Source organism: Eleutherodactylus coqui, chromosome 3 (genome assembly GCF_035609145.1).
Source record: "Eleutherodactylus coqui strain aEleCoq1 chromosome 3, aEleCoq1.hap1, whole genome shotgun sequence".
NCBI lineage: Eukaryota > Metazoa > Chordata > Amphibia > Anura > Eleutherodactylidae > Eleutherodactylus > Eleutherodactylus coqui.
In genome coordinates, this window is record NC_089839.1 from 17849500 (window position 1) to 17914155 (window position 64656).

At 52.3% G+C, this 64656-nt stretch overlaps 5 protein-coding genes across 5 annotated transcripts; 2 read left to right on the forward strand and 3 right to left on the reverse strand.

Annotated features, from left to right (window-relative positions):
• Positions 1–593: 593 nt before the first annotated feature.
• YIPF3 (Yip1 domain family member 3) lies at positions 594–7237 on the reverse strand. The gene is made up of 9 exons (XM_066595203.1): positions 6801–7237; positions 6521–6730; positions 6338–6444; positions 4003–4048; positions 3820–3912; positions 2572–2703; positions 2337–2450; positions 2133–2256; positions 594–1210 (listed from the first exon to the last, which is right to left on the reverse strand). Exons 1-9 carry the CDS (start codon positions 6870–6872, stop codon positions 1083–1085), a joined length of 1026 nt encoding a protein of 341 aa, XP_066451300.1. The 5' UTR covers positions 6873–7237; the 3' UTR covers positions 594–1082.
• Positions 7238–7350: 113 nt separating this feature from the next.
• On the forward strand, positions 7351–11441 carry POLR1C (RNA polymerase I and III subunit C). Its single transcript, XM_066595204.1, has 9 exons — positions 7351–7452; positions 8444–8515; positions 8602–8709; positions 8779–8911; positions 9026–9145; positions 9217–9372; positions 10568–10717; positions 10789–10905; positions 11148–11441. The coding sequence occupies exons 1-9, from the start codon at positions 7390–7392 to the stop codon at positions 11264–11266; spliced, it is 1038 nt and encodes a 345-aa protein (XP_066451301.1). The 5' UTR covers positions 7351–7389; the 3' UTR covers positions 11267–11441.
• A 6689-nt stretch (positions 11442–18130) lies between these two features.
• On the reverse strand, positions 18131–41694 carry XPO5 (exportin 5). Its single transcript, XM_066595206.1, has 32 exons — positions 41541–41694; positions 39534–39655; positions 38619–38691; positions 37575–37712; positions 37314–37496; positions 37196–37222; positions 36860–37045; positions 35813–35889; positions 34617–34719; positions 34455–34538; positions 34255–34380; positions 34082–34172; positions 33656–33784; positions 33451–33566; positions 30068–30223; positions 29945–29980; positions 29747–29836; positions 29475–29671; positions 28913–29015; positions 28514–28695; positions 28335–28435; positions 28068–28164; positions 26961–27097; positions 26782–26879; positions 26678–26703; positions 26240–26334; positions 26033–26125; positions 25455–25537; positions 24471–24578; positions 24252–24389; positions 24010–24171; positions 18131–19944 (listed from the first exon to the last, which is right to left on the reverse strand). Exons 1-32 carry the CDS (start codon positions 41670–41672, stop codon positions 19801–19803), a joined length of 3633 nt encoding a protein of 1210 aa, XP_066451303.1. The 5' UTR covers positions 41673–41694; the 3' UTR covers positions 18131–19800.
• A 59-nt stretch (positions 41695–41753) lies between these two features.
• POLH (DNA polymerase eta) lies at positions 41754–51432 on the forward strand. Its single transcript, XM_066595207.1, has 11 exons — positions 41754–41872; positions 43966–44139; positions 45171–45305; positions 45379–45596; positions 46908–47077; positions 47242–47345; positions 48013–48132; positions 48651–48774; positions 48884–48949; positions 49036–49202; positions 49427–51432. The coding sequence occupies exons 2-11, from the start codon at positions 44003–44005 to the stop codon at positions 50070–50072; spliced, it is 1887 nt and encodes a 628-aa protein (XP_066451304.1). The 5' UTR covers positions 41754–41872; positions 43966–44002; the 3' UTR covers positions 50073–51432.
• A 1593-nt stretch (positions 51433–53025) lies between these two features.
• Positions 53026–63426, reverse strand: GTPBP2 (GTP binding protein 2). The gene is made up of 12 exons (XM_066595208.1): positions 63108–63426; positions 59858–59884; positions 59462–59646; positions 59277–59385; positions 58879–59076; positions 58232–58406; positions 57631–57850; positions 57409–57544; positions 55293–55351; positions 54185–54356; positions 53944–54108; positions 53026–53865 (listed from the first exon to the last, which is right to left on the reverse strand). Exons 1-12 carry the CDS (start codon positions 63294–63296, stop codon positions 53701–53703), a joined length of 1800 nt encoding a protein of 599 aa, XP_066451305.1. The 5' UTR covers positions 63297–63426; the 3' UTR covers positions 53026–53700.
• Between the last annotated feature and the right edge of the window lie 1230 nt (positions 63427–64656).

Here is a 64656-nt window from a genome sequence, read left to right on the forward strand (position 1 = left end):
ATAGGCGACACGTGCCACGTAGGAAACTGTTCCTGAGCCTGTCCAAATACCCCATGGCGTACATGGAAGGGGTTAAATAAAGCACTGCAGTGCAGCATTCTGACATCTACTTCCACAGTACTGCGCCTTCTGGTGTTCACAGCGTATAACAACACGTACATCCACCTGATGAGCTGAATTCTGGAGGACGCACATGCTCAGCTCGCTGCATGTTGATCCTCTGTTCACTGCAGGGCACACGACTGGAATAGCTTTATTAGTCAGGAAGGAACAGCCTCTGCCTTAATATGCTAATATGGTTGAAAGACTTCTTCACCAGGTGAGGTAAAAGGTAATAGCTTGTCAGCTGCCAGAGGGGGAAGTAGACTGATTCGGACCAGAACCCACTTCAAGCAGGACCAACGAGGGCACATGTTAAACAAAAGATGACAAGAAAGGGTATTTTCCTTTATAACAGCCTTTCAGGACTTGTGTTAGGGCTAGAATTGGCTTGGTTGACAGGGGCAGTGGATTTGTCTTCTGCCTTGTAAGTAAACAAGAGCGCCTTCCGCAACCGACATTGCACCTGCTGCCCTTTAAAAAGCATAACAAGATTCCCACGGGACTTGCATTATTTTATTTTTTCAGGACCAATGACCCAACCCACAATAGTACACCGACACGACACTACAGTCCCAATCCCGTGTAGGAGACACAACCCACACCACACCACCTCTTCTACCTTTATTCTGAAGCTTAAAAAGACGAGCAGGAGAAGGCGACATGGTGGGATGGGGCGGCAGACTGTACAGCAGTGAGGAGCGGTGCTCCAACCCCATGTGATAGGGCGCAAAAGTCTAACCCTGCTAACACCGCACTAGTAGGTAACACACATAATGGAAGAGCTGGTACGAGATGTGGAGAGAAGAATCAGGGACTGGGCAAAGTTTCCATTAACTCTTTGCAGACAAAGTCAGTAAGACTGGGTGCATACAGTTGGGGATCCCCCCGAACGAGTCGTCCATAAATCCATCATCTCCTTCAACCGCTGCAATTGCAGAGGGCGTGTGAAGAGGGTGACAACAATAGCGGCCATGTAGTGCTCAGCGGGCCTGGATGCTTAGGACATGCGCGGTGGTGTTGACAACTGTATTTGTGCCCATTGCCAAGTCACGAGCGACTCTCTGGAAAGGTGGAGCCACATTCTGCCCGTCCAACGTAACGAGGATACCTGTGCAGGAAAAAAAAAAAAAAAAGAGCCAGTGAGTGTGGACAGGGGGTCAGAATATAAATACCCCCCAGATAAAGGCTGTGCTATAGTCAGGAGGGTAAACAGCAGACCCCACCCCCGCTGAGGAATGTAGACTGAAGACTCCACCCTCGCTCACTAATACAGGCTGCAGACCCCACCCATGAGGATAGGCTGCAGACCCCCACTGAGAAATATAGACTGAAGACTCCACCCTCACTAAGTAATGTAGGCTGCAGATTCCGGTCAGGAGAGTAGGCTGCAGATCCCCACCCTGCTCACCAATGCTGGCTGCAGTCCCTGCCCATGAGGATAGGCTGCAGACCCCACCCTCGCTCAGTAATGTAGGCTACAGACCCCACCCATGAGGATAGGCTGCAGACCCCACCCCCACTGAGGAATATAGACTGAAGACTCCACCCTCGCTAAGTAATGTAGGCTGCAGATTCCGGTCAGGAGAATAGGCTGCAGATCCCCACCCTGCTCACCAATGCTGGCTGCAGTCCCTGCCCATGAGGATAGGCTGCAGACCCCACCCTCGCTCAGTAATGTAGGCTACAGACCCCACCCATGAGGATAGGCTGCAGACCCCACCCCCACTGAGGAATATAGACTGAAGACTCCACCCTCGCTAAGTAATGTAGGCTGCAGATTCCGGTCAGGAGAATAGGCTGCAGATCCCCACCCTGCTCACCAATGCTGGCTGCAGTCCCTGCCCATGAGGATAGGCTGCAGACCCCACCCTCACTCAGGAACGTTGGCTGCAGATTTCGCCCTCACTCAGTAATGTTGCCTGCAGTCCCCGCCCATGAGGGCAGGTTGCAGACCCCAACCTCACCTAGTAATATAGGCTTCAGATCCCAGCCCAGGAGGATTAGAAGTAGTTAAGCTTTAACATCTTTACCTTCTACGACCTTGTGATATGCAAAATGCAGGTAGAGCAGGAACAGCATGTGCAGAGCAGCAATGGATCCGCAGAGGATGAGTCTTTGCGTCTGGCCCACAGTGCGTGACAGCAAAACCGCCACCTACGGCACAACACACCAAGTAAGGAATGTGAGAAGTTAGGGAACTATAGGGAGGGCTGCAGATACTATTCGGGACTCACCATGCGCAGTGTGGACAGGCCCCCGATGCACAACCAGAAGACGTAGAACAGAGAGTGGAAATGGATATTATAGGTGACGAGGAGGACCATACAATGTCCGAACAGACCGTACCCCTGAAAGAGAATGACAGCCATAAGTGAGGGAAGCCCCTTCCTCTTCATATACATGTACCCAATTCTTCCTGCGTGTTACACGCAGGCATCACATACACGGAGCGGTGGGCCGGGTACTCACCAGCAGGGACAGGGTCTGCAGCATTGTGATCTGAGCGTTACACAGATAAGCAAGAAAGTAAATGAGTGATGAGATTCCCAACCAATATCCGAAGCAGGTGCCAATGGCAGTGCCCATGAGAGTGCCCTCTACCTGTGACAGAAGGAACACAACTGGTGAGTCACATGTCCATCTACTCAATGTTTGCACAAATTTTCGTTCTTGCATGCTCCTCTCCCACTTGCTGTTGAAAGACTCCTTCCGTGCTTCTTCCCACCATCATTCCTCAAACACTCCGTCCATACTTTCCCTACACCCTTACCCAAAGGCCCCTTCCCTCCTTACCCACAGGCTCCTCCCATAATCCACTTCACCAAAGTTCAACTCACCTATTCCACATAGGTTCCTTCCATGTTCCTCACATCTCTTCTCCCTGGTTGCCCTCCACCAGTAGGCTCCTCTTATGTTAGGTTCCCTCAAAGGCTTCTCCTCTTCACCCTCCTTCGCTCCACACACCCTAACCTGTTACCTGTGAGCTCTTCCGATGCGCCCCTTCCCTGTTCCCGCTGATTCCTCCTATTTTCTCCTCCACCCTCCTGTTTGCAGCAGACTTCACCCCTCCCCTGTTACTTGTAGGCTCCTCCCATGTTCTCCACCCTCCTGTTTGCTGCAGGCTCCTCCCTCCAGAGTCCCGTTCCCTGCCAGTTATTCCCATGCTGCCCTTCCCTGTCCCCCGCAGCTTTCTCCCATGCTCTCCTTCCCTGCTCCCATGCTCTCCTTCCCTGTTCCTTGCAGGCACCTCCTATGCTTCCCTTCAACCTTCCCTGCAGGCTCCTCCCATGCTTCCCCTACACCCCACCATCGATACTTGCAGGCTCCTCCCACCCTCCCATTTGCCACAGGCTCCACCCTCCTGTTCACTGCAGGCTCCTCCTATACTTCCCTTCTGTTTTCTGCCAGCCCCTCCAATGCTCCCCTCCCCAAATGCTCCAATGTTACTCTCCACAGGCTCCTCCTACACTCTCCTCCACCATCCTATTTTCCAGACTCCACCCTCCTGTTCACTGCAGGCTCCTCCCAAAGTTCCCTTCTGCTTTCTTCCAGCTCCTCTCATGCTCCCCTCCCCAAACGCTCCCATGTTGCTCCCCACAGGCTCCTCCCATGCTCCCCACCTCTCTTCTTACCCACCACCTTTTTTGCTAGGCTCCTCCCATGCTACCCTCCACCCCACAGGCTCCTCCCATATTGCCCTCCTGTACCCCCTCTTACAATAACTGTTCCCGATGACTTCATTCCGTGCAGCAGGATGGCCACCATGGTGAAGACCAGCATGAGGGGTCCGTAGAGCTCGCCAGCGATTTTCTGCAGGACGGAATGAGAGGTGATGAATCAATATGGCAGCTGCGACCCGAACACCCCGAATCTGGAGCAGCCGCCGTGTCGTCCGCTTACCTGGGGGAAGTTAATCATCCTCACCGGGATCATCGACTCCAAGAGACTGCGGGGAAGGAGCGAGACCACCGTCAGACACATGATGGCGGAGGGCGATATTAACCCTATAAAACCCCCAACATGTCTGACCACCCGCCCCGCTGCAACGACCCCCCGAGTCACTGACATAATTATGGAGCTGAGATCTCCTGACAATAGATTTGTCATCTGTGCACTAATTCCTCACCGCTTGCTGTCAGTGAATCCCATCCTAACCCAAGTATTCTGCTGTGATCAGGGGTGACGCTGGAGGCATTACTGCCCATTGTTTACCTGGGAATTGCACAACCCTCTTTGGGCATCATGTGGGGAAACTACTGCAGTGTACGGGCACAGTACTGTTTGGCACTATGAATATATAATAAGGCACTAGGTGGGCACAGTTTAGCGCCCTCTGGCTAGGATTTGGCACTAGGAGTGTATAATATGGCACTCACTGTGTGGGCAGAGTTTAGCACAAGGTGTATATAATAAGGCACTATGTACTGTTTGGCATTAGGAGAATAAAATCTGGCACTATTTGGGCACAGTGTAGCCCTCTCTGTACTGCCTGGCACTGTGCAAGCATAAAGTAGCGCTTTCAAGGCACTCTTTGGCTCTAGGAGTATGTAGTGTGGCACTATATGGGCAGTCTAGCTCTCTGTATACTGGTTGGAATTATATTATATGGCACTTAGAGGGTACGGTGGGGTGCCGTCTACAGTTTGGCAGTAGGAATATATAACATGGCATTATGTTGGCAGAGTGTAGAACTAGCTGTTAACTGTTTAGCACGGTGAGCAAAGTGTAGTGTTAGGCACTGTGTGGGCACTCTGGGGGTATACAATACCATACAATCTGGGCACAGTGCAGCACTCTCTGTACGGTTTGGCACTAGGAGTACATAATATGGCACTATGTGGGCACAGTGTAGCATTTTGTAATATGGCACTATGTGGGCACAGTGTAGCATTTTGTAATATGGCACTATGTGGGCACTATGTGGGCACAGTGTAGCATTTTGTAATATGGCACTATGTGGGCACAGTGTAGCATTTTGTAATATGTGTAATATGGCACTATGTGGGCACAGTGTAGCATTTTGTAATATGTGTAATATGGCACTATGTGGGCACAGTGTAGCATTTTGTAATATGGCACTATGTGGGCACAGTGTAGCATTTTGTAATATGGCACTATGTGGGCACAGTGTAGCATTTTGTAATATGTGTAGTATGGCACTATGTGGGCACAGTGTAGCATTTCCTGTACTCTTTGCCACTACATGATACAATGTAGCGCTCCCCGTGCACTCCTTGGCACTAGGTATACATAATATGGAACTATATGAGCACAGTGTAGCACCGTGTACTCTTTAGCACCGGGTGTATATAACGTGGCACTATGAGGGCACAGTCTATCACTCCGTTCACTCCTTGGCGCTAGGCATACATAACTTGGCACTATGTGGGCACAGTGTAGCGCTCTGTGTACAGTTTGGCACTAGCAGTATATATTATGGCACTATGTTGATGTGAACAAGAAGGCCGCCATTCACTGACAGAAAGCAGAGATCTTTGAAGACTGTGCGGAAATAAAACATAAAAAAGATTTATTGCAGCTTTTCAGCCCGTTTTACATGATTTGCGCCAGTCGCGTCACTTTCCTTCTTATCTAGACCTGTGGGCATACTGTAGGGGGCGCTGTGGCTTAGAACCGATTTTAGAGGTGCGACTTACAACAAAAAAAAAAAGGGAAAAAAAACACAACAACGGCTCCTCCAGAGTGCGGCGGGGCGTGCGGTCGGCAGAAACTTTCACACCCCGGAGAAAGAAGATATTTGTGCCTAATTTAACGCGCTGCGTGCGACTCCTTGCTAGATTTGTTGTATAAGACCGGGTTCACACGGGGCGCAAATCTCACGGAATGTCCATAGCGGGACCACACGGAAATTCTGCGACATTTCCGCAGCGGAAAGGCAGCTTCAGAGCCGGCGCGGGTTGTCCGCCTGCGGGAATCTCTCCCTATAGAGAGGAGCGGCAGCGGAAACGGCGATACAACTGACGCGGCGGATATGAATTCTGCGCGGCTTGACCGCAACGGACTGCCCGCAGTGTGTGGCCGAAATTTTTGCAAATCTCGTCCACTTCGCTGCTTAGGCTCGGGCGTAAGATTGCAGGCGAAATTTCCGTGCGCCAATTCCGCCCCGTGTGATCCCGGCCTACCAGGTCTGTATTAGAGTCGCTCGTAAACGTCTCATACGATAAATCTCTGTTATAGCGCCATGACATCCGTGGGCGCGGCCCTGCGGACTCACCGGCTGCGGACCTGCGCGGGCTCCACATCGAAGTACGGCCGCAGGATGTCTATATTGGCGTAGAGGTTGAAGGCCTTGGACGCCTGCCGCTTCCCCGCCTGCCACATCTGAGGGAGAGACGAGAAACGTGACACACAGATACAAGATGGCGGCAGACCAACGCCACCGCAACCGCCGCCTCACCTCATCCGCCACCTGCCGGCCCAGCTGACCCTTCAAGCCCTTCATGCCCAGGAAGGCGCCGTCCTCCTCACCCTCCTCCGTCACAACGTCGCCGTCTCCTTCCTCCTCGTCCTCCTTCATCCGCTGGTGGATCTCCCCCATATCCTCGAAGCTGGAGCCGGACGTGTCGTCCATATTCTCCATGTCGATCACTGCGGCTCCGCCACCGGCCTGCAAGAACAAGAGGTCAGACGCGGCGGGCGAACGACCCAGAGGTCAAAGGGCGCACGGCAGCCAATACCTGCATGTTGTCCTCAAAGCCACCCCAGTCAGCTGTAGTCAGGGTCCTGCTCCCCACACCAGAGCCCGCCATTCTGGACCCCGAAATACTGCCCCCTAGAGAGCGCTCTGCGTAATGCCTAGTCTATGTAATGCCTAGTCTATATAATGCACCATATATACTGCCCCCTAGAGAGCGCTCCGCGTAATGCCTAGTCTATATAATGCACCGTATACACTGCCCCCTAGCGAACAGTCAGTGTAAGGCCCCTTCTATATAATGCACCGTATATACTGCCCCCTAGAGAGCAGTCAGTGTAAGGCCCCCTCTATATACTGCAGCTGTTTACTCCCCTCCTCCTCTCTACTGCCCTCTATATGCCAGCTCTGCCCTCCTGTGCCGCCCCCAGTCTCCGCTCCTCTCGGTTCCTCGGAGCACCCGGAAGTAAACAAGAGCTGAGGACGTGGATGGGCGGGGGCTTATGACGTCACATAGGCCGCCATACTTTTGGTGGAAAGCGGAAGCCAATACTAAAGGCGACGGTAGCCATGACAACCATATCCGGCGCATGACTATCACTGCGCCTGCGCAGAGGCCAGACTCCTGAAACATGGCGGAGACCGTGCAGGAGATGAGGAGCCGCGTGCTGCTGCAGGAGTATGGAGTCCGGAATGTGAGAAACTCGCCGTGACCCTGGAGGGAGGGGGCTACAGACAGATACGTGGGGGCTGCTGTCCACCCCATACATGCTGAGTGCAGCGCTAGGGGGTATAGAGCAGCATCTGCATTACACTGTGGTCCCATGCTGCTGTCACCGTCACCCCCGCTATACTCCTCATCACACAGGGTCCCCACTGCGCTACAGCCACCTCCCCCCATAGACGGCGCCCCAACTGCAGTGTAGTCAGCCCCCGCTACACCAGGGTCACCTTTGGCGGTCCCCGCTGCACTAGAGTCGCACCCCCCTTCCCCAGGTCCCCGCTGCACTAGAGTCGCACCCCCCTTCCCCAGGTCCCCGCTGCACTAGAGTCGCACCCCCCTTCCCCAGGTCCCCGCTGCACTAGAGTCGCACCCCCCTTCCCCAGGTCCCCGCTGCACTAGAGTCGCACCCCCCTTCCCCAGGTCCCCGCTGCACTAGGGTCGCACCCCCCCTTCCCCAGGTCCCCGCTGCACTAGGGTCGCACCCCCCTTCCCCAGGTCCCCGCTGCACTAGGGTCGCACCCCCCTTCCCCAGGTCCCCGCTGCACTAGGGTCGCACCCCCCTTCCCCAGGTCCCCGCTGCACTAGGGTCGCACCCCCCTTCCCCAGGTCCCCGCTGCACTAGGGTCGCACCCCCCTTCCCCAGGTCCCCGCTGCACTAGGGTCGCACCCCCCTTCCCCAGGTCCCCGCTGCACTAGGGTCGCACCCCCCTTCCCCAGGTCCCCGCTGCACTAGGGTCGCACCCCCCTTCCCCAGGTCCCCGCTGCACTAGGGTCGCCCCCCCCCCCCCTTACACACACACAGGGGTCACCTCCTGCGGTCTTGCTCCCCCGCCGCACTAGGGTCGCACTCCCCCACAGTCCCTGCTGCACTAGGGTCACACATTGTGATGGTCCCTGCATTGAGTCTCCCCAGCCCATTTTGTGCTGCACCTTCAGGACTGACCGCTCTTCTCCCCCGGCAGGTCCACAGCACGGACTTCCCTGGGAATTACCCCGGCTATGATGACAGCTGGGACCTGCACAGGTTTGAGAAGGTGAGTGGCTGCCGCGCAGTCTCAGGTGGAAAGGGGGGTTCACAAACTTTTATCATTGATTGTGCTGACATCTGGCTGTTGTGCAGAACTTCCGGGTGGACGTCATCAGGATGGAGGACGACGTCCTGGAGTTCGATATGGTCGGAATTGATGCCGCTTTGGCGAACGCATTCAGACGCATCCTGCTGGCGGAGGTTTGTAGAGGCTACACGAGCAAACTGCCCGTGCTGTGGTCATGTGACTAACCGAGCCCCTCCCCTCAGGTGCCCACCATGGCGGTGGAGAAGGTCTTTGTCTACAAGAACACCTCCATCATTCAGGATGAGATCCTCGCCCACCGCCTGGGTCTCATCCCCATCCGTGCAGACCCTCGGCTCTTCGAATATCGTAATTCAGGTAATGGCCGACGCCTGTGGACTGTATATGTTATGGGGGTCCCAGGCACCGGTAGACCCCCATGTCTCTTTTGTATAGTATTGGGGGGCCCTGACTCCTCCTCTTTCCCCACAGAAGAGGCTGACGGCACGGAGATTGACACCCTGCAGTTTGAGCTGGACGTTCGCTGCTCCAGGAACCCCAAAGCGTCCAAGGACTCCTCCGACCCCAACGAGCTTTACCTCGACCACAAAGGTTTGTGCTGAGATCTGGGAGTGTCCTCCGCACGTTCGGCTCAGCTGCATCTAACACTCCTTCCCCCGCAGTGTACACCAGTCACATGAAGTGGCTGCCACAAGGCAACCAGACTGACCTGTTCCCCGACACGGACCCCCCGCGCCCCGTACAGACCGACATCCTGATCGCCCAGCTGCGCCCTGGCCAGGAGATCCATGTGGTCATGCACTGCGTCAAGGGCATTGGTGAGTACGGGGGTGTAGATGGAGGTCAGTACTTCTGTCTGCAGAGAGCTCCCCCTAGTGGTGCTTCTATACCAGGCATCTATAGTATCAGGCCGCTTTCACACGGGCGACAAAATCGCAAGATTTTCCCGCGATGCAGCAGCGCTACAAATCGCATATATGTGAAGCCCACGCTTTCCAACGGGTTCCTTCACATGAGCCATGTTTTGTAGGCTGCTACAGTGAGGGAAAATAATCGCGGCATGCTCTATAGCAGTGTTCCCCAACTCCAGTCCTCAGGGACCACCAACAGGTCATGTGTTCAGGATTTCCTCAGTGTTGCACAGGTGATGTCATTATCGTCAGTGCCTCAGACATTGCCACAGGTGTTCTTACTATAGGATATCCTGAAAACATGACCTGTTGGTGGTCCCTGAGGACTGGAGTTGGAGACCCCTGCTCTATAGAGCTGCGATTTGCGATGTTTTGCAGCCCATGTTTCCGTATGGAGCCTTTTCTTTGCATTGCATCACACAAAATCGTGGCTTTCGTGCGATGCAACTTTTACAGTAGGAAGTCCTACTGTTTGTCCCTAAAATAAGCCCTAGCTTGCTCGTAGTCTTCAGCCAGCTCTTCCTGTGCAAGAGGTAAAAAAAATCCCGCCTCCAGGAAGTGCTGGTTCTGATTGGCTGAGCCACGGTGCTCGATGTACCAGTCACAGCCATTCAACGCGATGGCTGTGATTGGTTCATCGAGCGCTGCAGTGATTGGTTCTCGAGCGTCGTGGCTCAGCCAATCCGAGCCAGCGCTTCCTGATGGTGGGATGTTTGAAACCTTCTCTTCCCCCTGACCAGGAAGTGCTGGCTGAAGACTACAAGCAAGTGCTGTGGAACTGCCGGAGGAGAAGTGAGGTGGAGTGGACAGCTCCTATGTGTTTTTTTTTTTTCTTTCTTTCTTTTTTTGCAGCTAGGGCTTATTTTCAGGGTAGGGCATATGTTTCAACCCTCCCGAAAATCCGACAAAAGAGCGCTACAAAGTCTTGTGACTTTAACTCCACAAAATCGCGATATTGCACAGAACACAGCTGCGATTTTTCTCGCTTTGATATCGCTGTCGCACGTCTGAAAGAGGCCTTAAGATATGAGACTAATCGGCACAGATTTGGGAGCCGCCATGTTTCCACTTCCTATAATGACAGGGTGCTTTGTGTCTGCAGGGAAGGATCACGCCAAGTTCTCGCCAGTCGCCACAGCAAGTTACCGCTTACTGCCGGAGATTACGCTTCTGTGTCCCATAGAGGGGGAACAAGCGGAGAGACTACAGAGATGCTTCTCGCCCGGCGTCATCGCCGTGGACAATGTGAAGGGTGAGTAGCGCCACCTACAATCATGGAAGTAGATCAGCTCCCTCCTTTCTCATTCCTCCACTCTTCACCAGATAAGAAAGTGGCGCGGGTGCAGAACGCGCGAATGGACACGTGCAGCAGAGAGATCTTCCGCCACGATGATCTGAAGAACCTGGTGAAGATGGCACGAGTGCGGGACCACTTTATATGTAGGTATTGGTGCCCGGGCCCAGGAAGCCCCCCCCCCCCCCCCCCCCCCCCCACAACATTGTCACACTGCCGTGGCTGCCCAGTCCCAGATTTATCGCCAATAGAACATCAATGGCGCCAACTTCTCCATGCTGGCCTGACTCGTTAGTCTCGCAGCACCGTTGTGATGCCGGCCTCTAGGATCTGCATGTTTGTCATCTCGCTTTAACCGGCGCCATCATGTGACATAATTGTGTTTTAGTTTCCGTAGAATCAACGGGCATCCTGCCGCCGGACACGCTGCTCAAAGAGGCCATTAAAGTGCTAATGGGAAAATGTCGCCGCTTCCTGGACGAGTTGGACACCAACAGCATGGACTAAGTCCCGGACTCCTAAAGAGACAAGGCATAGGGAGGGGCTGCTGCGCCCGGACCGCAGGGGGACATGGCGAACGTTTCATCAGATCTGTATCAGAGGTTTATTTCTCCAAACACGTGAAAGACTAAATAAAGGCGATGCGGCTGATTTGGCCGTGTACAGAGCGAGTGGAGCGCCATTTCCGGACTCCTTGTTCCTACGTATCTAGATTCTCACTCATCCAGGGTTATGCTCCAGTCACAGCCAGAGCTGCACTCTCTACTGGTCGTTGCTTTCCCGCAATACGGGAGGTGAAAGTGTTTCGTCCAGCGGGTGACTGTATACCGCCCTCGGTCTAATGGCGATTTGTGGTAATTGGGGCTGTTAACCCTTTCATGAGAAATCCAAACCTTTTAGGATTTTTGGCTGCATGTGATTTTGTGGATTTCTTTAGTTACGTGACCGCCAATCGCATACGTCTTTTTTTGTCGCCCAAGGAGGGGTTCACACACAGCGCAAAAGCTGCGCACATTTTGCAGCATTTACAGTACAAGCCAGGGGAGCTTTTTAACGTTTTCTGCGCCTGTAATGGAGAATTTCTGCAACAAATCCAGTGTTTTTGTAAAAAAAAAAAAAAAAAAGCTGCAGATACTAAATCCGCAATTCGCCTATTTATGCTGCAGCTTTTAACCCTTGAAGTACAAACGATAAAATCCACAGCAGATTCGCAACATAAACCACCGCTAAATACGCACCATTTAGAGGTAGCTTTCGCCACTGTGCATTTTTTTGCGGGATTTCCACTAGCGATCCTACAGCACATACGTCGTGCATGAAGGGCCCCAAAGCCTAAGCTGCGTTACTCAGCTAAAAAAACATGTCATTTGTTTACGAATGTCCGTCTGGCTCCCACTTTTAGAGCTGCGCTTTTGCTGTAAAGTCTATGAAATCTCAGGTGTCACTCTAGTTGTGGTCGGTCACACGCAGTTTACATTGTTGTCTGCAGTAGAAAAGTTAGCTATGCCCCAAAATCAAGTGGGTTTGAATTTCTTGTGCCTTCATCCATGCGGCGCCGCGATCACATAGACGATAACGGCCACGTCGCAGCACCACATTGTTTTCACGCTGCTGTGTGACCGCAGGCTAACCACTCGAGTGGCATTCTCAAAGCAGATTTACTGCGGCCGCTCTGCAGTGGAAAACCTGCTGGAAATTCACACTAAGCCGTGGAAATTTGGCCTCCAGTTTTTGTAAACCTGGTGTATATTAGGGGTTGAGATCCACCATCTAAACACGGCCGTGTTCTGTAGCAGTTCACTTTCCACAGCACAATCTGCCATTAGGCCACCTTTCTATACGGGGTCTGAGCTGTGCTCTTATGTGGGGATACTCTGCTGCGGACCAACACGGTGTGTTGTTGTGACCCGGGAGGGCCGGCGCGGCGGTCACACTGGCAGATTTAACTTTTAAACATCAACAAATGCCGATTCAGAGAAACGAGAAAGCAATGCTCTGCATCGGCATGGATGAGGGAGCGACAGCCTGCAGCAACGCCGCAGACCATCGCAAGGACAACATGCCTGTGACAGGTGAGTATAGATCCCTCCCTGAGCCAAAGCTTGTGAGTTTTTTGACTTGCAGGCAGGCTCGTACCCCGAGTTTTTGCTCGTAAATCAGAGCAAAAATTCGGGAGAGGGCCTGCACGCAACTCAAAAAACTCGCAAGCTAAGGCAGCCGCATCCCGAGGTATCACTGTATAGAAAACCCTTTTCTGGTAATGCCATACTCAGGGCTTCGAGTAATCATCCGAGACACACACAGTCAATTCCATCCCAATGGGCGAGTTAACACGCAGTGGGAGGAATTGAGCTAAGCAGCAGCGCATGTGAAAAAGACCTAGGTATACTAATAGATCATAGACTGAACATGAGTTAATAATGTGATGCAGCATCCAAAAAGGCAAACACAATCCTGGGATGTATTAAGAGAAGCATAGAGTCTAGATCACGTGAGGTCATTATCCCCCTCTACTCTTCCTTAGTCAGACCTCATCTGAAATACTGTGTCCAGTTCTGGGCACCCACTTAAAAAAAAAAAAATCGACAAACTGGAGCAAGTTCAGAGAAGAGTTACCAAGATGGCGAGCGGTCTGCAAATCATGTCCTATGAGGAATGGTTAAAGGATCTGGGAGTGTTTAGCTTGCAAAAAAAAGGCTTAAAGGAAACCTAATAGCGGTCTACAAATATCTGAAGGGCTGTCACAAAGCAGAGGGATCAGCCCTATTCTCATCTGCACAAGGAAAGACTAGACGCAATGGGATGAAACTGAAAGGGAGGAGACACAGATTAGATATTAGACAGTGAGCATGATCAATGAGTGGAACAGGTTACCACAGGAGGTGGGGAGTTCTCCTTCAATGGAAGTCTTCAAACAAAGGCTGGACAGACATCTGCCTGGAATGATTTAGTGATCCTGCACTGAGCAGGGGGTTGGACGCGATGTGATAAATTAGATCTTTTGCTTAACCCCTTAGTGACCAGCCCATGGTGTTTTTACGTTCTAGCTAAGTGGGATTTAATCCCTGAGGACGTAAAAACATGCAGCCTACGGGGATTAAAACCCCGTCGGCTGTGGACATTGCAGCTCCATGCTGTCGGTGCCCGGAGGTAGCTGACAACCAGGAGCTGTCAAGGGGGGATGCGGTGGATAGCACCAATCGCATTAAAGTGCAAAAAAGTTTTTTTTTTTAAGTCAAAGAGTCAGCAGCCCTCATGGATCGGATCCATGGGGGCAACTGAGATTACTCACCCTGCACCTCTGTGCTGTCCCGCGGTGAACTGGTCCTCCACGACTTGACGCCGGCCCTCTGCGCATGCAGGCCAGGCCCCTTTACGTCAGCCGCATGTGCAGAAGTCCGGGAGCCCCGCCAAATTTGAAATCTTGCTCCCGGCTCCTGAAGGTAGCCTGGAGGCAGGAGATGTCACCGGTGACAGCGGTGAGTGGACCCCGCTCCAGTGATCGCTGCTATCCAATGGAGGTATGGCAAGGCGGAAAGTGAAGAATGCTATACACACAGACAATGATCAGACTGTATAGTGGCAAAATCTGGATGGCTGCAGGGGGCGCTTGATTATGGCTAGCAGGAACTGCAGTCGGTAGGGAAAGGAGCATGTTATCAGGTGGAGTACAGAGGGCTGTGGTTTAGGGGATATGGTATGCCTCCCTGTAGAGGTGCGTTTTTAGAGCACGCCTGAAGTTTAGTGAGTTAGTGATTTCCCGGATATTATATGAGGGGGGAGAGTCTGGTGCAGGGGAGGCCGATCAGCAACAAGTTGTAATAATTGAGGCGAGAGTGGATGAGGGCAACAGTGAGCGTTTTTAGCCAGTGACTGGATTGCAAGAAATAGGAGGGTGATCAGAGTCATACAGGGGAGCTGTCCAAAGGGCTGGATGGCTCAGAAGTTAGAACTGCTGCCTGGAGTATCGGATCTCCTGGGTTCGTGTCTCCTGCCACCAGCAATGGGTAGTGGTCGGTAGGACTGAGTAGTCTTGATAGCCTATCAGCCACTTTGATTGGTGCACCTGGAAGACAGCACACCTCTCGTGAGGTGTCAGGTCTGCAGACCGCGGCCTCTGTTCCTCTCAATAGGGAATCCCCCACAACCAGCGCTCTCTTCACAACACTTTTTTCTCCATCCAAGAGGATTCTGAGTGCTTACTATAAAGTGTTTTGGTACCTCCTCATTGTTCCCCTGCGTGAGAGCCCGATGCCGGTTCCTGAGCAGTAGGGGTGCTTCTTTGGGTCCGTTCCTCTGCTTCTGCAGGTACATCAAAAATTTATTTTCTTTTAACATTTCAAAGACTTTCTTCTGCTCTGTCAAGGAAATCCTCATCTTCCTTAATGAGTTACAATGTAGCTAGTCTCTCCTGAGACTCTGTACCTTTTCATCCAGTAGAGACACAAGCTTACATTTCTGGCCGGTGAGGTTCGGCTTTTCCTCTGGTAGGTCTGTAAACATGTAGCATACGTTGCCGCTCACCATGTGGCTCCTCTAACAATCTTAAAAGTCAAGAATTCTTGTAATGATAATTTAACCTACAAATTTTGACTTAGTCCTCCGAGCAGCTAGACCCAGCTAAACTCAGCAATCGTCCCCCTCACAGCGACTTCACTCATCAGACCCCAGAAAAGGCATTGGTTGCTATAGATGGAGTGGCCCAGAACACTAGGCTGGTCCCCTCCATAAATGTCATACATGATTGTCCTATGTAGATGCACTGTTGCCTGCATGTAGATGTATCAGTCTGTCATGTGATGTGGTACAAGTGAGGTGATAAATGTGAGCATTTGAGAGCAGGAAGGGGTCTTCCATCTTGTCTACCGAGAGAGTGCTAACACAGAGCCACATGGAAGCACCTTCAGTTTCCATGTAGGTGAAGATGGAGAAAGAGGAGCGATATCCCACAGCGTTTGAAGAGTGGACGTGAGAGGAGTGAGTCCTGTCATTAGAGAGAGCGCTCTACCAAAGTTCCAAACAGTTACCCGTTCACACTAGAGGCTTTTCCTCTGTGGCCATCCAGTTAGGATCACTGCACAGAGCTACTCTATTGTGATATCCACACGTTTGCCATGCAGGGTGTTTCTTGGCTAAGCCTTCTTAATAACTGCCTGCCAGAGAGTGTGCGGAGTGACCCCCTACCCCTCTTCCTTTTCTGGAGTGCTCCTAGTCCAGGACCGGTGACATACAGATTACGTGGACTGTAGGACCGTATCCATCCTCCCTACCTCTGTGCTCTAATCTTCTGTCCCTTACAAAGAATTGTACCTGCATTACCTGTTCTACAAGTAATTCTTCAGTAAAAGTTATACCGGGCCCTAACCGTTCCTGGGGACCAGAGGTACTATACACAAGTCTCTGTGTTTATTTCTCCACCACGTAGTATACCAGTATGTGGGAACGGTGGCGTCACGAGTGATCAGTACTACTACTCCCCCCCCATCCCGTTTATTGGCACTCTCTATCCTATGTGTATCGAAGCTGGCCTGCGATACTACACTGGCCTTGGCTACGTGTTATCCCTCCAGGACAAGAGCCTGGTAAGTGCCACCGTGACAGCACTTATCCCTCCCAGCTCCTCCCGTTAGCCAGGTGCCCAGTGTCACCCTTCTGGAGTGTTGCATAGACAGCAGGATGGTTTCCATTTATATAGTACAAACATGTTAATGGCATCTACTGTCCGGGAGATTCACTGATAGTTTGCTGGGAGTCCATGTCTCTCTCGGCTGCCACAGGAGGCGCTGGCCCATTACCGCCACCACGCAGGGTCCATGAAGGGCTGCAGGGGTCAGCATTTCTCTTCCCCACACCTGTTCATAGCCCATATATTTCAACCCTGGGAGATGCGGCCACCCGCCACACTGCCATCACTGCTTCCGACTGCCTGCACAGAGCCAAAGTGTCAGCCAGAAGTGCCAAAGCTAGACGGGAGACTATGGCGAGGCCCAAGGGACTCCCGCAAAGGAGTGTTAGGTTCGCAGGCTGAGAAGGAAGGAGAGCCGAGACCCCTGATCAAGCCCGGCCCACCACCAGAGATAACATGCTGCGACCTCAGCATCACACACAGCAGTCCTCCACGGCTGTGTCCTCTGTAGGGACCGGAAGAACAGTGGAGGGGAGCGAAAGGGACAGCCTTTAACCCGTTAGCGACCGCCATCCTTGGACATGTATGGAGGGAGATCACGCTATCTCCCCCCATACATCATGGGTGTCAGCTGTTTTTCACAGCTGCCTGGATTATAGGCAGCTGTACCCTTGAGCGCAGGCCGCCGCCACCTGCCGGGGAACCAGCCAACTCCACTCTCAAAAGTAAGGCCGCCGCCACCTGCCAGGGAACCAGCCAACTCCACTAGCGAGCGCAGGCCACCGCTACTTCCACACTCTGGGGGTGGCGGCTGGGATTCCAGCACTAGTGTCCGGCCGCCCCTACTGCCCTGCTGTTTCTTTCCGTATAAGGGCTTCTGGGCAGCGCAAACAACAAGGATGGACTCACACTAACTAGAGGCTCTTCTATGAAACAAACAAAAAAAAATATAGCGGTAGCCGGCCACTAGTGCGCCTGCACTGCTGACCCCTGTCCAGTGACGCATTGGAGTTTATTTTTCGCCTTCAGGACCATTTGTAAAGAAAGCTTTCCCCCCACCATTACTGCACCAGCCCGGGCTCATTGATTCATGCTGTTTGTGCCAAATTCTGACCTCCCATCGGCACCGGGCAACAGAAATCTGGATCCCTCTGACCAGGGGATGTTTCTCCGACGCTCAGTGATACAAGTTTTGCGCTCTTTTGCCCCCTTGAGTCTCGTCTTTCTGTTTCTCTTAGACACAATTCTAGCCCATCCGTGGTAAGGAACAGCGAGTTGTGCAGTCAGACATGTCAGTTGGAGCACCAGCGTTGTATTCAGCTGCTCAAGACTGCATGATGAAGCATTCCTGACATCCTCCTCTGACCCCTTTCAGTGACAAGTTGTTTACGTCCACAGGACCCTTTCGCTGGATTTTTTTCCTGGATCGCGCCATTCTCGGTATACTCTCCACACTGTTACATGAGAAAACCCCACACGGTCGATAGTGACATCCCCCCGGCTAGTCTAGCACCGATGATCGGACCTCGTTGGAAGTCACTCAGATCGCTGGAGTTTCCCATCTAATGTGGGTTCACACTGAAACTGATTCACGTAATTTATGCTGCACTCTGGGGTCAGGGGGAGAATTTCTATACAGACAGGCGCCGATTGTAAGAAGGCTGGGGGCTCTACTCGAGGGTCCCTATTCAGTGTATATGTTAAATATTGGGATTAAAAAGTCAAAGAAAAGATTTTTTCACATTTTTTAATACAGAAATGTAAACTGCATCAACCTAAATTCATCAAAAGGAAGTACAACAAGTGACGATCAAATAAAGTAATGATTGCTTGGAGATGCAGAACCATCACCAAGACATTCTCAGATGGATGGACACATATCAGCCCTCTAAAACTTCGTTTTCGTTCCAAAGGGGTTACGGGAGGACCAGGTTTTGAGGCTCTGAAGGTCAACAAAAATCCTTCTATTCACTGACTGCAGACAGAGATCTTGAGAAGTGCGAGTAAAACACAAGGTCTGTTCAATATTTGCACCACTCTTCAATATACAATGATGAAGCTTTATTTACAGGACACTATTGCTCCCTGTTATCAGCCATTCCAGACAAGGAAAGAGGCTGACTGTAGGATAGGTGAATGCAATCTATTGCTCACAGATATCAGCCATTTCAGGGAGAGATCAACTACAGTTGGCGTTTCAGTATAAAAAGAAGTCTCAGGGACCTTTCACACGGGACAGAATTAGTCCGCGCGGACATTTCTGCGTCTCAAGGTTATCTCTATGGGGCTTGCGTTCCACAAGTCATAATCCGCACGTCTTTCCTTCAAAAACGCAAGATTCAATTGCACGATGGAAGATCTTTCTGCTGCGGAATTACAGACAACTTGCGTAATTGTTCTTGTGGATTTCTAACATCCAGGAGATGTAATTGCGCAACGAATGTCTGCAGAAAAACGCAAGATGTCCCGCAAAACGCAACACAACAAAATACATATTGACAAAATCCGCATGTGCCGTGTCCTGCTCACAATTCTGTCCTCTGTGAAAAGGTCCCTCACACCATGAGGTTGGTATCAAACATCTACTGACGTCACGTGAAGTTGGTGTCAAACATCTACTGATGTCACGTAAAGTTGGTGTCAAACATCTACTGATGTCACGTAAAGTTGGTGTCCAACATCTACTGACGTCACGTAAAGTTGGTGTCAAACATCTACTGACGTCACGTAAAGTTGGTGTCAAACATCTACTGACGTCACGTAAAGTTGGTGTCAAACATCTACTGATGTCACGTAAAGTTGGTGTCAAACATCTACTGACGTCACGTAAAGTTGGTGTCAAACATCTACTGACGTCACGTAAAGTTGGTATCTAACATCTACTGACGTCAGGGGGCACGTTGGGGTCGTGCCTAATTATGAACAGCTAGCTTAAAGAGTAAAGACCATTGAAGAAAATAATAAATAAGGGACATTGCCCCAAAAAAGGGTTAATGTTATGGCTGTGTAAAAAAAAAAAAAAAAAAAGGAATAAATCAATTCCCTCTTGCTTCAGTGAAGCATGCTGGGACTTGTAGTAGACTGGCAGCAGCTCTGAAAACTATAAAAAGTTCATTGGGTTGACCGTTCATATCTGCACCCCTGCAGCTCTCCATCGATAACGTGACCAATATGTCGCCGTTAATCCCATCCCCTCCCAGGCCAAAGCGGATGGCATTGTTCCGATCTTCCATTCTCAAAGTGCTGCACGCAGGGAAGCGCCAGTCCAGGAATGTCTGTCTAGTGGATTGTTCGGACCCCCATAGGGAAGGATGTAACTGCAGCCGCGGGAGGGTCGCAGACCAGCAGCCTCTCTCCTCTTTACTGACTGTGAGGCACGAGGTGGCGAGAACCTCCCTGCTGCTTCAACCTCAGCTCATGGCTGGAACAATGCTGGTAAAGACTCTGCGCAGGTTCCCAGGATGGCGTCCTCGTTCATCACCGGCTTCACTTTCTTCTGGAACAGAGATGGAAGGTTCCGGATATGAACTTCTTTCCGAAACTTCTCTCCCAACGGCTTCTATAGAGACAAGCAGACGCAATTAATAGACAAGTAGACGGGAAAATCAAGGACATAAGACGCTCTCCTTTACGTGAGGTTTTTGGGCCTCATTAGTAAAACGGTTTACCATTAGACGCCCTTGTTGCCTCTAGCAACCAATCACAACACAGCTTTAATTTTACCTCAGCAGCTTGAGAAATAAACGCTACGCTGTGATTGGTGGCTATGGGTAACAGGCATCTAATGGTAGACCGTTTTCCTAAATGGACATTTTTGAATTTCTGTTTCCATTGATATTAAATTTCTGTATCTGAGTGTCATTAAATGTCAGTTATGAGCAGGTCACACCAGGAAGATCACTTGTAATACCAGTGATCACAGGACAACACGTCATCTATATCTATCTGCGAAAGGACTGACGGCCTGACTGCTAATTCTCTAACTTCCCGATGTCGTACAAACATGAAATTTGGCGTCAGCATTCTTTAAGTCGTAAACAGGCAAAGTAAGGGGTCACAACTTCAATTCTAACTGTGAAAGTAAGTGAACCCTTATTTAAATGTAACGAACACCACACATCTGAAATCGTACCAACGTGAAATTTGGAAGGACCATTCTTTAGGTCCAAAATAGGAAAAGTAGCGGAGTCACAACTTCAATATTCAATCCTAGGTGTGAAAAATGTGCGAAAATCTGAGATACATGAGAGTGCTTTTTTCAGAAACAAAGCCTAGGGAAATAAATTGTATACTGAAGAGAAGCTCCCTCGCGCCTCCGGGCGTCCATACAGAGGAGAAGCTCCCTCGCGCCTCCGGGCGTCCATACAGAGGAGAAGCTCCCTCGCGCCTCCGGGCGTCCATACAGAGGAGAAGCTCCCTCGCGCCTCCGGGCGTCCATACAGAGGAGAAGCTCCCTCGCGCCTCCGGGCGTCCATACAGAGGAGAAGCTCCCTCGCGCCTCCGGGCGTCCATACTGGGGAGAATCTACCTCAGCTCTGTGTGTATATAGTGGGGAGAATCACCCTCACCTCTGTGTGTATATATACTGGGGAGAATCTCCCTCAGCTCTGTGTGTATATATACTGGGGAGAATCTCCCTCAGCTCTGTGTGTATATAGTGGGGAGAATCTCCCTCAGCTCTGTGTGTATATAGTGGGGAGAATCTCCCTCAGCTCTGTGTGTATATAGTGGGGAGAATCTCCCTCAGCTCTGTGTGTATATAGTGGGGAGAATCTCCCTCAGCTCTGTGTGTATATAGTGGGGAGAATCTCCCTCAGCTCTGTGTGTATATAGTGGGGAGAATCTCCCTCAGCTCTGTGTGTATATAGTGGGGAGAATCTCCCTCAGCTCTGTGTGTATATAGTGGGGAGAATCTCCCTCAGCTCTGTGTGTATATAGTGGGGAGAATCTCCCTCAGCTCTGTGTGTATATAGTGGGGAGAATCTCCCTCAGCTCTGTGTGTATATAGTGGGGAGAATCTCCCTCAGCTCTGTGTGTATATAGTGGGGAGAATCTCCCTCAGCTCTGTGTGTATATAGTGGGGAGAATCTCCCTCAGCTCTGTGTGTATATAGTGGGGAGAATCTCCCTCAGCTCTGTGTGTATATAGTGGGGAGAATCTACCTCACCTCTGTGTGTATATGCTGAGGAGAATTTACCTCACCTCTGTGTGTATATGCTGAGGAGAATCTACCTCACCTCTGTGTGTATATACTGAGGAGAATCTACCTCACCTCTGTGTGTATATACTGAGGAGAATCTACCTCACCTCTGTGTGTATATGCTGAGGAGAATCTACCTCCCCTCTATGTGTATATACTGAGGAGAATCTACCTCACCTCTGTGTGTATATGCTGAGGAGAATCTACCTCACCTCTGTGTGTATATGCTGAGGAGAATCTACCTCACCTCTGTGTGTATATACTGAGGAGAATCTACCTCACCTCTATGTGTATATACTGAGGAGAATCTACCTCACCTCTATGTGTATATACTGAGGAGAATCTACCTCACCTCTGTGTGTATATACTGAGGAGAATCTCCCTCACCACTGTGTGTATATACTGAGGAGAAGCCACCTCCCCTGTGTGTGTATACTCAGGAGATTCTACCTCATCACTCTGCGTATATACTGAAAATAATCTACCTCTCCAAAAAGGCAACAACACATGGGCGTATGCGCAACTACACTCACTTCTACGGAACGTAGTTGCCCATGAACCAGGGTTTTTTGTTTTTTTTTAAGCGGACCATGCAAACTCTGCACCATAGCATGGGAGTTTGAAAAAAACAGTGAGAAGATCGGTCATGCACGGTTTTTCCCACATGTAGTTAATACTACGTGTGGGAAAGGAAGGGCAAAGTCTTATCACTTCTCGACCGTATTATTAACGGTCAACAATACCGCTAATGACAACAAAACCATTGAAATCAGTGGTTTCGTCCCCTTATGTGGCCATCGTTATCACGACCACATAAAGGGACTAAAACACACCCATATGAAGAAGCCCTTATTTGTATATGCTGAGGAGAATCCACGCCACACCTGTATATATAAAGTATATAGAAAAGCAAAAGCCCCCACTGAATGACTCATGAATAAGGTCTTTTTCCCATTAACTTGGGTGAAGCCGGTTATGTCAGCTAGTAATTGTATTATTTACAGTCACCGTGCACAGTGATCCGTCTGTACATATTATATACTGATCACAGGTCATGTTATAACTGTGTAACATACTGCAATATAGTACATGGATGTGTTTGTACTATTATACTGATCACAGGACATTTAATAACGGTTTAATATCCTGCCACACTGTACACTGCTCTGTACTATACTTTATATATACTGAGCACAGGATCGCATGTAATAACTGTATAATACACTGCTATACAGTACACATACACATGTACTGTGTGGAAATATAGAATACAGTTGTTACCTGATGCTCTGTGATTAGTATATGAATATAAAGTACTGATAAATCAGTTTGTTTACAATGCGGTGATATATTATACGGTTATTACATGCTGTCTTGTGATCAGTATATATAATATATAGTACAGATCAGCGTGTGTACAGTGTGGGGTGATACATTATACAGTTATTACATGCTGTCTTGTGATCAGTATATATAATACATAGTACAGAGCAGCGGGTGCACAGTGTGGGGTGATATATAATACAGTTATTACATGCTGTCTTGTGATTAGTATATATGATATATAGTATTGATCAGTGAGTGTACAGTGCGGTGGTATATTATACAGTTATTACATGCTGTCTTGTGATCAGTATATATAATATATAGAACAGAGCAGCGTGTGCACAGTGTGCGGCGGTATATTATACAGTTATTACATGCTGTCTTGTGATCAGTATATATAATATATAGTACAGATCAGCGTGTGTACAGTGTGGGGCGATATATTATACAGTTATAACATGCTGTGTTGTGATTAGTATATATGATATATAGTATTGATCAGTGAGTGTACAGTGCGGCGGTATATTATACAGTTATTACATGCTGTCTTGTGATCAGTATATATAATATATAGTACAGATCAGCGTGTGTACAGTATGGGGTGATATATTATACAGTTATAACATGCTGTGTTGTGATTAGTATATATGATATATAGTATTGATCAGTGAGTGTACAGTGCGGCGGTATATTATACAGTTATTACATGCTGTCTTGTGATCAGTATATATAATATATAGTACAGAGCAGCGTGTGCAGTGTGTGGGGTGATATATTATACAGTTATTACATGCTGTGTTGTGATTAGTATATATGATATATAGTATTGATCAGTGAGTGTACAGTGTGGCGGTATATTATACAGTTATTACATGCTGTCTTGTGATCAGTATATATAATATATAGTACAGATCAGCGTGTGTACAGTGTAGCTGTATATTATGATCTCGCGCATAAGGCCAGTGACATCCGGAGCCTGATCGTCTCACATAACTGGCACTGTAATATGGTGCTGTAAGCGGCTCGTGATACTCCCTGAACTGGACCACAGAGCTAACAGTCCACACACTGAAGGCTGCAGCTCCTGATTCTCCTCACCCCAATACAGCCGGAAATGAGGCGCTTGAAGTTCTCCTTCCGTCGCTTCTCTCCTTGTTTTTGTGTAGGGTACTGTAGTCGAGAGTCAAAGTGCTCCAGGGAATCGTGACTGATCTCCGGGACCTGCTCCATCACCACCCGCAGCTCGGGGACCTGAGGACGCTGGAGGAGGACACAAGTCAGCAGGGCTGCAATACAGGAGACAGTAAGCAGGCAGGGCAGCATCAGCGTGCGGCTCTTACCAGGGCGCTGTAGATCTGTAATGCCAAGGTCACCAGGGCGAAGTTACAGGTTTCATGTTGACCGTGGATCTGCAGGCCTTGCAGGGTGTTGCTGAAAAAACAGATGGCGGCTTCAGAGGGCAGAGAACTGGAGATGACCTGGGTGGGAAGAAGAGGAGGGTGAGGATGGTGAAAAGTGCGTCGTCACACATGAAGGAAAGTGGGGGTGATAGTTGGCACCTGTTTGAGGAGCGGCCAGCAGAGTTGGGAGGCAGCTCTCTGACAGGCGGGGGTGTCCACCCAGACCAGCGGACTGTAGGCGCACATCAGCAGAGCGGTCGAGACCTCCTAGAGGACGACATGACAGTTCACAGTCACCTGAAGACAAGGCATCCACCTCTCCCAAAGCACCGAGTGGCAAATCTACGTAGTCAGCGACACTTTTCACATAACTGGGCCGATATACGTCTGAGGAAAGATGGACCGCAATCCCAATGGAAACGCACTGTCGGCCATTTCGGTCGTCACTCAACTTCGAGGTGATTTCGGAGTAGCGGACAGTCAAGAGTGGTGAAGCCAACCGTCACCCAGCGTTCCTGAGGATCTTTAAGCCCTTGACGCATTTGGGTATACATGTATGCCCTCCTGCATCAGCGGGATCAAGAGCCACTGCAGCTTCATACATGGCAGATGCTGGCTGTCTGACAGCAGACACTAAGGTCCTAAGGTCCCCTGCACACGAGCGGAAATTCCGCGGCCGGATTTCCCGCGAAATTTCCGCTGCTGGAAGCCTGCATAGGATTGCGTTAACAAATGCAATCCTATGCCGACGGCCACGCGAAATATCACGGCATGCTCTATTTCTGTGCGGGGCTCGCGCTGGTCCCATGCAGGCGCTCGGGTTGGATCCCGCGGCGAGAATTCTCGCTGCCGGATCCGACCCGCCCGTCTGCAGGCGGCCTAACACAACGCTATCAACAAAAAGACAAAAAAAAGCTAGCATTTTTTCCCATTCCCCTCTACTTAGAAATGTTTTAAAGTTTTTTTTATGTTATATGGTGGATTAAATAGTACAATTGAAAATACAACTCAGCCCACAAAAAACCCCAAACAAGTCCTCAGGAAAAAGCTGCATCCTTAAGGGGTTAATCTTTTGACATTTGAAGATGGAGGTAGTGATTGAGGTTTCACCCTTACTTGTGTCACCTCTGGGGGCACACTCACCTCCTGCGACATTAGGAACTTCCCAAGTTCAGTCAGTTCAGGAGAGCCGACCGCCGCCGTGTCCACGTTCATCATTTCCTCATCTGGAGGGGGAGAGGTAGTATAGATGAGAGGCACCAGAGGACATTGAGGCGCCATAAACCAAGTGCCTCACAGCCAAATTCCACTACTATGGCCCCCCGAGAGGCACATGCCAGATTACAAGAGATTATCCGATAGTCTGGCAGCTGAGCTGCAGTGCACATGTTACTATGCTGGGAGTATCAATGATGGGACAGTACATATATACAGTGGACATAAGGCTGGAGCCGTAGACGGCAGTCATGGAGGGGGTGTTATATATTTAGTGCCCCTCCCTCAATCCAACATGGATTCCAGTTCAGCCTTCAAGTTACACCCAGCTTTCTCAGGACTCTGAATGGTAGATCTGTAGTGCATGAGTCTCAATACATAACAGGGCTGATTTACCATTCGGGGTCCCAGTAGGGCGATAACCTGAGTGTGGTCACGGCAACCAGCATTTTATTGGAGGGGAGCGCACTTTAAAAGTTTTGGCCTATTAAAATATTAATCCTTACCCTCAGCGTCCACCTGAGCCGCACCGCGCACTTCGTCCGCTGTGGCGTTACCCGACGGGGCATCTGTAACTTTCCTGGCTATACAGCCGATTGCTGTAAAGACATGAAGGGGAGGTGGTGTAAGGGGGGTGCGGTGGGGGGGGGTTTATCAGCTGCTCATGGGGTATACAGCAGGGGAAGCAGTATATAGGAGGGCAGCGCACTCACCGATCAGATCCACCATCTCCCGGGTCAACAGTCGCACCAGCTCCACTTCCATGATTTCCGTAGACTCAGTGTTCAAGTCCGAGTAATCCTCCTCACTGCGGAGAAACAAGCCAAGAGCTGACATTCATCCAGCGGCTTACCCCCAACATTCCAGCAAATAGGGGTTAACATACAGAATCTCCACTGCTGCAAGCCAATGTATACTCCAGTCACACCCAGAGCTGCAGTTACGTTTCTCCTATTAGATCATGTCTTACACTTCAGTCACATCCAGAGATGCAGAGAAAACTCTGGTAATGAGAGACAGCAGTCAGATCATACGACAACTTTATAAGCTTTACGAATGCAGCTCTGGAGGTGCCGAGTACATCATGTGGAGCTGCGCTGCCCCAGGCGTTCTGACGCATGATGTGGGCGATTGCGGAGTTCTGTACTCACCTCGTCAGCCACTTCTGCGACAGCCTCTGGAAGATAAAGAAACAGTCATCAGTGATGTCAGGAGTGCTGACGTGCTCCATGTATGTGGTGCTCTATGGGATTACCTGGTACAGGAAGGTAAAGAGGGGCCCCAGGATGGGGATCAGGAGGCTATCGTATTTTTCAGGAGGACAGGAAAGGATCATCGGCCTCACAAAGTGCCGTAATCACACGGTCAAGGAAGTAACACGGCATCCATTGTGAACCCCCACTATGACCCCACTATACCGCACAGAAAGGATATGCATCATCGCCCGCAGGCGGAAGTCAGGCATGTTATTAAGGTTGCAGAAGGCGGAGTTCACGAGACGGATCGCCAAACCCGGTAGCGAGTAATAATCCTGCTGCAACGATGAACCGAGGGCCCCCAGGATCTGCCAACTAGAGCAAGAAAAACAGGGGGAGGTAAGAGGAAAGTGAGGCACCCAAAAGAAGGAGGAGCAAAGCGAAGCGCCCAAAAGAAGGAGGAAGGAAGGAGGAGCAAAGCGAGGCGCCCAAAAGAAGAAGAAGAAGGAGGGAGAAAAGCGAGGCGCCCAAAAAAAGAAGGAGGGAGGAGGAAAGCAAGGCGCCCCAGAGAAGAAAAAGGAGGGAGGAGGAAAGCAAGGCGCCCCAGAGAAGAAAAAGGAGGGAGGAGCAAAGCGAGGGGCCCAAAAAAAGGAGGAAGGAAGGAGGAGCAAAGCGAGGCGCCCAAAAGAAGAAGGAGGAGCAAAGCGAGGCGCCCAAAAGAAGAAGGAGAGAGGAGCAAAGCGAGGCGCCCAAAAGAAGAAGGAGAGAGGAGCAAAGCGAGGCGCCCAAAAGAAGAAGGAGAGAGGAGCAAAGCGAGGCGCCCAAAAGAAGAAGGAGAGAGGAGCAAAGCGAGGCGCCCAAAAGAAGAAGGAGAGAGGAGCAAAGCGAGGCGCCCAAAAGAAGAAGGAGAGAGGAGCAAAGCGAGGCGCCCAAAAGAAGAAGGAGAGAGGAGCAAAGCGAGGCGCCCAAAAGAAGAAGGAGAGAGGAGCAAAGCGAGGCGCCCAAAAGAAGAAGGAGAGAGGAGCAAAGCGAGGCGCCCAAAAGAAGAAGGAGAGAGGAGCAAAGCGAGGCGCCCAAAAGAAGAAGGAGAGAGGAGCAAAGCGAGGCGCCCAAAAGAAGAAGGAGAGAGGAGCAAAGCGAGGCGCCCAAAAGAAGAAGGAGAGAGGAGCAAAGCGAGGCGCCCAAAAGAAGAAGGAGAGAGGAGCAAAGCGAGGCGCCCAAAAGAAGAAGGAGAGAGGAGCAAAGCGAGGCGCCCAAAAGAAGGAGGAAGGAGGGAAGGAGAAGCAAAGCGAGGCGCCCAAAAGAAGGAGGAGAGGGAAGCAGGGGAGGAGCTAGGGTGGCTCACCATGTATCATAGCAGGTGCAGAAGAAGCCCTGCATCCTCTCCTCTGTGCTCTTATACACTGGAGAATCGTAAACATCCTGCAGCGTCTGCGGCCTTCCTGTAAGAACACCGGAGAGTCAGCACAACCTGCACACATCACCATGGGGGTACAAACATAGAAGGACCAGAGGGGCAATAATGTAGAAGGTCACAGAGGCTGGAAGCAGACATCCCACCGCACGGATATGCCAACTAGATGGCCCCTTCATTACATCGCATCTGTCTTACCCAGAATGTTTTTCTTCTCCGACTCCAGCATGTCCAGGCAGCTCACATAGACGTCTCCCATCTTGTGGATGATTTCTGGAAGGTACAAACTGTTGAACGCCCTAGAGGGAGGATGAGATGAGTTAGTGCGAGGAAGAGGCGCAGCAACACGATGGAGACAGATGGTGACTAGTACTTACCTCACCAGGCTCAGCAGACTGTCCAGAAGCTTCAGCACCACCTCACTGCAGGAGTTGCGGTAAATCGGGGCTCCGGAGGAGGAGTACCCCACAACAAAGCCTCCAGCTTCAGCCTCTGCCGGGTCACTGGGCCTGCAGGTTCGCTTAAGCACCGACTCCATCGCAGACAGGCACAAGAGGAGCTGCAACCAACAAAAAGGGTCACCGCAATGGTGGCAGAGACACGGGCGGAGGTCATCTAGGTATGGGTATTATGTGGGCAGGCTGGGTGCTGTAGTACTATGTATCCGCTAGTGGGGACTGGTTCAGGTTTGAGCGACTCTGGACTTTTCAGAAGGACAATCATCTCCGCTTGTTGCAGGACGTGAGTGAAGCTCATCATCCCCTCCAGGGACTCACCTTGCTGCGGTTCTTTCTATACGGATCTTCATCCTTTTCCTTTCCACTTCTTAAGGTTTCAATTCCTAAATACGAAATTAACTCATTAGGACCGGAGATCGCCCTGGAAGAGAAGAGGCGTGAAGTTAGATGGCGACACACGATGCCTGTTGATGAATGAGCAGAAAACTTGGGGGTAAAGCTATGAGACTCCATGCTGTGTATTAAGGGCCATTTACATGGGAGGATTATTGCGCAAATTTCATTCAAACGAATGAAAATGCACGATAAACGTTATGTCTAAATGCAAAGCCGTGGTTTGCTTTTTGTTTGTCGCTCCCTTTCAACCAGCATAAAAATCATTGCTGCTTCGCTCACTTCTCGCTGCGTGTAAACGCTCCCCGCTCAGCGAGGAGTCAGCGGTGATCTGCCTGTATAAACGCTCTGCATGAGCGCTAACTAGCAGTGACGTCACTCCCGCTTGTGCAGATCGTTTAAGCTGACAGTCGTCCCGTGTAAATGAAGCCTTAGTGGCGGTGACGGATTACAAGTAAGTGCTGTCGCAGTGGGCGGGGCGTCTCACCTCTGTACCTCCTCTGACATCCAGACAGACACGGCTGGTCCTACCAACTGCACCAGGAAGCCCCGCTGTAGCTCGTAGTCCTTGAACTGGTTACTGATCAGCACCTGGGCCTCCAGTACGCCACTCTTCTCGAAATGGGAGAGCCGCTCGTTTTCCCCTACCAGCATGGCTTGCGTGCACAGGAGATCAAGGTGGGGCTGTTGGGAGGCAACGACAGTCACTACGAGACCCTCAACATCCCACCACCCCACCTCTGCGACCAGACTACTCACCACGACCAGATCCGGAGAATCCCGGCAGATCTTAATAATAGAGGAGGAGGCGTGACGGCGGACGTTCTTCAAAGAGCGACGCCAGGGCCCCTGAGAAGAGGGGGAATAAAGAGTACTTTGGAAGTGACTCATCTCCCGACAGTGACCCAAATACAACAAGTCCAGACTAACTCAACCCATCATACACGGAACTGTTACCTTATTACCAAGTTCAAAGGTCAGCGCCGAGAAGAGCTACAAGAGGAGCAGAGAAGAACGGAATCATTACACAGTTACACCAAGACAGCGGATCCCGGACCGCAGATGATCAGACCCACTAACCTTGGTGAGAACCGCCGGCATGAAGTTGTTCGTGTATCGCACGAGGGGAAGGAGCACGGAGAGGAGGCTGAGGACGCAGGACAGGATGAGGGGGTCTCTGGTCTCGTAGATCAGCACCCGCTCCAGGAGTTTAACGCCCTGAGACACTAGCTGCTCCTGTAGACGAGAGGAATACGGCGGCGTCACAAACACCGTACACAAGTGTGGATGGCACTGCAATGGCGGGCATACAGACCCTCTGGCTCCGGGTCGGTGCGATTACGGTGATACCAAATTTATATAGTTTAGTTTAATGTTTTACTACTTTTAAAAACTTAAAAAAGTGAAACAAAACCTGCTTGCTGTCACCATGCGAGTATTCCGTATAGGAGTCTTATTCTGAGACCTAGAACCTTACTTCTCCGTTCATGTAGCTGCGTGAGGGATTTTGGCTATTAGTACTATTTTGCGTACGCTCATCCTCTAGACTGCTTAAAGGGGTTGTCCCGCGGCAGCAAGTGGGTCTATACACTTCTGTATGGCCATATTAATGCACTTTGTAATGTACATCATGCATTAATTATGAGCCATACAGAAGTTATTCACTTACCTGCTCCGTTGCTGGCGTCCTCGTCTCCATGGAGCCATCTAATTTCAGCGTCTAATCTCCCGATTAGACGCGCTTGCGCAGTCCGGTCTTCTCCCTTCTGAATGGGGCCGCTCGTGCTGGAGAGCTGCTCCTCGTAGCTCCGCCCCATCACGTGTGCCGATTCCAGCCAATCAGGAGGCTGGAATCGGCAATGGAACGCACAGAGCCCACGGTGCACCATGGGAGAAGACCTGCGGTCCACCGTGGGTTAAGATCCCGGCGGCCATCTTCGCAAGGTAAGTAAGAAGTCACTGGAGCGCGGGGATTCGATTTTTTTTTTTTACCCCTGCATCGGGTTGTCTCGCGCCGAACGGGGGGGCTATTGGAAAAAAAAAAAACCCGTTTCGGCGCGGGACAACCCCTTTAATTTTTGGGGAATGACAAAAAGGAGAGGGGGGGGGGAGCAAATCTCGCATTCTGTACTTTTTAAAATTTGCCCATCAGCGTTCACTGCAGGGGATAAATAATGCAGTATTTTAAAAAGTCCGGATTTTAACAGACATGGCAAAAGGAAAAACGGGGAATTGTTTCATTCTTTAGATGATTTTTTAAATGGAAAAAAAAAAATGGGAAAAGATGGGCGTTTCTGAACTTCAATATATATTTTTTTAATTTCTTGGACATCCCCAGGCAGCACAACTCATTCCCGTTTTTGCTGCCTTCGGACTACAGAAAACGAAAAACTTTTTAAAAACGTAACTTTTTTAAAAAATACTTAAAATTAGCCATTTCTGCTTTGCAGCTAGGTGAAGACGATGCTGGGGACATTTGTATTCACCAATCAGCATGGCAATAGCAAAAGACCACAAAGCGGCTGCTCCAGCTGCCTGCACCGTCCTCTATAGTGCAGCCGCCGGCAGAGCTGTTCACATACGCCGTATCACTGTTTCAATAAATAAGAAAATCTAAAACTAATTTTTAACTTTCTGGTGTTTTCCTCTCCACCAGTCTCAGTGGCTCTGCCCTCAGCACTGTGAAGGAGAAGCTGTTCTATCCTGCAGATGGCTTCCCTCCTTCACAGTGCCCGCTTGCCGCTGGACCCGATGCACGGTCAGCGTATCGGTGCATCAGGTTTACAGTATTGCATGTCAACCACCTGATATATAGTGCATCGGGTCTGCCGGGGAGCGGTCGCTGTGAGGGGGAGAAGCACAAAATAGCTTCTTCACAGCACACCACAGAGAGGAAAAATTGCACGGTAGGGGACAGAGCAGGGGGGCACAGGAGGACACAGGGTTAAATTTATAAAAAAAAAAAAAAAACAGTGTTACTGTATATGGGAACAGATGTGCCTACAGCTGCACTATAGGAGAACATAGATTTCCATATAAATTTTATTAAATGGCAGTTACACTTCAAAGAAAACCCTTCGGTTTTGGGACATAATTCTGTCCAAGGACAAGAGGGGTGGGGGGTGTATTACCTGCCATTCCTCTCCTCTACTGCCCCTCTGAATCCGGTTTCAGCCCTCCAAGATGGCGGCAATTTTCTAACTGCCTTATGCACACTGCTCTCCGATTGGTCAGGGCTAATCATGTGAGCAGTTCTAGCCAATCAGAATCTAACGCTACCGAAGACTGCATTAGCCATTTTGGAGGGCCGACAACAGGAATAGGTGGTTATTTAAGGAATGGCAGGTAATATAATCCCCACCCCCACCAGTCCTGGGATAGAATTTTGCCCTGAAAGCAGGAGGGTCGCTTTAAATAAAGTTTTAAAGATTTTATTAAACCTTTTTCGACTTTTTTTTTTTTCATCCCCCATAGGGGACTTGAACTTGCAATCAATTGATCATTTATATTATATACTTCACTATTTCAGTATTGCACTACTTAATAGATTTTACTGTTGTCTATTAAGCCTTGACACAGGCCGGGCTTAATAGACATCCACGCATGTCAAACCTGGAAGCCTTCGCTAGGTCCTGGGCTGCCATGCTAACCCATCAGCACCCTGCAATCGAAGGGGGACTGGCTACTGGGATGGTCTCCTGCAGATGGCCATTTATATGTGTAAGCAGCTTTGAAGGCGGCATCTAGATAGCTAATGATCGTTTTTGGAGCCAACTCTAATCTGGCCATTGCTGGCATAAACAGCTGAGGGTATAGTGCGGACTCCGATCCTGGGCTTCTTCATACGCCCGTTGCGACTGCATGATGAATATTTACATTATGCAGCAGGGAAATGGTTAAAGGGGTTGTCCCGAGGCAGCAAGTGGGTCTATACACTTCTGCATGGCCATAATAATGCACTTTGTAATATACATTGTGCATTAATTATGAGCCATACAGAAGTTATAAAAAGTTTTATACTTACCTGCTCCGTTGCTAGCGTCCTCGTCTCCATGGTGCCGACTAATTTTCGCCATCCGATGGCCAAATTAGCCGCGCTTGCGCAGTCCGGGTCTTCTTCTTTTCTGAATGGGGCTCCGTGTAGCTCCGCCCCGTCACGTGCCGATTCCAGCCAATCAGGAGGCTGGAATCGGCAATGGACCGCACAGAAGCCCTGCGGTCCATGAAGACAGAGGATCCCGGCGGCCATCTTCAGCAGGTGAGTATGAAGACGCCGGACCGCCGGGATTCAGGTAAGCGCTGTGCGGGTGGTTTTTTTAACCCCTGCATCGGGGTTGTCTCGCGCCGAACGGGGGGGGGGGGGGTTTAAAAAAATAAAAAAAAAACCCGTTTCGGCGCGGGACAACCCCTTTAAATAAGTTACAGCCCACATGGCGATGCCACTTCAACAGCCATGGACTCACCTCTTTAGGCGGCGATCGGAGTACTTGGCGGAACACGCACTCGCAGAAGAAACTCATGGCTTCCCATTCCAAGAAGCTGGGAGACAGGAGGCTGCAGAGTCCATCACCCGCATTAGCTGAAACACACAAGACACAGGTGATGGATGGCGCGTCCGCTTTACGTACCGATGGGCATGAATGCAGTTCGCGGAACATCACCACGTACAACAATTCATTCCTGGATCCACTGGAGCGGACAGCTGGAACTGCAGCCATTCGTCTGCCAGATGAAAGCCTGAAAAGGGGTCCAAGCGGCAGGCGGCTCGAATCACATCACCAATAAGGGCCTTAAAACCTACAGGAAAGAACGCATGCGAAACACATGAGATGCCAAGAAACAACTCTCCTCCACAGAGGCCACCCAACCATCACCCACATGGGCGAGTCCTGGCAGTCAGGATCCGGCACTAGAGGAGCCCTCGAACGACCCAGTTGACAATATTGGGGGCTATACTGGGACCCCTGGAGCTTGGCTGGCAAGCCGTATTATATGGCATCCTCCGAGCAAGGCATTGACACATCGGGTCCTCTGGGGGGCCCCCTTATAACAGCCTATAGCCTCTAATAAAAGACGGGCCCTTACTCTACTCACAGTTGAAGCAGCTGATGAAGTCTTCGTCATCGTCATAATCAAGGCGCGAGTATTCACAACTGGGGCTGTCATTTTTGGAGGGAAAGCCATTCTAGAGGTAGAAACATGTAAAGGTTAGGAGGGGGCTGCAGGAAGAGGCACTAACCATATGACGCCCCTTCATTCCACTTCACCTTCAGCGTATTCCTCATAGATATCCTCAGGAACTCTGGGATTATCGCCTTCAGAGCCGCATCCTTGGAGAGAATGTCATGCCTGAAGAGAGACCCCCACGTGACCAGAGTGGACGACCTGAGGAACTGAGGGGTAAAAGGTATTAGAAGGGGGCTGGGGTTTTACCAAGGAAGGAACATCATCACCAGCCGTCACTCACCTGACTGGGGTGCACCGTGAACTCCCGCAATGAGCTCAAGTATTTGCCAAAAGTCACCGGGATCGTCACCTGAACATCCGGCGACTGCGGAACAAGAGAAAGGGAGAGGGTGGAAAGTGCGTAAAGTAAGGGGGTGGGGGGTGAATAAGGGGCACTCCTTACCGCAGTGAGAGTACACAACTGGCCACCCAAAGCACAAAGCACCTGACAGAGACGCTTCAGGAAGACGTAGCGCTTCTCCTGCAGACCCTCGCTGTGAGCCTTCCTGTGGGGATGGAAGACAGAAGAGCAAGATGTATTGCGGCAGAGGTGGCAGGGTGTGTAGAGAAGGGCAGGGGAGCGGCAGAGGTGGCAGGGTGTGTAGAGAAGGGGCAGAGGAGCGGGATGTGTTGCGGCAGAGATGGCAGAGAGTGTACAGAAGGGGCAGAGGAGCGGGATGTGTTGAGGCAGAGATGGCAGAGTGTGTACAGAAGGGGCAGAGGAGAGGGATGTGTTGCGGCAGAGATGGCAGAGTGTGTACAGAAGGGGCAGAGGAGCGGGATGTGTTGCGGCAGAGATGGCAGAGAGTGTACAGAAGGGGCAGAGGAGCGAGATGTGTTTCGGCAGACAGAAGAGAAGAATTTGTGGCAGCAAGCAGCGATGCAGTAAAAACTTCTTCCTTTATTACTCCATACACATACGACGTTTCGATCAACACAGTGATCTTTGTCAAGTACTTGACAAAGATCACTGTGTTGATCGAAACGTCGTATGTGTATGGAGTAATAAAGGAAGAAGTTTTTACTGCATCGCTGCTTGCTGCCACAAATTCTTCTCTTCTGTTTGCACTACTTTGGGGTCTCAGGATCCGGATCCCTTTTGTGGCGTGCACAAGGTTGGTCCCACCCTGTGGGTTGAGTGGAGTAGTGCTGCCCTGAATTGTATTATATGTGTTTCGGCAGAGATGGCAGGATCTGTACAGAAGGGGCAGGGGAGCGGTAGAGATGGCAGAGTGTGTACAGAAGGGGCAGAGGAGCGGGATGTGTTGCGGCAGAGATGGCAGGATCTGTACAGAAGGGGCAGGGGAGCGGTAGAGATGGCAGAGTATGTACAGAAGGGACAGAGGAGCGGGATGTGTTGCAGCAGAGATGGCAGAGTGTGTACAGAAGGGGCAGAGGAGAGGGATGTGTTGCGGCAGAGATGGCAGAGTGTGTACAGAAGGGGCAGAGGAGCGGAATGTGTTGCAGCAGAGATGGCAGAGTGTGTACAGAAGGGGCAGAGGAGCGGGATGTGTTGCGGCAGAGATGGCAGAGTGTGTACAGAAGGGGCAGAGGAGCGGGATGTGTTGCAGAAGTAATACTGTGCATGTTTGTACTTACTGAGCGGCTGCCATGATACACTGCATGGGATTGTCACCAAATAGAGTGAGAAGAGGAACTCTGTCCTCCAGCTTGCCCTGTGTACACAACAACCACTACCATGTTTAACCCTTACAACGAGTCATAAATGGAGATTATATATATATATATATATATATACACACACACACATACACACACGCCAAGAAAACAACTGGTGCCAGGATAAATCATCATAATATTCACCACAATGAGCTCAGCTGTATCACTGTGTACATACATTACTTATCCTGTACTGATCCTGAGTTCCATCCTGTATTATACCCCAGAGCTGCACTCACTATTCTGCTGGTGGAGTCACTGTGTATATACATTACTTATCCTGTACTGATCCTGAGTTACATCCTGTATTATACCCCAGAGCTGCACTCACTATTCTGCTGGTGGAGTCACTGTGTACATACATTACTTATCCTGTACTGATCCTGAGTTCCATCCTGTATTATACTCCAGAGCTGCACTCACTATTCTGCTGGTGGAGTCACTGTGTACATACATTACTTATTCTGTACTGATCCTGAGTTACATCCTGTATTATATTCCAGAGCTGCACTCACTAATCTGCTGCTGGAGTCGCTGTGTACATACATTACTTATCCTGTACTGATCCCGAGTTACATCCTGTATTATACTCCAGAGCTGCACTCACTATTCTGCTGGTGGAGTCACTGTGTACATACATTACTTATCCTGTACTGATCCTGTATTATACTCCAGAGCTGCACTCACTATTCTGCTGGTGGAGTCACTGTGTACATACATTACTTATCCTGTACTGATCCTGAGTTCCATCCTGTATTATACTCCAGAGCTGCACTCACTATTCTACAGCTTCAGAGCTGAAGTTGCCCGGCATTCGCTGCTAACTCCAGTGAGTTGCAATACAGAAGTGAAGCTGAGCTGCTGGAGGAGTGCGGATCCACAAGCTTACCGACAACTTCCAAAAACAAGCAGCAGACTAGTTCTTGCGTCATACCGGTCGCAGGAACGTCTCCTGCAAGCTCTTACCTTCCTGCTGACAGCGATGAGCAGACACTCCGCCGTCTCCACCTGCAGCTCCTCTTCTTCCAGCAGGAGACACAACATCTGCAGCAGCTTACAGTCATCCGCGGTGATGTGGTTGATGGACACCCAGTCTATGTATCCCGCCAGAGTGTTGAGAGCTGCCAACGCCACACGGCACAACCCCTGGCACTGGGAGGAGGAAACACTCAGCAAGTACAATATGTACATCTAGAACATCTCTGCAACTTTATTTTACTTTTCTTAGGACTTTTTAAAGTTCGCTGCTTGCTGTCAGTGAATGGAAAATGTTTATATATATCCGTCTGCGGTCAGACTCACCTTATCCTTCTGAGCCGGGTCATTCTTCTGCAAGGAAGAAAGCACAAGAGTCAGAGCCGGATGGGAAGCTACCCGCTGCCTCCTGAGCGGCACCCTCGCCCGGACAGACAGGACTCACCAGCTGCTGGTACCGATGGACGCTGTCCCCCAGAATGCCCAGCATGAAGGTGAAGAGCTTCTCCATGTTCTGGGTCATGGTGCCCTGGATGTCTCGGCGGCGCTGGGCAGGCAGAGCCTGGAAGGTGACCACGTCCTCCGCCAGCCGCAGCAGGATGAACATCACCAGCTCCGTCTGAACCTCCTGCAGAGCACACACAGAGGTCACCCCCCGCCGGCAACGAACCCCGCTCCCTCCAACCGTCTGTGAGGACCCCCGTACCCCGTTTTTGGTGAGACCTTCCAGCTCCGTCAGCATGTTGGGCCAGTGCTGAGGCCATTCCCGCTTTATCATCTCCACCACGATCCGCGCCAGCACGTCCTTTATATGTCCTTCCTCCTCCAGGATGGGGCGGATTCCCTGTGCAGACACAATACTGTGAGACCGCTGCTGAGCGCGGCACGTGGGAGGGGCTAAAGTATACGGGATCATAAAACGGCCCCCCCAGGGAACCCGTACATGAACCGCGTCATGGGGGAGGGGCATAATAGAGATGTCTGTATAGCAATATCAGGCACGAGACCCTCAGAGCTGAAATCGGGCACCGGTAATTGCCGCATAATGAACAGTTCCGTAACCCTCTAGGCTTCTGGCGCTGATAGCGGAGTTTAGCGCACCTCAGAGGCGCCCTAAATGTCCAAAAAAGAACAGACTCCGCTCAAAAATCGAGCAGCTGTCTGGGGGGCTCCATGAAAGCATTAGAGCGCGGTAAAAAACATCTCTAGAGGACTTCAGCTTGCGATCGTCTGATCGCTTCTACCATTAACTGCAATACTTCAGTATTGCAGTATATTACACTTCTGTTCACCTATTAAAGGGGTTGCACCACAAGGTAGGGGATAACCTGCAGTCTGGTGGGATTCTCATCGCTGAGACCCCCTACAAGGTTGAGAACGGGACTCTTTTTGTTGCGCTCGGACTGTCCCTGCGGGGGTCTCTTCTCTCCCAGCTGTGACGTCACTGTGAGGGGAGCGCCAACTACCTCGGAGGTCCCATTAACAGTGAATGGCCTCCTACTGCACTGCATTCAGTCTCCTCCTTGCTGTGGGGGGAGCAGTTACCTTGCAGCGAGGACGACGGGGGACATAAGACCCCTGCTTATGAAATTGGCGGACGTCTCAATGGTGAGACCCCCACTAATCTGGGGATAGGGTATAACAGGCTGTAGGTTCATCTCCCACTACACACATGTACATCATAGAGGCGGGGCTTGTCCAGGAGGAGGCGGGGCCCCCGTAACGTAGCTGTGCGGCCCGCGGTACTCACCCTGGCCATGAGCCCCATCACGCTGTCCTTCAGGATCCCTTTCTCCTCCGCCACCATGTTATTCCACCGGAACCTGCAACAGCAGACAGAGACGTGAGCAGGCGAATCTCTACTCCAGTCACATCCAGAGCTGCAGCCACAATTCCAGGATTAATAAATATCAACTTTATTTATATAGTGCCAACATACTCCACATCATGTCTTATACTACTCCGGTCACATCCAGAGCTGCAACTACAATTCTACAGTTACATTATGTTGTATATGCCATTTACAACCAAAGCTGCAGTCACAATGCTTCTGTTACATCAAATCCTACACTCCAGTCACATCCAGAGCTGCCTTCTCAGTTCTCACCATCACCTCCTGCCATATTCTCCAGTCACATTCAAAGAGGCCGTCAGACTGGAGTATAAGACGTGATGTAACAGCAGGATAGTGACTGCAGCTTTGGATGTGACTGGAGTATGAGGCTTTCCCTGCTGCCATCTGGGTATTACATGTGTATATCTGCGCTCCGTATCACTCACGGTTCTGTTATTGGCCATGTGCTTGTCTTGCGCTGGCAGCGGGGGAGGGGTAAGACGTTTCGAGGAGTCAACCATGGATGAAGGAGAGGAAACCACAGCAGCTGAGAGTACGGAGCCGAGAACATCCGCAGCGCCGGCCAGGTGTGCGCCGTCCTCGAGAGCAGAGCTAGAAAGCTGCAACCGCGAGACCGACCCCTGAACTGCCAGAGAGGGCAGGGATCCCCCTCCCCCGACCGCCACCCTCACCAGAGAGAAGGCAGGGACGCCTCCTCGTACCCCACACAGATAGAGGGGAGGGCAGGGACCCCAAACCCACACATTGGAGCAATGACCCTAGATCATGGAACCCCCCAGCAGGACGGGGACCCCCAATCTGCCTCCTTACTTGACGACGTGCTCCAGAACCTGCAGGCCGAAGTGTCTGACAACGGGGGGCTGCGACTTCTCCGCCAGCTGCAGCCCGCAGGGCACACACACCGGGCACGTCTCCTTGAAGTTCTCACAGAACTGCGGAAGAGGAAGGGAGCGGGTTAGGGGGCCGCAGCCTCAAATCCCCCTCCATATCATCTACTAGTACCCCCTGAGGTATATCCTTCCCACCCACTGTAAACTCAAGGTTATCCCCCCCGTGTGTCACCTTCCCCTTCACTAACCACCCCCCCCTTGTGTCATTCAATCCCCCCGCCGTCCCCCCTTGTGTTATTCAATCCCCCCCCCGCCGTCCCCCTTGTGTTTATGCAATCCCCCCCCCCGCCGTCCCCCTTGTGTTTATGCAATCCCCCCCGCCGTCCCCCTTGTGTTTATGCAATCCCCCCCGCCGTCCCCCTTGTGTTTATGCAATCCCCCCCGCCGTCCCCCCTTGTGTTTATGCAATCCCCCCCCCCGCCGTCCCCCCTTGTGTTTATGCAATCCCCCCCCGCCGTCCCCCCTTGTGTTTATGCAATCCCCCCCCGCCGTCCCCCCTTGTGTTTATGCAATTCCCCCCGCCGTCCCCCCTTGTGTTTATGCAATTCCCCCCGCCGTCCCCCCTTGTGTTTATGCAATTCCCCCCGCCGTCCCCCCTTGTGTTTATGCAAACCCCCCCGCCGTCCCCCCTTGTGTTTATGCAAACCCCCCGCCTTCTCCCCTTGTGTTTATGCAAACCCCCCCGCCGTCCCCCCTTGTGTTTATGCAAACCCCCCCGCCGTCCCCCCTTGTGTTTATGCAAACCCCCCCGCCGTCCCCCCTTGTGTTTATGCAAACCCCCCCGCCGTCCCCCCTTGTGTTTATGCAAACCCCCCCCGTCCCCCCTTGTGTTTATGCAAACCCCCCCGCCGTCCCCCCTTGTGTTTATGCAAACCCCCCCCCGTCCCCCCTTGTGTTTATGCAAACCCCCCGTCCCCCCTTGTGTTTATGCAAACCCCCCCCCATCCCCCCTTGTGTTTATGCAAACCCCCCCCCCATCCCCCCTTGTGTTTATGCAACAACCCCCCCCGCCGTCCCCCCTTGTGTTTATGCAAACCCCCCCGCCGTCCCCCCTTGTGTTTATGCAACCCCCCCCCCCCCCGCAGTCCCCCGTTGTGTTTATGCAACCCCCCCCCCGCCGTCCCCCCTTGTGATTATGCAACCGTCCCCCCTTGTGATTATGCAACCGTCCCCCCCGCCGTCCCCCCTTGTGATTATGCAACCACCCCCCACCGTCCCCCTTGTGTTTATGCAAACCCCCCCACCGTCCCCCCTTGTGTTTATGCAAACCCCCCCGCCGTCCCCCCTTGTGTTTATGCAAACCCCCCCCGCCGCCCCCCCTTGTGTTTATGCAAACCCCCCCCGCCGCCCCCCTTGTGTTATTCAATCCCCCCGCCGCACCCCTTGCGTTATTCAATCCCCCCGCTGCCCCCCTTGCGTTATTCAACTCCCCCGCCGTCCCCCCTTGTTTTATTCAAACCCCCCGCCGTCCCCCCTTGTTTTATTCAAACCCCCCGCCGTCCCCCTTGTGTTATTCAAACCCCCCGCCGTCCCCCCTTGTGTTATTCAAACCCCCCGGCGTCCCCCCTTGTGTTATTCAATCCCCCCCGCCGTCCCCCCTTGTGTTATTCAAACCCCCCACCATGTGTTATACACCCAACTATCCCTCAGCATGTTATCCCCCCTTTTTCCCTGATAGCATACGGTAGGTTATCCCCTGGTATCTTCCGCTGTGTTATCCCCCACCACTAGTATCTTTCAGTGTGTTATTCCCCCTCACTCCCCCATATGTTATCACCCGTTCCCTCCGGTACGCTATTCCTCCCCACACACACCTCCCGGTATGTTATTCCCCTGTACACCCCTCCCTCCCTCCCCCGGTCCATTACCCCCCGTATCCCCGGTAACCCCCTCACACATGTGTAGCTGCAGTCCCGGCCCTCCTCACCCGCAGCGCCTCCAGTCGGTGCTCCTGGGCCGAGCTGGGCTCCATGATGACGGTCACCGCCTGCACTAGCCGCTCGCACAGATCCCGCACCTGCTCCGCCATCTCCCGGGAACACGGCGAGGACCCCGGCATGAGACACACAGAGCATGCGCACTTACACTGTGCTCAGACTGCTGCCACTGCGCCTGCGCGGGAGAGCCTAACAGGACACGTGATCCCCTCGTGCACGCCTCTAGTCTCCTACCGCGCAGCCGCGGCCTAGTGCACCAACGTCACCTGTCCTGTCAGAAACTTGGCGGGAAGCAGAAGAGTCCGGGCGAGCGGGCGGCGAGGTAGGAACCGGTGCAAGTCCCGTCTCGTCCCCCCCGTACTACCACTCCTCCCAGCATCCCTCACAGAGCCCCCCTGTACTACTACTACCACTCCCGGCATCCCCCCTTCCCCCACAGAGCTCCCCCTGTACCACTGCTCCCGGCATCCCCCCTCCCCCCACAGAGCTCCCCCTGTACCACTGCTCCCGGCATCCCCCCTCCCCCCACAGAGCTCCCCCTGTACCACTGCTCCCGGCATCCCCCCTCCCCCCACAGAGCTCCCCCTGTACCACTGCTCCCGGCATCCCCCCGCCGACCACAGAGCTCCCCCTGTACCACTGCTCCCGGCAATCCCGCCGACCACAGAGCTCCCCCTGTACCACTGCTCCCGGCAATCCCGCCGACCACAGAGCTCCCCCTGTACCACTGCTCCCGGCAATCCCCCCCGACCACAGAGCTCCCCCTGTACCACTGCTCCCGGCAATCCCCCCCGACCACAGAGCTCCCCCTGTACCACTGCTCCCGGCAATCCCCCCGACCACAGAGCTCCCCCTGTACCACTGCTCCCGGCAATCCCCCCCGACCACAGAGCTCCCCCTGTACCACTGCTCCCGGCAATCCCGCCGACCACAGAGCTCCCCCTGTACCACTGCTCCCGGCATCCCCCTCCCCCCACAGAGCTCCCCCTGTACCACTGCTCCCGGCATCCCCCTCCCCCCACAGAGCTCCCCCTGTACCACTGCTCCCGGCATCCCCCTCCCCCCACAGAGCTCCCCCTGTACCACTGCTCCCGGCATCCCCCCTCCCCCCACAGAGCTCCCCCTGTACCACTGCTCCCGGCATCCCCCCTCCCCCCACAGAGCTCCCCCTGTACCACTGCTCCCGGCATCCCCCCTCCCCCCACAGAGCTCCCCCTGTACCACTGCTCCCGGCATCCCCCCTCCCCCCACAGAGCTCCCCCTGTACCACTGCTCCCGGCATCCCCCCTCCCCCCACAGAGCTCCCCCTGTACCACTGCTCCCGGCATCCCCCCTCCCCCCACAGAGCTCCCCCTGTACCACTGCTCCCGGCATCCCCCCTCCCCCCACAGAGCTCCCCCTGTACCACTGCTCCCGGCATCCCCCCTCCCCCCACAGAGCTCCCCCTGTACCACTGCTCCCGGCATCCCCCCTCCCCCCACAGAGCTCCCCCTGTACCACTGCTCCCGGCATCCCCCCTCCCCCCACAGAGCTCCCCCTGTACCACTGCTCCCGGCATCCCCCCTCCCCCCACAGAGCTCCCCCTGTACCACTGCTCCCGGCATCCCCCCTCCCCCCACAGAGCTCCCCCTGTACCACTGCTCCCGGCATCCCCCCTCCCCCCACAGAGCTCCCCCTGTACCACTGCTCCCGGCATCCCCCCTCCCCCCACAGAGCTCCCCCTGTACCACTGCTCCCGGCATCCCCCCTCCCCCCACAGAGCTCCCCCTGTACCACTGCTCCCGGCAATCCCCCCGACTACAGAGCTCCCCCTGTACCACTGCTCCCGGCAATCCCCCCCGACCACAGAGCTCCCCCTGTACCACTGCTCCCGGCAATCCCCCCCGACCACAGAGCTCCCCCTGTACCACTGCTCCCGGCAATCCCCCCCGACCACAGAGCTCCCCCTGTACCACTGCTCCCGGCAATCCCCCCCGACCACAGAGCTCCCCCTGTACCACTGCTCCCGGCAATCCCCCCCGACCACAGAGCTCCCCCTGTACCACTGCTCCCGGCAATCCCCCCCGACCACAGAGCTCCCCCTGTACCACTGCTCCCGGCAATCCCCCCCGACCACAGAGCTCCCCCTGTACCACTGCTCCCGGCAATCCCCCCCGACCACAGAGCTCCCCCTGTACCACTGCTCCCGGCAATCCCCCCCGACCACAGAGCTCCCCCTGTACCACTGCTCCCGGCAATCCCCCCCGACCACAGAGCTCCCCCTGTACCACTGCTCCCGGCAATCCCCCCCGACCACAGAGCTCTCCCTGTACCACTGCTCCCGGCAATCCCCCCCGACCACAGAGCTCTCCCTGTACCACTGCTCCCAGCATCCCTCCCTTGGTTGTTGTAACTGACCCTTCTGTCTCTCCGTAGGTGATGCTCCGCCCCCTGCGCTGTCTGTGACCTCCTCATGGACCCCGGTGAGCAGCGTGTGGTGGCCCTGGTGGACATGGACTGTTTCTACGTGCAGGTGGAGCAGCGGTTGAGGCCGGAGCTGAGGAAGAAGCCGGTGGCCGTGGTGCAGTACAAGACCTGGCGAGGAGGAGGGTGAGCGGCCGCTGCCATGTTACCGGATGCAGACTGCAGCTCTGGTGCCTCGCCTGCTGTCGGGCGCAGCGTTACCTCTTCCTTGGTTGCTGCTTCGTGTCGCACCAGTCGTCACTGATGGCGTTTTATTAACTTTTTTTTGGGGTGGAAAACGCAAAACGGCGCATTTCCAAAACCCCTTAAAGGGGCGTTACCGTCTCGGCTTTTCATGGCCAAGATGTGGAAACCCAACCGAAGAGCCAAGTGCTTCAGTGCAGCGCTCTTACTGAAGTGAATGAGAGCAATGGAAATGGCGCAGCGCTACAGTTTCTGTAACTTCACTTCAACGAGAACTACAGAAACGGAAGAGCTCGGCTGTTCTCGGAGTTATCAGCCAGGCGGCCGGTAATCTTGCAGTGATTCCAGAAAATTCCTCTTTATTGTAACGTTTCTTCTATAAACATGATAACGTTCCCACGGACACGAGAAGCGCCAACGCGGTTCAGAGGAGGTCAGGTCGGCGCACTCCTGGCTGAGTCAGGGGTCCGCTGCCGATCCGCATTACAGTCCGCACAGGACAGGGTGGGTTTCGCTGCAGATTTAACCGCCCCGGAAAATCCACCATGTGTGAACACGATCTTACAAAGTGCGTTCACACCGCGATCGTTTACTGCCAGATACGCAGAAACCACACGTAAAAAGAACCCGCTAATTCACAACTTTCTCTTGTAGCAATGCGGCACTATAGAAAAAAAATGCAACTCTCACTTCGGTCCATACCCAGCACAGCGCTGTACATTGTATAGTGGCTGTGACTGGTATTGCAGGACAATCCTATTCAGTTGAATGGAGCTGCTCTTAGGCCATGTGACTGATGAACATGATGTCACGTGCCTGAGAAGAGGTGATGGCACTCGCCCAGGCACCACGGCCTCATCATTCAGCTGATTGGCTGGGATCCCGGGGGGCCGACTTGCAGTCACACGTTGGGGCCCTGGCAGCGCAGGGTTCATGTCCTTCAGTCAGCAGTTATTCATTTACCTCTCTTGCAGGATTATCGCCGTTAGCTATGAAGCGCGAGCTTTTGGGGTTACCCGGAATATGTTTGCCAATGATGCCAAGAAGCTGTGTGCCGACCTGCAGCTGGCTCGGGTCAACGAGGCTCATGGAAAGGCTGACCTGTCCAAGTGAGTGTGAAGCCCTTCCCCAACCCTTCCCCTTATTGTAGAGACGTCATCCCCAATCTCTCGTGCCTTGCAGTTATCGAGCAGCGAGCGTAGAGGTCATGGAGATCATGTCTCGATTTGCAGTAGTAGAAAGAGCGAGCATCGATGAGGCTTATATAGACCTGACCGACGCCGTGCAGAAGCGGATACAAGAGCTAGCTGGCCAGCCAATACCAGAGGGGGCGCTGAAGAGCACTTATGTGCAGGGCTATCCTCACCCCGGCCCTACCGATGGGCAGAGCAAGACAAAAGGTAACTCCTGCTCCTTTATCAGGGACTACACTCCCCTTGGTGGTGTGCAACAAGCAGAATAGTGAGTGCAGCTCTGGAGTATAATACAGGATGTAACTCGGGAGCAGTACAGGATAAGTAATGTATGTACACAGTGACTCCACCAGCAGAATAGTGAGTGCAGCTCTGGAGTATAATACAGGATGTAACTCGGGAGCAGTACAGGATAAGTAATATATGTACACAGTGACTCCAGCAGCAGAATAGTGAGTGCAGCTCTGGAGTATAATACAGGATGTAACTCAGGATCAGTACAGGATAAGTAATGTATGTACACAGTGACTCCACCAGCAGAATAGTGAGTGCAGCTCTGGAGTATAATACAGGATGTAACTCAGGAGCAGTACAGGATAAGTAATGTATGTACACAGTGACTCCACCAGCAGAATAGTGAGTGCAGCTCTGGAGTATAATACAGGATGTAACTCAGGATCAGTACAGGATAAGTAATGTATGTACACAGTGACTCCACCAGCAGAATAGTGAGTGCAGCTCTGGGGTATAATACAGGATGAACTCAGGATCAGTACAGGATAAGTAATGTATGTACACAGTGACTGCACCAGCAGAATAGTGAGTGCAGCTCTGGAGTATAATACAGGATGGAACTCAGGATCAGTACAGGATAAGTAATGTATGTACATAGTGACTCCACCAGCAGAATAGTGAGTGCAGCTCTGCAGTATAATACGGGATGTAACTCAGGATCAGTACAGGATAAGTAATGTATGTACACAGTGACTCCACCAGCAGAATAGTGAGTGCAGCTCTGCAGTATAATACAGGATGTAACTCCGGATCAGTACAGGATAAGTAACGTATGTACACAGTGACTTCACCAGCAGAATAGTGAGTGCAGCTCTGGAGTATAACACAGGATGTAACTCAGGATCAGTACAGGATAAGTAATGTATGTACATAGTGACTCCACCAGCAGAATAGTGAGTGCAGCTCTGCAGTATAATACAGGATGTAACTCAGGATCAGTACAGGATAAGTAATGTATGTACACAGTCACCCCACCAGCAGAATAGTGAGTGCAGCTCTGCAGTATAATACAGGATGTAACTCAGGATTAGTACAGGATAAGTAATGTATGTACACAGTGACTCCACCAGCAGAATAGTGAGTGCAGCTCTGGAATATAATACAGGATCAGTAATGTATTCCTTATTAGTGCAGAAGTCCCGTGTCCATATTCAGGTGTTATTATGGTGGCTGTACACCTACTGGTGGTCCTGGTTGTGAGACGTCCCCTGATTTGTGTCTCAGGAGAAGTACGGCTCCTTGGGTTGGAGCAGTGGCTGAATTCCCTGCATGCTGCAGACCCACAGAGCCGAGAGCTGCAGCTGACTGTAGGCGCCATCATTGTAGAGGAGATGAGAGCGGCTGTGGAGGAGGAGACCACCTTCCAGTGCTCGGCGGGGATCTCGTACAACAAGGTGTGTTCTTTTCTGATGGATGTGAGGGTCGTACGCACAAAACATACTTGTCACGTATGTTGTATATTGTAGCTGTGGCCACGCCCCCTTGTAAAACCTCTAATATTCCCAGGGATCTTCTTGGGTTACAGACAACTCGTCCTATTTTGTCTTCTCTGCTGTAGGTCCTGGCAAAGCTGGCGTGTGGCCTGAATAAACCGAACAGCCAAACCATCCTGTCCCAGAGCGGGGTCCCCGGACTGTTCAGCCAACTCCCCATAGGGAAAATGTGAGTCCTGGAGCGGTAATGGTGGATTTAAAGGGATATTCTTATCACAGCAAGTTATCCTCTATCCATAGGATAGGGACTGCTTGCCGATTGGTGGGGGTCCGACTGATGTGACTCCACCGAGACTTCAGCCCAACACTTTTGGAAGTTTAGGCAGCTTAAGCCACGCATGTGCGCCTCCGTTCTGTTCACTTCAATGGGACTTCCGAAGATGGCCAAGTTCAAGAGCTCCGCTATCTGCTAGCACATGCAAAGCCTCTACTGCCAGAACTTCGGGATATGCCAGGGCTGTAATCTCAGGATCAGTGAGGGTCCCAGCAGTCAGACCCCCCACTATCTCTGTGGATAGAGGATAATGTGCTGTTATGGAAATAGCCATTTAAAGGGACAGTAACCCTAAAATACATAACTGGAACATTATAAGAGGGCGGCTGCTATCAGTCATGTCCCGAAGGTTCCCGGTACGAGAGATCATGAGGGGCTCACAGGTTTCTGCATGGTTTCTCACTCATCCCATTTAAGAATGGTTGATAAAAGGGAACAATACTCACCTCTAGGATGCAGCTGCACATCGCATATAGAGGATATCCGGGTTACGGTCCTGTCCGCCATCAGGAAACTATTTCAGATTATTCTCCAGCTGTAACATTCTCTTTTTTTCTTACAGCCGCCATCTTGGAGGTAAATTGGGTGACTCTATTAAGGAGCTCCTAGGGGTGGAGTACATGGGACAACTAACGCAGTTTACTGAATCTACTCTGCAGAGCCACTTTGGAGATAAGACCGGGTAAGTTGGGTGCTTGAGGGGGGGGGGGGATGATGATGAAGGGGTGCAGCTGGGTGCAGAGGCCCTCGTTCTATATACAAGCCTACAATGGTGCATCCATAATACAGATGGGTATCCTGACTCATTGATTCTCATGATGCTCGGAGTTCGGGTCAGGCCAGGACTCTCATTCGTATTATGGATGCATGAATGCGGCTGTAATATACTTTTGTGACATGAGGCGTCCAGCGCTGCCCGTAAATGTCCCTGGACGGATGATCGCTGCATGAGACGGGAACCCTTCCAGTTTTCCCCCATCGTGGATCCTTAGGGAACCTCTGTCTGTTCGTTGAAGACGAGTCTCACCTGTCAGCCATGTTGTACAATTTACAAGACATCAGGTGGCGACTGTTATACATGACTAATCACAGCCTAAGAGAAAATAATTGGCATGGCTTCACATAAGGTCCCTCTGCACTGAACGCCGTTCTCCTCCTCCTCCCCTGACGCTGCCCGCTCTCACCCCTTGTGTTCTGCAGCTCATGGCTTTATTTGCTCTGCCGCGGCATCGAGGACGAACCCGTGAAACCCAGACAGTTACCCAAATCTATCGGCTGCAGTAAGAGTTTCCCTGGGAAGACGTCTCTATGCACTCAGGATCAGGTGGGGGAGTGACCAATGTCCTATATCTGCCCGGACGCTGGGCTCGGAGATCAGCGGCGTCCTAGCTGGCATTACGGTGGAGGTAACTTGTCTCTCTTGCTCTCCACAGGTGCAGTTCTGGCTTCTTCAGTTGTGTCTGGAGTTAGAAGAGCGGCTTAAGAAAGATCGAGAGACGGTGAGTGCCGCTGATCTTGACCCCCTACGTTATTCGGGATCGTAGTCTTGTGACGTATGTCCATTTCTTTATATCCTCTCTCCCAGAACCACAGAGTGGCCAAACAGCTGACCATAGGTTTGCATCGCCAGGGGGACAGTAGCGGCCTGTCTCGGGTCTGTGCCCTCACCCGCTACGAAGCCCAGAAGATCAGCAGCGATGCCTTCATCCTGCTAAAAAGCTTCAACAAAGCCGGAGCTCATCAGGCAGCATGGTACGTAGTGACAGGGCTCACAACTCGTAAATGTCCTATCTCCACTCTGCTTATGACTAGCAGGTCACCTCCATAGGGGCAAAGTTCTGCCACCGCGCTGACCCATGGTGCAATGTTTGTCGCAGGTGAGGTAATTGCACCAGACACACAGAGGTGACCGCGGTGTGACGGAGGACAGGAAACTGCCAGACGCTCCTGCGCAATTCACATCTGCTCATTTTTAGGTCTCCTCCCCTCACTCTGCTCAGCCTGTCTGCAAGCAAGTTCACCGAGACCGCGTCATCCGGAGGGGACATCGCAAGTCTCCTGAGTAAAGAGTCACCCGGGAAGCAGAAACCTCAGCTGTCCCCCAGCAGAACCCCCCAGAGCGCGCCGCGTGATTGGGGGAGCAGGACGTGCAGCACTATCCGGGTCTTATTCCAGAGAGCAGCGGAGAAGAAGAAGGAAGATGCAAACGAGGCGGCATGTAGTGAATCCACCTCTGCGCTTCCCTCCGGTGATCAGGATGCGGTGAGTGACCCCAGCCAGATGGCACTGGAGATGTCCGAAATTCCAGCGCAAACTACTCTTGCGGAGTGCGGCAGCTCGGAGGTCCCACCTGCGTCCTGTGAGGAGGACATGGTGATCTGTGAGAAGTGCCAGCAGCCCATTCTTGTTTGGGACCTCCCGGAGCACAATGATTACCACTTTGCTCAGGAACTCCAGAACTCATTCTCTGCTCCTCGTCCCGACCCAGCGAGGGCCGCCATGACACCCACCAGTCACAGACCCAAGAATAAAGCAAAAAATACAACAGCGCCCAGTGCCAAACGTGCCCGCAGCGAGGGAAGTCGCACTCTGGACGCGTTCTTTAGACCTGCCCCTCGGTGATCACCTACTGCTTAGGAACAAGTCCTTGTCATCTTCTCAGTTCCTGTTATCAGGGCTTGGGAAAGCTGTGTGCCAACTACGAAGTCTGCCACTGCACCTACCCAACTTTTGTAGACTCCTGAATGACAAATTAAAGCGACCCTCCGGGCCTGGACCAATGAAGATGACCGCATCGCTTCAGATACCTGGGTATAGTACACATTGGTGGTCTAGGATACTACATGCTGCACTGACTGGCCGGCATGGCTCATGCGGTGGGTACTGGCCAATCACAGCAGGCGTATTGTCTTATACTAATGAACAGTGGACATCAAGTAGTCTCAGAAGCTGGTGTGGCCATTTTGTTCATCCAGGCCCTGAGGGTCACGTTAAAGGAATTGCCTAGGATCAGATAAACATGGCTGCTTTCTTCTAGTAGCAGTGCCGCACCTGTCCACGGGTTGTGTCCGGTATTGCGTCTTAGCCCCATTGAAGTGAATGCGGGTGAGCCGCACTACTCCACACAACCTGTGGACAGGTGTGGTGCTGTTTTTGGATTAAGGCAGTCATGTTTCTCTAATCCTGTACAAACCCATTAACCTTTTTATGCTAAAATAACTATGTGACTGGTGCAGCTTCAGTGCGGGACATAGTGGCTGTCACCCAGCTTTCCCAGAGTCCTGCATCGGCTTTGTATGCTGCCATAGTTGTCATCCAGCTTTCCTAGAAACAAATGACTGATGACCATTTTTAATGTATTTTACGGTTTTCTGCACAGCCGCGGACATTATCTCTCTAGCGCCGCTGTGCAGCCCATGTATTCTAGGCATTAGGGGGGACCCCTACAGTCACTCCCAGATGTTGGTTGGATTATATATAGTGCCGATGCTCCGGCTCCTGACTCTCCGTGAAAGAGAAGCTGCAGAACCTCTTTGGGGTTTTGCTGTATTCTGTTCTCTGAGCATCTTTCCTGCAGTGTATTCCGCACACAATTCTCATTGATTTCAGTGGGTTCGGTCACATGAGTATTTTTTTCACGTGATGTGCGATTGCATGAAAAAAAAAAAATCCACGGCCTGTCCGATTTTGGTGCGTATTACATAATACATTAGGTTATTGAGGCGAAGGGGCCGGCGCAAATCCATGGGCCTTTCTGTATGCTTTGTGTGTGCAAATAGGTCATGCATTGGTGCTCAGAAAGCCGCGGCGGAGCGGGCGCCATAGACTTGGTTGCATAAATATGGGGCTTATTTCTGCAACTGAAATGCGCTTGTGTGACTGTGCGTTTTGGGAGACGGTCATTAATCGGCCATGATGATCTGACCGCATCCGCAACTGATTTTATGATGTGAAAATTAAAGAACGGCGTTGTTACACTTTACGGTGGACTTTCAGAATTTTCTTAGGCCTGAGCGGCTATAAGTAGGGGGGCGGGTCCCGTCTTATAACTTGGGTATGAATGTACTTCTTTTCAGGCATGTGGTGTTGACCAATGATTCATGTTGTTTGGGGGGCACTTCTGGAGCAGGTGGGCTTATTTCTCAAAAGTGTCTAATCGTAAAGACTGTCCTTGTTACCCAGAACAACCAATAAGAGGCGAAAATTTAAAGTGGAGCTCTGATTGGTTGCTGTGGACAACAGGCACCGTAACATCGGGGAGGTTCTCTCGCAGCACGGGCGACGGCAGCATATGAACTGGATGATCGGTTTACTTGTGGAGAGTTATTAGCACTTTCAGGCCTCATCGACCAATGATCTTCAACGAGATTATCAATAATGACCTGATGATATTCACAGGCTGTATGAAACAGCGGCAGCTTACGGCCAGCAGGGCGGGGGTACTTGTCACACATCCAACCAGACCATGGCGCAAATCTGTCCAGGAGCAGCATCATCTTGCATGGTCTGTGGTCACCGCCAGCACTGCCTTTTATACGCTGGTGGACTTTTTCCTGTGGGACTACTTTCTCCTTTAGGTGTTCGCCAATGAACCTTGCACCGTTGCCGCACTGCAGCGTCAGGCTACATTCACATGGCGATATGGCACCGGCTGATGGGCTAGTTTTCACAGCAACGCAAAACTGGTTTGATTAAAAAAAATCACAACCCTGTGACATTGCGATCCTTGCCCAGGAGTTAAGATCACAACCCTTTCCCACTGACGTAAGCAAGAAACGACCTAGCGAGGGGAGTGTTATGGGGCGGCTTTAAAGGTCCCATTGAAAACAACAGGCGAGGTATTCAATGTGAAGGGAAAAAAAATAGATAAAAATTGCTCACGAGAATAAATCTATTCAAGAGGATGCATTTCATATTTGTGCGAGTCTGGGGCCGATCATGTTGCACAAAACTCGTGTGTATACACCCTGAAAGTGCACTGTATCATACCTGCCTCAACACTAGGGAGCGCTGCATAACAGCACGATGGAGTGCTTGTGTAGATTAGGAAAAATGAGCCAAAAATACCGATGTTGTAAATTCTACCACCATATTCTGCCTGGAAGAAGTTATGGTGGCGGTCTGTGCCGGATGGAAGAAGTGATTGACTCCAGCAAAGCCATCTGTGCTCACATATACATGCTACAGCACATCTATGCAAAACTGGTATCTCCCTTCCGCTCTCTGACTACTTGGGGCAGAACAGCCTGACGCCATACATCACATTCCACAACAGGACTGATGATCACTTCAAATCCCTTCATTCTCCCCCTGTCCTTGCCCACCGCCTCTGATCTTGGTTGCCCTAGACTTCCTCGCAGGCAGAGAAGACCCTCTTGTTCAGGTCCTGGGGAGCAGCAGATACATTTAGAGACACCCATTTTGACTTTCACTGATGCAATGCGCTACCTTTCCCAGGACTGGACAAACCCCTTTAATTGTCTGGATTTCTGCCCCGTAATAGTGGTAAGCTTTCTTGACCCATTACACCCCCGCAGGAGGGCAGTTCTACCCGCACTAAGAGAAAAGCGGTGGGCCGTGTTGGTGAAGCAGCGCCGCCTCCTGCTGGAGGGACAGACGCCACGCCAGCAAGAAGACATTTTATTCTGTACAGAACGTGCAAAACTATAAACACTCACACGATGGTACAATATAACTGCACACATGGAGAGAAGAGAAGGCCAAACCTTCCGCCCCGTCGAGCGAGCACCACCGATCCTTACAGTCTCATCCCACTCGCTGCAGCAATGGCAGCCGTTACCTCGTTTGATGAGCCCATTGTGCGGGGGGCTTTGGACACCACGGAAGATAATGCTGTTTTTGGACCCTGGTGGGATAAATCTCACCTGTCCCTCTGTGATGCAAGACCCATAACCCACGGGCAGATAAAATCACGGTCCTGCCCTGCGCTTCACATCCCCTCCAACGCCAGTGAGGATGAGGCGGCACACCGAGATGCCAGGAGCCTCGATTCAGGAGATTACTTTTGTATTTTTTTTTCCAAATGAAAACTGTAAAAAAGGCTAAAAACGTCCATATAAAATACTCATCTGAGCGGAGAATAAAACCCAGGCAGGAGAATGGTTTATAAGTCATCGAGGCCAGGGGCGGTGAAGACTGCACTGCTGGCCCAGGATCACGGTGTCTTCCTCTGCGGCTCCTGATCTCTAGCACCAGGGTGAATGGGCAGCACCGTGTTAGAGGTCAAGGATCAAAGGGCGCTGGTCTCTGTGGTGATGACCTGCAGGCTGCACACATGTCCAATACCCTTTGTTACGCCCTCGCGGAAGAGAAGCTTTGTGCCGAGCTTTAGGTATTCTGGATGCTTGATGAAACGAAAACGGACAACGGCCTTTTCTCCCGTCCTTAACTCGTCCTAGACAATGGCAAAGGTGGTGGTCATTATCCAGTCTCCCATCATCCATCAGCATCACACATCTCACCCCGCACTCACCTTGCCATGTATATGCTCCAGCACTGCTGTCTGCCGGACGTTCCCTACATGGACAGTAACCTGCACTCCGCGGCGGCAGGACGTGGCATGAAACAGGAGGACGATCTCCGCCTCAAAGACCCAGCACACGGTAGGCATCATCTCTGGACTCACCAGCACCATGCCCTACATGGAGTAACGAGAACAGTTAGCTCCGACACATTGCATGAACACACTGGGACAGGCTTGTGGATGCACTCACCTTACGGAGTAGGGAGCGGTCAAACCCCCCCAGGGCCAAGGTGGCCGCTTGTCCGGCCCGCAACACGCGGCAGGCAGAGCGGTTTCTCTGGATGCTGCACACTCTGAGGGGAAGGAAGCTGCCTCCATCTGTTGGTCCGACCACAAGACGCTCGCCTTCCTTACACACCCCGCTGCAAGCATAACAGAACTGGTCATTATCTGCAGGGCATTGGTGGCATCTCATCAGATTGCACAGAACCACTTCCATGTGATGGGAGCAGCACATGATCAGGACCAATGGTCTACGAGGCCAGAGAGGGTACATGCTGTGAATGAGCAATGGCGCATGCCGAAATATGTTAGTTTTTAGTGGGAGATATCGAGACTATAGCACCCGCTGTATATAGCATATATTCAGCTACACCCATAGTAGCAGAATATATGCTGCTCAAAATAATTAAGGTAACACTTCAATCCCAGATCTCAATGATCCCCATCATCTCCAGTGTGAACCTAGGAAGGGACTGGGGTGCCAATGGCAGATCTGACAATTATGGTGTTCTCTGATGAATGCCAAGTGAGTTGCACGGTGCTGGGAGGTCGGGTCCTCATGCCACCCTCAGACTTTGCATCTGACCAGCAGTCCTCTGGAGGTCCTTTTTTAGGGCTCAGGCAGCGCTCCTCCTGCAGCCCTGATGCCAGGTTGATGCCCTGTCCAGCACTCCTCATGTAACGGCCCTTGTCCTACTATCTTCTCCATGCTCCTGAGCCTACTGTGAGATCCAAACCTTATGGTGGAACATATGGATGTGCCATCCTGGAGGAGCAGGACTACCTGTACGAGGTGATCGTCCTGCAGATACTCCTCCTATACCAGCAGACCTAGAGAAGAACCAGAGGCATTCTCTGGTTCTTCTCGGAGGGGTCTTTCTGCCTCCACGGCGCACCTGTTGTCACATCCATTTACACTGAAGCAGGTGAAGTTGATTAGGATTGCTTCATCTCAGCAGATTGAATCCCCTAAGGGTAAGTGACTCTGGGTTATTCTGGGATGCTTTAGTGTTCCCAAGGGTAGTTGTTTTTTGCAGAAGTGACTATATTTCCCCCACTCCACAAGTTGCGCTCACCTGTACAGCGTTCCTCCCACCACCGTCCCCACTTCTGGCACTGTGTAGATCTCATCAACCTGCAGCGAGAGCGACAGAAGAGTTTATAACATGACGGCGCTCCCATCTGTGAGCCCCAATACAACTATAATATACGAGCTGTGATTATACAGAAATACACCCAAAATAATGCAGGTAGGAGCGTCAGATTGCTATAAAACTCGGCACCGTTATATCTCAGATATGTAAATGGTTACAGTTGTGGTCTGATTAGACACGGGGTTGTACCAGCAGGGGCCGTAGAAGTGCTTCCCTAAAAAAATGGCTCTCAGCGACTACTTTTGTCTAGTGGCCCACTTATTGAGGGATCGTCGACCACTAGACGCCTCTACGCTGCACTTAGAGAGGGGAAGAGGGCCATCATTGGCATGAGAGAAACAGGAAGGTCATTTTAAGGAACTGCCTGCCCTCTCGACTGCTCTGTCAAAGCTGTTGAGAGGAGGTTATTGCTCCCCTCATGTAACCACAGCTACCAACGGCCAACAGGCTGGGGCCGGCCCGGACAGACCCCCAGTAGAGAGGATTGCGTGATCCGCCAACAAGCATCAGCAGATCCAACTATTTTATTGTCCGCCCTCCGGAGACAGGAGGCCTCGTCATTACAGACCTCTGCCTCGACCATCTTTAAGCGCTTAACGGAAGCGTATTCGGCGCCCATTAACTCCCCACCACCATCGACTTCGTTTGCAGTGATGTTGTAAACGAGAAACCGGGACTGCTGCAGAACGGTGCCGTATTGTCTTTAGGGACATATTCAGGTTCTGTTTGGGAGCCGATGACAGTCGTGTCCAAGTATGGAGACCTCGGTGTGAGCGCTTCAGTCCTGCCTTTGCTTTGAAGGGGCATACTGCCCCATGCTGGTGTAATGGTCTGGGAGGCCATCACATACGACAGTCGGTCCCCCCTAGTAGTGGTACGAGGGACAATGGCAGCTCCGCGATATGTTCAGGACATCCTGCAGCCACATGTGTTCCTCTCATGGCGGCTTCCAGCAGGATAATGCCCGGCCGCACACACAAGTTTACCAGGAATGCCCTCACCAGGTTGCCACACTTCCCAGGCAGATTTAATGCCGGTCGATTCGGCAGCCTACAAGTGGGCAGGATCTAGAGCCTCCATTGCAACATCTGTGGGTAGGATATTAAGCAGAGGCCATATGCCTACCTACCCCACCGTATCTCCATGGATCCGGGCTAGCCGCGGCCCAACAGGGTGCTGGAGCCGACTGCATTGTACAGTTTTCTCCGATAAACTTACCCTTTTACTGTAATCACAGTGGATATAAATCGTCTGCAGCCCCTGGGAAAGGCCAGGTTTTTGTAAAAAAAAAAAAAAACTAAATCTAAAATGATTCATCTTTGTCCGTTTCCTCCTACAATGTGACCCGTTATCGGGACAATTCCATCAAAAAAAAAAACAAAAACAAAACTAAAATGATGTGGTTGTATAAATCTGCACACCCTAAAACTTCGACTTATGACAAAGGTCAGGTCTTTTTGGGTCGGTGTCTATCGGCACGGCACACCTTGACTTGGCAATCTTTGACCGCTTTGACTTCCTTGCAGAAGCTCCAAATCTGTCAGACTGTGAGGGCATCTTGTGTGTAGCGCCCTCTTCAGGTCACCCACAGATCCTCAATGGGATTCAGGTCTGGGCCATTCCAAAGCTTTCATCTTCTTCTGGTTCCGACATTCTTTTGGTTATTTTGAGGTCTGTTTTGGGTCGTCGTGCTGAAAAGTGAAATTCCTCTTCAGCTCAGCTTTTAAGCCGAGGCCGGAAGGTTTTGTGCCAAAATGGGCTGATATTTGGAATTATTCATAATTCCCTCCCCCTTGACTATATCCACTAGATCATTACATTTACACATAGAAAGTTTTATCTAACTCCTTCAACAAGTGTACTACTAACCCCCCCCCCCCTACATGAGGCATCACTGCTGCTCCCAGGGACAAATATGGGGGCATCTTCTCCCCCAATCTGGAGAAGCAGGTTGAATGCAGAATGAGCCCGACTGACCCCAGAGAACCTCATCCAGGCACGGACCCCAGAATACATCTCCTGCTCATCCACCACTGACCTGGAACTCCGGCAGCTGCTGCATCAGCTCTTCCTGCTCCCGGCTGTTTGTGAGCGGAGGCAAAATATTCAGGAAAACCTTCAGCAGGTCTAGAGAGTCTCCTGAGACGCTGGAGATGGCGAAGATTGGAGTGATGCTACAGAGAGGAGAGAAGATCAGAGGTCAGGACCATGGGCTCAGAGGTCAGAAGTACAGACCGGGCAGAAGCCCCTTGGTTCTTACTTTGGCGACTGCGCAAATTGTTGGGCGGCCGTGACAGCGTCATCCTCGGATCGCACCATGAGAGGCACCTTGTTGCAGCCGGGCTGTTTGAGTGTGCGCTCCAGCTGCCGCAGCGTCCTCTCCACTGTGGACGGGGAGCAGAGGTCCACCTTACTGACCACCAAGAAGAAAGGCACCTTGAGAGCCATGGCCAGTCCCAGGTGCTCCCGCGTGGTCCCTGCTGTAGAAAGAAGGGGGCGCTGTGATACATTACTGCAGCGTTGGGAATACTTCTACCGCCCTACGTAAAAACTGCCATGAAAACGCATAACGGTTTGCATCCAGTGCCGCCACACCAGCGGTGATCTAATAGAGATGACCTCATACTGACCTATGTGGGCTATTTAGGGGGTATGAGAGTGGTGTGCCTATTAGCGCGCCAATTATTGGCGACACCAAAGCGCACTGATCCCAGGAGCAGCTGAGATACGTTTCTCAGTGGCGGTTTAATCAGAGATGAAGAGTGTAGAGTAGGGGCAAAGCAGGAGTCATTCCAAGGCGTTCCTCAGGGTGGCAGTACCCCGACATGTAGGCACAGACTGTTTCGCTGCTGGACACTTACCGATCCCAGTGTTGGCGCTCACCACCAGCATGGCAAAGTCTGGGCAGTAGCTGGTCAGGCCAAAGATCGTCGTCTTCAAGTACTTGTGGTGACCAGCGAGATCAATGAACGTGATCATCTTGGAGGCACTTTCACAGATCTGCTCTGCTGTGCGAGACTCGCTGTAATTAACCACCTACCGGAGGAGGGAAACACAGGTGGGTTATGTGCCAACATCTCCTCCCAAACCCAGGGAGCCACCATCCCCTCCTCATACCCACAGTCCCACCATCTCCTAGTACACACAGAGTGCCACCCTCCTCTCCCATCCCACACCCAAGGCGCCGCCATCCCCTCCTCTTCCCACACCCAAGGCGCCGCCATCCCCTCCTCCTCCCACACCCAAGGCGCCGCCATCCCCTCCTCCTCCCACACCCAAGGCGCCGCCATCCCCTCCTCCTCCCACACCCAAGGCGCCGCCATCCCCTCCTCCTCCCACACCCAAGGCGCCGCCATCCCCTCCTCCTCCCACACCCAAGGCGCCGCCATCCCCTCCTCCTCCCACACCCAAGGCGCCGCCATCCCCTCCTCCTCCCACACCCAAGGCGCCGCCATCCCCTCCTCCTCCCACACCCAAGGCGCTGCCATCACCTCATTGGTCCTCTCACCTCCCCTTTGCTATTGAACCCAAGAATCTCAAAGCTGATGCTGGACGTCCGCCCGGACTGAATCTCATGTAGATGGCGGAAGAGGTTGAGTCTGGCACGGCCGCGGCCATTGTCCAGCTCCCCCTGTGTGAGGACACCAAGAAGAGTTGACTTTCCGGAATCCACATTTCCCAGGACAGCAACACGCAGATCTAGAAACTGATGAGACAACAGGATCAGTGGCGCCCCCTTCAGCTCTGGGCACAGTGCTGATGTTATAAGAAGTCACATGGCTAAAGAGGCCGACGCCCAGAATCAAGAGCAGGTGATGTGAACCAAGAATAATGCGTTGGTCGCCATCACATGGTATAGATACCACTACTAGGACACGCCCCCATTACATCAGGGCGCGGCGTTACCTGCTGGTTGTCCGGGACTTTGCGGATCAGAACTTCTGTTATCTTCCTGGGGGAGTCGCTGTCATAATCCACCTCGCGCTCCCGCAGCACCGTGATGTCCGCGCCAACCCTGCACCGAGAAACAACAGGTCAACCGTGAGGCGGTGACACACAGACATACAAGAGGAGGTGGGCAGCTGCCGTACTTCTCTGCCATCCGATGCAGCGTGTGCAGGGACGCCCGCATCTCCTCCTCCGACAGCCCCACCAGCAGACCGTTATCCTCCACGCCAATCTGATAGACTGCTTCTCCGCGCCCCTCCTGAAGACGCCACTTCATCTGTGTCACCAGGTGCTCAAAGCGATACTGAGACGGGTTCACCAGCTTCAGCTGCAACAAGGGAGTAACGGAAGGTGGTGATAACATTATATGCAAGGCAGCGCGGCCCCCCCCCAGGACAGGCAGCGCGACCGGCGCACACACGGCAGCGTGGCCCCATGGAAAATAGACGGCGCGACCGGGACAACCAGGGCAGTGTGCCCCATCCCCCCGGGACAACCGGGGCAGCGTGGCCCCCCGGGACAGGCAGTGCAGCACTCACCTTATACTCTATGTTCCCTTCCTCCGCCTGTAATAAGAACAGATATTACACATCAGTCACAGATTATCATCTATGGATAGAGGAATCTGCAAGCATCATACAGGAAGGGGTTAACATGGCCGTGGCGGAGCGGGCGGGGGAGGGACCGGACACGTCATCAGGAGTTCCGCTATACATTACTCTGCTGTAACCTGTATACGGCCCCCCACCCCCTCCTCGGTGTAACCTGTATACGGCCCCCCCCCTGCTCCCGCCCCCGGTGTAACCTGTATACCGTCCTCCCGCCCCCGGTGTAATCTGTATACGGTCCCCCTCCTCCCGTCCCCGGTGTAATCTGTATACGGTCCCCCTCCTCCCGTCCCCGGTGTGATCTGTATACGGTCCCCGGTGTGATCTGTATACGGTCCCCGTCCCCGGTGTGACCTGTATACGGTCCCCGTCCCCGGTGTGACCTGTATACGGTCCCCCTCCTCCCGTCCCCGGTGTGACCTGTATACGGTCCCCGTCCTCCCGTCCCCGGTGTGACCTGTATACGGTCCCCGTCCCCGGTGTGACCTGTATACGGTCCCCGTCCCCGGTGTGACCTGTATACGGTCCCCGTCCCCGGTGTGACCTGTATACGGTCCCCGTCCCCGGTGTGACCTGTATACGGTCCCCGTCCCCGGTGTGACCTGTATACGGTCCCCGTCCCCGGTGTGACCTGTATACGGACCCCTCCTCCCGTCCCCGGTGTAACCTGTATACGGTCCCCCTCCTCCCGTCCCCGGTGTGACCTGTATACGGTCCCCGTCCCCGGTGTGACCTGTATACGGTCCCCGTCCCCGGTGTGACCTGTATACGGTCCCCGGTGTGACCTGTATACGGTCCCCGTCCCCGGTGTGACCTGTATACGGTCCCCCTCCTCCCGTCCCCGGTGTGACCTGTATACGGTCCCCCTCCTCCCGTCCCCGGTGTGACCTGTATACGGTCCCCCTCCTCCCGTCCCCGGTGTGACCTGTATACGGTCCCCCTCCTCCCGTCCCCGGTGTGACCTGTATACGGTCCCCCTCCTCCCGTCCCCGGTGTGACCTGTATACGGTCCCCCTCCTCCCGTCCCCGGTGTGACCTGTATACGGTCCCCCTCCTCCCGTCCCCGGAGTGACCTGTATACGGTCCCCGTCCCCGGTGTGACCTGTATACGGTCCCCGTCCCCGGAGTGACCTGTATACGGTCCCCGTCCCCGGAGTGACCTGTATACGGTCCCCGTCCCCGGTGTGACCTGTATACGGTCCCCGTCCCCGGTGTGACCTGTATACGGTCCCCGTCCCCGGTGTGACCTGTATACGGTCCCCGTCCCCGGTGTGACCTGTATACGGTCCCCGTCCCCGGTGTGACCTGTATACGGTCCCCGTCCCCGGTGTGACCTGTATACGGTCCCCGTCCCCGGTGTGACCTGTATACGGTCCCCGTCCCCGGTGTGACCTGTATACGGTCCCCGTCCCCGGTGTGACCTGTATACGGTCCCCGTCCCCGGTGTGACCTGTATACGGTCCCCGTCCCCGGTGTGACCTGTATACGGTCCCCGTCCCCGGTGTGACCTGTATACGGTCCCCGTCCCCGGTGTGACCTGTATACGGTCCCCGTCCCCGGTGTGACCTGTATACGGTCCCCCTCCTCCCGTCCCCGGTGTAATCCGTATACGGTCCCCCTCCTCCCGCCCCCGGAGTAATCCGTATACGGTCCCCCTCCTCCCGCCCCCGGAGTAATCCGTATACGGTCCTCCTCCTCCCGCCCCCGGAGTAATCTGTATACGCTCCTCCCGTCCCCGGTATAACGCATGTGCCCCCTGGCATGAGGCGGCACTGTGTGACATTCCTCCGGTTTATATTTAGTCCCCGGCGGGTACAGACAGATCCTGGAATAACATCAGCTGAGCAAAGAGCGATACAGCAGTGTAAACAGCAGGGGGCAGCTATAGCGGGTGCGCACTATACGGCAAGGGGGCAGTTACAGTATACAGGGGGCAGTTACAGTATACAGGGGGCAGTTACAGTATATAGAGGAGTAGGGGGCAGTTACAGTACACAGGCGGCAGTTACAGTATATAGAGGAGTAGGGGGCAGTTACAGTATACAGAGCGGCAGTTACAGTATACAGAGGGGTAGGGGGCAGTTATTGTATACAGAGTATGGTATATAGGGGGGCAGTTACAGAATACAGGGGGCAGTAATAGTATATAGAGTAGTAGGGGGCAGTTATTGTATACAGAGTATGGTATATAGGGGGGCAGTTACAGTATACAGGGGGCAGTAATGGTATATAGGGGGCAGTTACAGTATACAGGGGGCAGTAATAGTATATAGAGGGGCAGTTACAGTATACAGGGGGCAGTAATAGTATATAGAGGGGCAGTTACAGTATACAGGGGGCAGTAATAGTATATAGAGGGGCAGTTACAGTATACAGGGGGCAGTAATAGTATATAGAGGGGCAGTTACAGTATACAGGGGGCAGTAATAGTATATAGAGGGGCAGTTACAGTATACAGGGGGCAGTAATAGTATATAGAGGGGCAGTTACAGTATACAGGGGGCAGTAATAGTATATAGAGGGGCAGTTACAGTATATAGAGGGGCAGTTACAGTATATAGAGTAGGGGGCAGTTATTGTATACAGAGTATGGTATATAGGGGGGCAGTTACAGTATACAGGGGGCAGTAATAGTATATAGAGGAGTAGGGGGCAGTTATTGTATACAGAGTATGGTATATAGGGGGGCAGTTACAGTATACAGGGGGCAGTAATGGTATATAGGGGGCAGTTACAGTATACAGGGGGCAGTAATAGTATATAGAGGGGCAGTTACAGTATACAGGGGGCAGTAATAGTATATAGAGGGGCAGTTACAGTATACAGGGGGCAGTAATAGTATATAGAGGGGCAGTTACAGTATACAGGGGGCAGTTACAGTACATAGAGGAGTAGGGGGCAGTTATTGTATACAGAGTATGGTATATAGGGGGGCAGTTATTGTATACAGGGGGCAGTAATAGTACATAGAGTAGGGGGCAGTTATTGTATACAGAGTATGGTATATAGGGGGGCAGTTATTGTATACAGGGGGCAGTAATAGTATATAGAGTAGGGGGCAGTTATTGTATAGAGTATGGTATATAGGGGGCAGTTACAGTAAATGGGGGGCAGTAATGGTATATAGGGGGCAGTGATGAACAAGGGGGAGGGGCCGCACACGGTCGGGGTCGCTGCTCACCTCGGGCGGCAGGTACGGCGGGTTGTTGCTCTTGGCCCCCCGGCCGCGGCTCTTCCCGGCTTTCTTGCTCTTACTGCCGGCTTTCCCTCTGGCCCCCGCCGCCCCGCTGCCTCCCGCCGGCCCGAACAGCTCGAACACCCTGGGCTCCATCCCCGCAACCCCGTTATAGTGCGCGCCCAGCGCGGGCATCTGCCTCCCGGCTGACAGCCGCTTCCCCGGCCGGTAAGTACTGTGAGCTGAATCCTCGGACCCCGGCGGCTAACCAGGCCCGGTCACGCCCACTGTCCGCCCACCTGCCGCAAGTACCCGGCCAATCCGCGACCCCTGCAGAGACACAGACCCCGCCCATCACCCCCGATCACCCCGCTCTACTGTTTGGATTTCAATGCCCCTCCCAGCCGGAGACTCATCAAAGAGAGAACGTCCGTAACCACGCCCACAGCAACAAGGATGTCAACAAACAGGCCCCGCCTACACGTTGTTGATCGGGATTGCATCATCCGTCTTCCTCCATCCTACTGCTCATGCGCAGTCTGTCACCCAACCTGACCTGTCAGCCTACTCTGCCTGTCACTAACCGACCTGTCACCCCAACCTATCACCCCCACCTATCAATCCTTCACCCCCACCAGTCCCCCTCCCTAGCTGTCACCTCGTCACTCACCCCATTACCCACCTGTTACTCCATCACCCACTCCATTACCGACTTGTTACCTCATCACATACCTATCCCCCACCTGCTACCCTATCATCTACATGACAGGCGATCTTCTTCTCATCATCCCATCGGTCACCTATCACCTACCCGCATGTCATCACCTGTTACCCCATGTACCTATCACAATCACAGCATCACGTTCTGGTCACCTGCACCTATCGCCTACCTGTCACCAACTTGTCCCCCCACATATTACTCCATCACCTACCTGTCACCAAGTTGTCCCCCCCACATATTACTTCAGAACCTACCTGTCACCAACTTGTCCCCCCCACATATTACTTCAGAACCTACCTGTCACCAACTTGTCCCCCCCACATATCACTCCATCACCTACATGTCACCAACTTGTCCCCCCCACATATTACTCCATCACCTCCCTGTCACCAACTTGTCCCTTCACATATTACGCCATAACCTACCTGTCGCCAACTGTCCACCCCACATATTACTCCATCACCTCCCTGTCACCAACTTGTCCCCCCACATATTACTCCATCACCTACCAGTCACCAACTGTCCACCCCACATATCACTCTATCACCTACCTGTCACCAAGTTGTCCACCCCACATATTACTTCAGAACCTACATGTCACCAACTTGTCCCCCACATAGTACTCCATCACCTACCTGTCACCAACATGTTCTCCCCACATAGTACTCCATCACCTACCTGTCACCAACTGTCCACCCCACATATTATTCCATTAGCTACCTATCACCAACATGTCCTGCCCACATATAACGTCATCACCTACCTATCACCAACTTGTCCCCCCCACATATTACTCTATCACCTACCTGTCACCAAGTTGTCCCCCCCACATAT

Excerpts from the sequence above, each read along its gene's own strand:
- XPO5 (XM_066595206.1), bottom strand. The coding sequence starts at position 41,672 with ATGCCGGGGTCCTCGCCGTGTTCCCGGGAGATGGCGGAGCAGGTGCGG. Across the intron at positions 39,656-41,540 it reads ACCGACTGGAGGCGCTGCGG|TTCTGTGAGAACTTCAAGGA; the intron begins GTGAGGAGGGCC and ends CCTCTTCCGCAG. Across the intron at positions 33,785-34,081 it reads CTTCATCAGCTGCTTCAACT|GTTTTAAGGCCCTTATTGGT; the intron begins GTGAGTAGAGTA and ends TCTTTCCTGTAG.
- YIPF3 (XM_066595203.1), bottom strand. The coding sequence starts at position 6,872 with ATGGCGGGCTCTGGTGTGGGGAGCAGGACCCTGACTACAGCTGACTGG. Across the intron at positions 6,445-6,520 it reads GCCGGCAGGTGGCGGATGAG|ATGTGGCAGGCGGGGAAGCG; the intron begins GTGAGGCGGCGG and ends TCTCTCCCTCAG. Across the intron at positions 4,049-6,337 it reads CCCGCGCAGGTCCGCAGCCG|TCTCTTGGAGTCGATGATCC; the intron begins GTGAGTCCGCAG and ends CCTTCCCCGCAG.
- POLR1C (XM_066595204.1), top strand. The coding sequence starts at position 7,390 with ATGGCGGAGACCGTGCAGGAGATGAGGAGCCGCGTGCTGCTGCAGGAG. Across the intron at positions 8,516-8,601 it reads ACCTGCACAGGTTTGAGAAG|AACTTCCGGGTGGACGTCAT; the intron begins GTGAGTGGCTGC and ends GCTGTTGTGCAG. Across the intron at positions 10,718-10,788 it reads CGCCGTGGACAATGTGAAGG|ATAAGAAAGTGGCGCGGGTG; the intron begins GTGAGTAGCGCC and ends ACTCTTCACCAG.
- GTPBP2 (XM_066595208.1), bottom strand. The coding sequence starts at position 63,296 with ATGCCCGCGCTGGGCGCGCACTATAACGGGGTTGCGGGGATGGAGCCC. Across the intron at positions 59,386-59,461 it reads CTGCATCGGATGGCAGAGAA|GGTTGGCGCGGACATCACGG; the intron begins GTACGGCAGCTG and ends TTCTCGGTGCAG. Across the intron at positions 53,866-53,943 it reads TGGAGCATATACATGGCAAG|GACGAGTTAAGGACGGGAGA; the intron begins GTGAGTGCGGGG and ends GCCATTGTCTAG.
- POLH (XM_066595207.1), top strand. The coding sequence starts at position 44,003 with ATGGACCCCGGTGAGCAGCGTGTGGTGGCCCTGGTGGACATGGACTGT. Across the intron at positions 45,597-46,907 it reads TGGGCAGAGCAAGACAAAAG|GAGAAGTACGGCTCCTTGGG; the intron begins GTAACTCCTGCT and ends TTTGTGTCTCAG. Across the intron at positions 48,775-48,883 it reads CTCTATGCACTCAGGATCAG|GTGCAGTTCTGGCTTCTTCA; the intron begins GTGGGGGAGTGA and ends TGCTCTCCACAG.